The sequence below is a fragment of the Corticium candelabrum genome, chromosome 13, assembly GCF_963422355.1.
Source record: "Corticium candelabrum chromosome 13, ooCorCand1.1, whole genome shotgun sequence".
NCBI classification, from domain to species: domain Eukaryota; kingdom Metazoa; phylum Porifera; class Homoscleromorpha; order Homosclerophorida; family Plakinidae; genus Corticium; species Corticium candelabrum.
This window is the reverse complement of record NC_085097.1, coordinates 789,617-847,743: the sequence shown is the minus strand read 5'-3', so window position 1 is coordinate 847,743 and position 58,127 is coordinate 789,617. Positions and strand designations below refer to the sequence as shown.

Genomic DNA, 58,127 nt, shown 5'->3' with positions numbered 1-58,127 from the left:
TAATGGTGGGGCTGACTTCCTTGGTTGTCCTGTATATGGATCTTCCTCATATGTTACTGAGTTTGTTTCCCAACGAGTGGACAAGATTTTGGATTGGCAGGACCGTTTGACCCTTTTAGAGGATCCTCAGGTGGAGCTTCATCTTCTCCGCAGCTGTTTGAGCCTTTGCAAGCTGAATCACATCATTAGAACGGTTCCTGGCTTCAAGATCAATGATGTATTGATGCAGTTTGACAGTGGTCTTCATCACAGTTTAGAGGCTTTATCCTCTTCTTCGGTCTCTGACCTGACATGGAAACAGGCAACTCTTCCAGTTTGTTTGGGTGGTCTAGGTCTTCGTGAGGCCTCTAGATCTTCATCTGCAGCTTTCGTTGGCAGCTGCAACTCTTCTCGGCAGTTGTCTCTCCGTCTTCTTAACGACTCAGCGTTCATGCCGGTACATGAAGAAAAAATGATTGGACTCAGCATTCTTCCTTTTTCCCTGGTAAAGTGCAATGTCGGCAACAACTTGCAAGTCTTTCAACACCTAGTTTTGTCTCGTCCTCTGTTTCTTCTAAACAACATTCCTTCCAGAAGGCTCTGGATGATGCTTTGAGATCCAGCATTAAAGTCAGCTTTGTTAGTCTGCGAGAACAGGCACGTTTCAATGCTGTTGCATATCCTCATGCGGGGGCTTGGTTGAGGGTAATCCCCAACTCAAGTCTAGGCCTGGCCATGTCTCCACGTGAATTTGTGACTTCTTTGCGTTTGCATTTGGGAATTCCGGTTTTTCCAACACCCCCACACTCAGTCCGTTGTGTGTGCGGTCATGAATTGGACATTTTTGGTGACCATGCTCTTGGCTGTGGTCCTCTTCGTATTAAGCGACATGATGCCTTATGTGACATCATCTTCCACTGGTTGCTCTCAGACAACTCCAATGTACGTCGAGAACAATGCTGTTCCTCTCATTCTATGACAAGACCAGGTGACGTTTTCCATCCCGACTTTTCCCTAGGCAAGGCTGCTTATTTTGACATTTCCATGAAGAATTCGTTCACTCCCTCTCACCTTATTAATGCTGCCATAAAAGCTGGTGCTGCTGCTGAGGCTAGGGAAGTGGACAAAGATGAACGCCATCATGCTAACGTTTCAAGGTATGGTTGTTTGTTTTACCCTCTTGTGGTGGAATCATACGAAGTGTGGGCTGCACATAGTCTGGAGGTATTGAGATCAATCATAAAGAAGTCTCTTCTATCATCTGGCTTGTCTCTGAGCAAAGCTTCCAGGCAATTTCATGAACAGTTATCTGCTCGTTCGTGGCAGTATAACTCAAGAATGATTAGTGACAGATTGGACCTCATGATTGTTGACTATCTACCTAATTATTGCAATATTGCGACTTAGACTCTTCGTGCTTCCGCCCTTAGGGCAGATATGTGTTATCTGTGTTATCTGTATTATATATACAAATAATAAAAAATAAAAATAAAAAAACAAAAAATAAAAACATCTGCAAGCGGGGTCTTCTACCCCTTGGTGGTGGAGTCGCTTGGTTTATGGTCACCAGATAGCCTAGAAACTTTAAAATCTATATCTTCTAAAGTTTGTGCTGTACTAGCTGTTCCTTTCTGGAAAGCTTTAAAGAACTTGCTAGAGGAACTGTGTAAAATTATGGTTATATAACGTTGGAATGATTTCTAGCCGCATGCTTGCGGAGGTAGATAATGTTTTAAGTTGGGACTTCCCTGTATGCTATTAGTTGTTCAATAAAATTAATAGATAGATATATATATAGATATATATATATATAGATATATATTACAGAATCATATTATTTGCTATCTGAAAGTTGATCCCATGAAAAATCTCAACAGTATCTACTAGTAACCTTTGATAAATCATTCTACCATTATACACCCACAGTTTATTGAGAGTTGTTGCATCAGGTTCCTCTGCGTCTGTGAAAATGAGTAACTTGTTACAGTGGACACTCTTGAGCAGATTAACTTTACTGTTTGTAAACTTGCAGGAGTCCAAAAGCCGTAACTCTCAACACCAAGCGGGTAAAGCTCTCCTCCCACTGCCATTACTCTGGCCTCACGACGATCATCTTTCCTGGCTTCAGCATGTTCTGCTGCAGCACCTGCTTTAATTACTTAATTAACAGCGGCACTGATGATATGCAAAGGCTGTAAACTATTGCTCCACCATGATGTCAAAGTATGTAGCTCGGCCCTCTAAAAATTCAGAGTGAAAAGTATCACCCAGACGACTGGCATCACAACTGGAGCACTGTTGCTCTCTTTCACATACTTGTTTTCAGGCAAAATAGCCTGAAAAATGACGTCATATATATATATATATATATATATATATATATATATATATAGAGAGAGAGAGAGAGAGAGAGAGAGAGAGAGAGGGAGGGAGGGAGGGAGGGAGGGAGGGAGGGAGGGAGGGAGGGAGGGAGGGAGGGAGGGAGGGAGGGAGGGAGGGAGGGAGGGAGGGAGGGAGGGAGGGAGGGAGGGAGGGAGGGAGGGAGGGAGGGAGGGAGGGAGAGAGAAAGAGAGAGAGTATATTTCAATACAACAAATCTACGACACAGGCAAATCCCATGAACTAAAATTACTGTCATTATTGTCTAACAACAGTCTACTGAGAATCATGCGTGCATTATACGACCACAACTTTACTGACAATTGCTGCAACAAATTATTTAAAGACTGACTAAAAGAAATAGTATTAACAGAAACAGTTTTAGATGCTATAGTCTTCAATGTATCCAAGCTGACATCCGAACATGACCCAAATGATTCAAATATATATATATATATATATATATATATATATATAAGATAATAGCAAGGAAGATGGCATTTCATCGTTGTCAAACTGTTAGTAGAACGCTAATGTTTCTTTATGAACAGCTCTCTGTCAAGCTTTGGCTTTTTAAGGCTAAACTAATTTTAGAACGCTTAGCACTAAATAGTAGAGACACAGTTGTTGGAAATAGTTAAATGTTTATGTGTAGGCATGCATTAGGCATGACATCAAAATATAATATATTGTATATATATATATATATTTTTTTTTTTTTTTTTTTTTTTTTTATATATATATATATATTATTATAGGTCCCATAGGGGACTAGCAGTACCATCTAAACTACATCTAGCTAGTATCATTTTAGCGTTGCTACACCACAGTCTAGTAGAGAGTTGCTGATGAAAATGACAAACAGACTGGCTAATTGAAACATTATGTTTAAACGAAGCTCTACGTGCTATGATCTTAAGCACTTGAAGGCTAGCAGCTGTCCAGAGACCCAGAGTCTCTACTACTAGCGGATGAAAAAGGCTGCCTGTGCTGGACACATTCAGGTGATGTCGTTCGTCCTTTTCCATCTCTCCTGCATCAGATGCTGCACCTGGATGACTTGCTGCTTGAGTGAGAAAAGACGGTTGTAAGGAACTTCGTACCGATAAGTCAAAGTAGGCAGGCAAACCGCGCTCGAAATCTGGATGATAAACATCTCCTGGTCTTGTTTGGTTGCTACTGCTACATCTTGCCTCCCGACGACAACGAGAATCATCTGTAAGCAGTGCGTTGTACACCACTTCGCATAGAGCATCATGACGTTTCGTTGTCAAACTCTGTCCTTGATTACATCCCAATAGATGGTCACCAAACTTATCAATAATGTTACCACAAGGGCAGCGTTTGGAGTTTGGGGAAGGGAAAATGGGGATACCCAACCATATCCGTAGTGCCACACTAAACTCTCTTTTGGGCATGGAAAGGCCGAGATTCGGGTTCGGTATTGCCCGTAGCCATGCCCCAGTGTGTTGACCAGAAATGGTATTCAGTCGAGCTCGATCCCTTATGCTCGCCGATTCTTTGAGTGAAGACCATAAAGCAGAGTCCAACCGAAGTTGCAACTGATGCTGACTGGTGGAATCAATTTTGTGGTTGTTATCTGGTAAAAGGAGTTGCAAAAAATCTTGGGCCGTAGACTCCCCTGGAAACACACTCGCCTGGCCCTCATCGGAATATGACATGTTCCACTGGCTGCTCATGGATAGAAGGTAAGATGCCAAGTGACGAGAAGAGTTACAACTGGAAAGATAGGCTGCGGGGTGACATCGAGAAGCTTCCCTCAAACCCAAGCCCCCCAGGCGAGTGGGGAGTGTAGCTTGTTGCCATGAGCTTTCTGATAAGGAACAATCTACTATTGATTCCAGAGTCTTCCGTAAGTTGATGTCAAAAGGTTGAAGTTGGCCAAGGACTTTGTCAGGTGGAACCGTCCTGAGTATGTGGTTTAGTTTGCACAAAGACAGACATGATCTCAGTAAAAGTAATTCTACCTGAGGATCTTCAATATCTTGCAGGCGTTGTTGACTTTCCCAGATTTTGTCAATACGAGTTGAAAGGCTAGTATTGAAAAAGACCTCAGATCCCCAGAGAGGAGAGCCCAGAAAATCAGCACCACCCTTTGTGTCGACAACGCGTTCCACATCTGACGGAAATTCCGGAAAGGACTGGTTTCCAGAAGGCCAGAATATCTCACACTTGGACATGTTCAGCTGAAGACCATATCTAGACCCTTTAGATTTCATCTGCTCTAGGAGTGAAGCTACCTTGCAACGATGTCCAACAAAATTTCCATCATCTAGGTACCACAACTTTAAGTTGATGTCATTTAATGGCCCAATTTCATCAACTAAATCTAGAATGACCAAGGAAAAAAGCAAAGGACCCAGAGGGTCGCCTTGCTGAACACCAGTAGAAGAAGTGAGTTTTCGGTTGCCAAAACGAAGTTCTGCGGGTTTGTGATAGCTCCACTGCACCCATCCAAAAAGCTCAGGAAGCTCTCTGTGAAGACGTCGCAGAAAAGTAGTACGGTCACAATTGTTGAAAGCATTGGACATATCCAGTTTGAGGCAGCATAAGTTGGGATCATCTCCAAAAGTGTCAATAAAGCTGGAAAGTGAATGTACCGCTGCCTCGAGACCACCTGGGATGCCCACACCTACCTGGCCATATGGCAAGAAAATATCTGGAAGCTTAGATTTCACGGCTGAACAGCATACACGACCAATCAACCAACGAAGTGTTTCTCCCACGGCAATTGGCCTTATACCTCCACCTTCCTGCTTCTTGTATAAAGCTGTTAGTGGGGCATATATATATATATATATATATATATTGAAGTATATACGTATATTGTGCAGAATATCAAAAGCAAGTTCAATCTTCAGAAAGTTTGAAACTAGGTTTGGAAACGTCATGAAATCAGTCGAAAAACAAACTACCAGTGTATAGAGCTGTTGCCTTGTCAATTTTCCTCTATGGATGTGAGACTTGGACTCTGCTAAATCATAACCTGAAGAAACTTGACAGCTTCCAAACGTGCTGCCTACGGCGTATTTGTGGAATTAAGTGGCAAGACATGATAGCAAATACAGAAGTTCTTTCACGTTGCAAAATGAGTGGCACACAATATTACATCATAAGATGTCAGTTCTGCTGGACTGGACATGTCATAGCATTGTAGTGCCATAACTGGCAAGATAGCTGTTGGTGTAAGTAACTGTCTGACTAAAAGTTAAGTCATTGTGAAAAGTCAATGTTCTCACAATGATCATAATTTTCAAGCTGTGAGCTGACCATGAAGATTCAACAATGAGAGGATGGAAAACACATCCTGCAGCTGACACCAAAGCATTGTGTCAGATGTCTTGTTCTATCTCATAGGCCTCAGCTGCTTTTCCTGCACAAGTTGCTGCTTGGACAATGTAGCTTGGTTGTAACGAATTCCAGACAGACAGAACAAAGTAGGTAGGCAGTCCCTGATCAAAATCTGGGTGGAAGATATCACCAGGTATTGACAGGTTAAGACTGCTGCATCCTTGTTCACGTCAACAGTTGGAATTGTCAGTAGTAAGAGCATGAAACAAGGTGTCGCATAGAGCATCATGCCTTCATGATCACAAGTTAGGAAGGCAGCAGCCCAATAGATGGTTACCATATGTGTCTAAACGTGACCACACGTGCATCGGTGAGTTTGCGTAGTAGGGAAAAAAATTCCTAGCCAAAAACGTATTGCCATAACAGAGACTTGAGAAGGCATGGCAAGACAGAGTGAAGAGTTAGTACTGCCCTAGCCGTGCTCGTGAGTGCTGTGCTGAGATCGTGTTCAACCAAGCTCAGTTACAAAGACAGTAGTTGCCTAGGTTCAAAGATTGCAAAACAGAGACAAGAAGGACTTGTAACCACTGACAAGTGGAAAAACTGTTTAAAATTGTCAGCGTTCTGAGGAAGAATTAAGCGAAGATGGTCTGAGCAATGGACTCACCAGGAAACAACAACATCTTTGAAGAATCACTGGTGATGGCTGTAATGTCTATTTGTATTCTACGTATTACTCTATTGCGCATACTCATAATCTATGACATCACATGACTACTCTACGCTACAATGGCCTGACTCATCATTGTTTCAATAATCTTGCAGAAAGGAATCGTACTGCATTACAGCTACCAAGCAAAGCAACTGCAGCAGTTCTCCGGGACTCTTGCAAATCTAATCCAACCAAGTGAATGGGAAGCATAACTTGCAGCCAAGTTGAATCAGAGAGAAATGTGGCAATAATAATACCAAGACAGCTTTGTAATCCCACATCGAATCGAAGTAACTGGTCATGAGACATATCCAGAGTAACCATCTTGAGCAAATGATTGATATTGTACAATGCCAGACAAGATCTCAGCAGATGTAGTTCAACTTGAGGGTTTGCAAGGTCTGAAAAATGTTCCTGACAAGTCAAATGTTATCAATGGGTTTGCAAAGAAGAATGAAAGAGTTCAGCTGAACAATAGAGAGGACATCCAAAAATCAGCTCCTCCGGTTGACTGACATATAACGCTTTATTTCTGGTGGAAATTCTGGACATGCTCGATCACCAGTTGGCCAAAATATTTCGCATTTGGAGTAATTAACTATTAGACCAACAGGCCCTTTGAAATTGATATCACTCAGTAATGACATGAAGGCAGGTCGTTGACCCAAAAAGGTGCCATTATCCAGATACCATAACTGAAGCAAGCCATCAGACTGAACCGTTGTGTTTCAGATGATCTACAACAACTAGAGAAACAATAGAGGACCCAAAGGGTCTTCTTGCTGTACACCAGATGACAACGTTAAAAGATGATGTTCGAATCTGAGTTCATCTTCAAATCAATAATACCACTGAACCCAAGCAAAAGTTCAGGGAGGTCAGAGTGATTTGCCTGAGAAGCTGCTTTGATTACAATTGTTGAACACATTACACATACCAATCTTTAACAGCATAACGTGGGATCATCACCATGTTCAGATATTACTTTGTAGCAAATGGAAAGCTGCTTCCAAACCTCCAGCAAATCAACACCAACCTGTCCATGTGGTAACAAAAGATCGGGTAACTTAGATTTAACTGCAGTACAAGCAACTTTGCTCACTAGGCAACGAAGGACTTCTCCAACAGCTATTGGCCTGAAACCACCGCCATTCTTCTTTGTGAGGGCCGATAGAGGTTCACCGGATAGCCAGGGTGAGATCTTAGGATCCATGTTACCTTACAGAGCTAAGCACACCCATTTGGTCAGACTATCAAGACAATCTTGTGCTGTAGGGACAGAAGTGCCAGCAACTACCTCTAGCAAGTGCTCCACATGCAGACCTGAAAACCCTGGACTTGATTGTTGATGGAAGTTCTGCAAAAAAAGCAAGAACAGCATCTGAAGAAACACAGAGAGGGGCTGCGTTGACGGGATATCAGACCAGACTCCTGCCCTCAACCTTCAGCTTTGGCATTTAGATGATGGTACATTGCCTACACCTTCGATCAGCAGCCTCTTCCTTCCTGAACAAACTATCTTTGGTTGGCCCATGAGCCCTCACACAGTTTACTTTTGAACATGAGCAAATATGAGTGTGTTTGGCCTACTGGCAATGCATCCGAAATTCAACAAAATTCAGAATTCTGCTTAAGGTCTCAAATTACTAGGCCTCCTGTTTATGAATCTGATAGGTTCTTTGACACCTTCCTTGCAAAACAAATAGACAAAGGTCACTGTCTTCAAGACTTTCTTCCCGACCTAAAAGACCTACAGATGGAACTTTATCTGCTAAAAGTTGTATGGTGCAAAATTAACCATCTGCTGGGGACAGTGCCTTCTAATTGTGTTGAGAAACAACTTGTTAGATTTGACTCTGACATATGAATCTATATTTGACGTCTTTAGGCTCAGGCCATGCTGCCTATTCGCCTTGCAGTCTCGGTCTCAGATCTGCTGAACAATCATCCACAGCACTGTTCGCTGGCAGTTGCAACGGCACGAGACTTCATTCAGCTCAACTGTTTTGAGAATTGTTTGGAGAATTCTGGCATGTTTTTCAATCATGAATCTACCTTCTCCGGCAAACTTTGATGTGTAATAGACTTTCACAATCTACAGAATTGAAAGCCTTCACCAGGTTAATAAAGACGGTGAACAGGTAGGTCTATTTGTTGCTCTCTGCACTTCTTTTGGATTTGACAAGCAGCAAAAACCATGTCCACTGTTCCACAACAAGGACAAAACCCACATTGAGACTCTGGTAGTATACTCTCTGATAAGTGGGCGGTAAGCCGATCTAGGATGAGCCTAACCATTATCTTCCCAGCCACTAACAACAAGGAATTCCTCTATGATTTGTTTGCAGTCTGATTTGTCTTCTTTTTTCTTTTATAGATGGATTATGCTGGCACCTTTAAACTCTTTTTTGGGAACTTTTTCTTGGCACCAACACTCCCTGTTAAAGGTGCCTAATTTTAAGAATAGCCACTACCGCCGTCCTTAAAGACTTCAGCTGGCCAACTATCCTATCCTGGGAATTTACCATCAGACATATTGAGAATGGCTCTGTTTCACTTCTAAATTAGAGGGAGACTGTGACATCTGCGAGATCTCATTCCTCTGTAAAATTTCTTCATGGCTTCTTGCAAGATACGGGAACATCGATTGAGAATCGACGAGAAATGGCTTTCACCCACTATTCAAGAATTTCCTCCTTAATTGTGTAGAAGTCTTGAACCGTCAGCACGTCAAAGAGACAATACCACTGAATTTTAGCCCAAAGGCTTGTCTCAGACCAGCATAAAGAGATATATTAGACATATTGCGAGAGATGTGCACCATATATCTCAAGAGCAGTTGTGATTTATGGTTTTCACCCCGTATTTTTACAGCATGCCAGTAAACCCCACAATTTACCAGTACAATAGAACCTCGCTAATCCGAACCTCGCTAATCCAAACTTCGCTAATCCAAACCTCGCTAATCCAAACCTCGCTAATCCAAACCTCGCTAATCCAAATCCTTGCTAATCTGAATTACCTTTGGCACCCTATCTTGCACACCCAGATCTTATTAGGCAGCTTGATCCGGGTAGCTGCCACATGAAACGTTTATCTAGTTTTCAGTAAATGCGAGCATCTAACTATTTTAAATCCTGATTGTCACATTATTTAGAAGTATGTAGTCATTGCAGCTGTGTCCTTTACCAGAAACATGACATGTATACATGCACAAGTATAAAAACATTTTAAGAGCATAGTCGTACTTGTTCAACTACACGCAACTGTAAGCACACTGTGGAAGTGCCAGCAATCTCCCAAACCGTAGTTTCCACCAGCTAGTAATAGGTAATTACATACGTAACTATCATGTACACACGTGTCCGGTACAACATGGCGTTGTGGAAGCCCTATGTACAATTGCGTAGTAGCAGGTTGTTACTGGGTGGACTTTCCACAGTTAAAGCTGTTGGGTCAGTGCAATTCCTCAGACAAGAGTAAATCATTTCATATGACTCTCGTCATTGTAGCTGCTTCAAGTGAGGTGCTAGTCTGGCTGCAAAAGTGAAATATGAAAGAATAAATCTCATTTTTACTTACTGATAGACGGCTTCTGAGACGCTTAGTGTGAGTGCTAGTAGTCTGACTACCATTCGGACCGCATACAGCCGAGCATTAGGTGGCTCTGAGATTTTAACTGAGTTAAAAGAATCTGGCTAGGACGCGTTTGAAAACTTTTGTATGGGTGGCCATTTTAGATTCTTCACATCCCTACATAGAGAGTGCTACTGCACTCTCTGATACGTACATGCACCAATGGACTGGGTATCTGAGGCAAGGTTAGACTAGATTCGTACCCAGGCCCTCTTGCGCGCCTGGCCTGGGTATGAGGCTAAAGGTTAAACCTTCAAGGCTACACGTTTTAGTAATCCAAACAACTTCCCTAATCCGAACAGGGTTTGCCACAGGGCTGTTCGGATTAGCGAGGTTCTACTGTACTCTACACTGCAAACACAAGCAAAATGGCAATAAATCTGGTCATGCCAAAGCTATTAGACCCTACAGCTATAAAGTTTAGGTTTTCAAATCACACATCAACTGATAGAAAAGTGCTGCTAACATACAAATGGTTAGTCGACAGCCTGACTATTGTGATGTGGCTCTGAAGTCATGTATGTAGTCCTACACACATTGCACCTCGACATCCACATATGGCACTATGAATTGGCAAAAGAGAGCAAGCACAGTAAAAATGTTAATAAATGTTTTGAGTCAACAGAATAAATGGCAACATAAAAGCCAATACAAAATTTTTGGCAGAACTTAATTGTTTGTATCCACCATGAAGAGAATATGTCACAACTTGTGAAAAGAAAACAGTCAAATAGACCACATTATCAATGTTTAAAAAAAAGGAAAAATCTAATCACTACATAGTTTGTTACTTGTTTTCCCCAGTAAAGCATCCAACACCATCAACAACTTTGCTACATTTGTTATAACAGCAACTACAATGAACCATTTTGACATATTACCCTACATGTAGTTTCACTTACTTGTGCAACTCTTATTGCATTCTGTGTTGCACCTCCTGCAATGTACTCTACTGGCCATTTGTCAACTAATTCCTGATATCTACATAAATGTTAGAATCACATTGGCAACATCTTAATACTTCAAGTTATCAAATTTAAAGCCTTACATTGGTATGTGTCCTTCTTCTGCAAGAATGGCATTATTTGACTTCAAGTTATACCTATTAGGTTCAAATGCAAGTTCATAACCAAATAATATGTCTATTACAGTAAACCCTCGCACATCCAACCCCTTGCATATCCAAAAGTTATTGCAAAGCAGATACGACTTCACAAGCCCATTTGCGGAAAAGTAGTGAGAATGTGGTAGCGATAATGATGAAAAGATGCGGACAATCCTAGGTTAGTTTGGTTATTGTAGGTTACATATATAGTACACGTATTATGTCTTCGTGCAATCATTATACTACTGGCATATTATCCATATTTCAGCCCATGTACATACATACATACATACATACATGATGATGATGGCGAGTTCACTGTATCGGTGACGACCTATAACCTGCACTTGGAGTAAATTATATAGGGACTAAGGGGTGTGCCTACCCACGCCCACTCTCTTGTCCCAATATGTCCAAAGCATCTACCGGGGCCAAAATGACAACAGGCAAAATAAGACACATCAGAATGCAGTGGCTTGCCAGAAGTACGCTCTAAATTTGCACGACTGAAATTGAAGTACGCCACAGTACTTGTTGATGTCTCTGGATAGCAATCCCTAATACATACATACATACATACATGGTAATTGCTACATCTTCTAAAGATGAAAGCCTTCTCTATTTCTCAACATCACCTATTTCATTTCTACGTTCGTGGCCTCTGAGATGACTCTTGAAACCAGCCTTAAACTTCATTGGCATTAAGCTCATGTGACATATGAACTCTGTTGCTTTGACTGGATTGATTGAATCGGGATGCTTTATAGCTTTCTTGTGTACCAGCATATGCCGCTTCAGCCCAGATGCTGATTTGCAGGTTTTCTTGCAAACTACACAGGAGTTGTTGCCTGGATGGGGAGATAGGCTGGCATCGTTAGCTTTCTTCTGATTGTTCTCATGGGCCTTAAGATGGTTCACATAACCTGCCTTCAACAAGAACACACGTTCACACACATCAAACTTCCACGATAGCTTGTTGGTTGGCAAATCTAGCAAACAACCTTTTCAAGACCATGTTTAACTTAGCATGCTTGACCCGCTCATCCTCACAATTAATGCATCCTTCCTTAATGGACTTCCTCCAATCTGCACAACTCAAATCCTGTTCTTCCCATTCTTGCACATCTATGTGTAGTACCTTCAGGTTTCCCTTAGATTGTCCTTAAACTTTTTCCTGGGCTTATGTTGAGAACACTCTCCTGTCATCAGCTCTCCATAGAACAGTTGTTTAGGGAGTCTATTATCCTCCATGCTCACAGTGTGTCCAGCCCAACTCATCTGGTTGAGGATAAACATTGCTTCAATACTTGTGCATTGAGACCTTTGAAGATCATCAGTATCTGAAGTTAGTGATTGCCATTTGATATTGAGGATGCACTTCAGGCATTCTTCATGAAATCGTTCAAGCCACTGAATATGCCTTCGATGCATTGTCCAGGTCTCGGATGAGTAGAGCAAGGTTGTCAAGACGGAGGTTTTGTATACACTGACTTTTGTTCTGATATTAATGCCTCTATCTGACCAAACTCTACTTTCCAAATTGCCAAAAGCAACACTTGCCTTTTGAATACGTGAGAGAATCTCAGCATCCAATGCATCATTCCTTGATATAGTGCTTCCGAGGTACAGAAAAGTGTCAACAACTTCCATTCTGGTACCTTTCACCAATATTATTGGTTCTTTATACAGCTTTCCTGGCACGGGGGTAAACATTACCTTCGTCTTCTTAAGGCTAATACAATTGTCAGTCCAAAAGCATCACAAGCATCAGAGAAACAATCCGTTATCAGTTGTACATCTTCCTCTGTGTGTGCTACAACGTCTGCATCATTTGTATACAGCAATTCCCGGATCAGATATTCAAAGTTCTTAGATTTGGTGTTAAACCTCCTTAGACTGAATGCCTTGCCACTTGTTCTGAATTTCAAGGAAACACCTGCCTCACAGTCTTGGAAAGCATGTGATAGAAGCACAGCAAAATAGATTGAGAAGAGTGTCGAGGCAAGAATGTCACCTTGCTTCACTCCGTTGTCCACTGCAATTTCATCTGAGAGTATGCTATAGAAAGTAAGACGAGCCTTCATATCACGATGCAGTTGCTTCACCAAGTTGACAAAGGTAGGACGGCAACCAATCTTTCCTAGAATCTTCTACAGAGCATCGCGATTTATCGTGTCAAATGCCTTTGCTAAGTCTACAAAGACCTGAAAACAAGGTACTCGATGTTCAATAAACTTTTCTTGCAACTGTCTCACTGAGAAAATCATGTCCATAGCACCTCTGCCTGAAACCACTCTGTGATTCTGGGATGACCAGCGGATAGCTATTGCTCATCAGCCTGTTCAGCAGGAGCCTCGCAAAGAACTTTACCAACTACTACAAGAAGGTGATACCTTGGTAGCTATCACGCACAGATTATGAGCCTTCCCTTTAAATAGAGAAACCAGGATTCCATCAATCCAGTCTTGAGGTATAGGGGTAGCATCCCAAAACATAGTAAATAAATCAAGGATTGCTGAGGCGACATTGTCTTCCCCATACTGCAGTATTTCTGCTGGGATGCCATGAAGTCCAGATGCTCTGCCAGTATTGATTTACTTGATTGAGAGTTTAACTTCGTTGACAGTGGGTTTGATGGACATAGAATGAAGCGATTCACTCTGTGGCAAGTTCTCTATAGCAGCATTGTCAACAGTACAAGGATAAAAGAACAGGTTGGTAAAATGTTCGGTCCAATGTTCTAGTATGCCAGCAGGGTCTTTAACGGTGGTTTTGCCATCAAGGGATTTCAGAGGTCCAAAAATATTACGTAGAAGACTATACAAAGTTTTTGAGTCATGCTTATCAACGGCTCTTTGAACTTCTTTCAAGATGTTACTCCGCCAATCATTTTTCATCTTTCTGAGCTCCCGTTGAAGAACTGCTTCGTGCTCTTTATACGCTTTATCTGCAGCTGAATGGTGTTATACTGAACTTCGTAGCAGAGAATGATGTAGAGAGTGTTTAATTCCAAGTAATTCTTTAATACCTTAATAGTGCCATCATTATCATCGAACCAGTTTTTATGGTGTCTTTCGACAAAACTAAGCAAGTCAACTCTAACTTGATGTAATTTGGTTTTAAATTATTCCCATGTCTCATCAAAAATTAATGTTGCCCCAATGTGTCACAAAGCTGTCCGAATGTCTTGCTGTACTAGGTTGGACACATTAAGTCATTTGGGAACTTTCACTCCATTCATAATGATCTTTTTTCGAATCCGTAACTTGAAATTTTCTCCGTACCAATTTGTGGTCTGTCACGTTCACCACTGTGGAGAACACGAACATTGCAGGCATCTCCAATATCACACATCCTGGTGGTGACAAAGTCAATTAGATGGCCTTGTTTTGATCTGGGATGAATCCAAGTATCTTTACGCTTTTCTTATGAAAGAAGGTATTACTAACTGCAAGACCAAACTAAGAACAGAGTTCAAGAAGGTATAAACCATTGCTGTTCATCTTGCCAATACCGTAGGGATCCAAAGCCTCCCAGGTGTTATGTTGCTTACCCACTCTTGCGTTGAAGTCTCCAAAGACTATCAGTTTCTCTTCTTTCGAGATTGATCTTACAGTGTCTCCAAGCACTGCATAAAATGTCATGATGTTTCCATACTGGCAGTAAGAGTCGGAGCATAAATGGAGAAATCGATAGATAACGATCACCTACTAAGGAAACACAAAGTTTCATGATACGGTCATTGATGCTGTATGGCTGTTCTATCTTGTCCACCATGGACGTTCTTATAGCAAAGCCAACACAGAGTGGAATATAAGACAAAATTTATGGCTGGACATCGTGCACTAGCAAAAGAGGTTAACCCGACATTTTAATGGTCATTCATTCTTGTTTCCTGTATTTATTTCAAAATCAAATCATAAAATTTGGCTTGTTTGCTGTTGTTTTGTTGCATAGTTGTCATGTTAGTTACAATTCATTGTAACTAAAATATTAGTTAAGTTAAAGCAAGATCTGTAAAGTAATAACATGAACTGATCAACAGATGAGCAAGCTAATTATCAAGAGTATGTTGTTGTTCAACAAACAACATAGTTACCGGCACGTGGCCCTCCCACCATTTGTTCTATTCAACCGCAGCTAGTGCAATAAAAATGGTACAAATATAATACTGCTCTAAAACGTCAATTTTCACTCACGCATCTGGAGGTCATCAGATCTTGCCTGCTTCTGTTAGTTGTCTGGAGTTTTGAGCAGCTTATTGATTCCCTACCAGTACCGTCCAAGCAATAACTATTATGCCTTGACTATGCAATCATGTAGTATGTCCGATCAAAGCAAAATTGCGGTCGGTCATGAACACCGGTTGACCGGTCAGTGACCGACCGTTACATTCCATTCTGCAACACCCCCTCATACCTCTCATCCTGTGGTTACCAACCCAGAACACAGTGTATTCTGAAGATACTTCCGATAAATGATCTTCACCTGACAAGCATGTTTCTGAAAGTGCAGCTATATCAATGTTCAGGAGCTGCAATTCTTTGGTAACAAGAGCTGTTTTATGTTCTGGACGGTTATTGTTGTTGCAATCCAGAAGAGTTCTCACATTCCAACAACCAATGTTAAGTCAAAAACTATACCGTACAAGATAAAATATTGGTGGAAAATTTACTTTGGCGGATTGGCGGATTTTTCAGCAAATGCCAATATAAAACCCGCCATTAATTTTGGCCAACGGGATATGTTGACGTCGTCAGGCAGTTGGATCAGCTATCTAGTGGCAAAGTGACGGTACGTCACGTGGATGAGGAGACAAGATGGTAGGTAATCCCTGCTTGCCGTCTGTTGTGCCTATGAATGAGGCCGTGAGACTATGGATGAAGCTGGACTGTCATGTTCACGCGGGTCCTGTTCTTTGAACTGACACAGCAGTTCTTCATTACTAGGCAGTAGTTGGAGACCAGTAAGTTAGGGAAATGTGAGCCATAAACACAGCTGTTAATCACAAACTCCTCCATGACCACATAAGGTACAACATCTATATATCAGTTATTAAACAATGATGTCCATCCGCCAAAATAAAATCCGCCAATATGCTTTGTCCTTCAATTTCTTAGCAAACTGCCAATATAAATTCAAGCCATTGTTTCATCTTATACCGTATTTCAAATATTTCTTGTTGCTTGTTTTGCACCTGCATTGGATGAACCACCATTAGCCGCAGGAAGCTAACCAGCTCAGGTTAGGCAAGAAATTTTTAGCACACCTTTTCTAGCACCTTCCAAATAAACTCGGTGAGCAGTTCTCTTCCTAAATAGGACTGCTCAGATACAGGAGACTCCACCCAAATCAAGACCTGCCGTGAAGACATAATAAGGATGCTACGATAAGCCTCTTGTCGCCCATGTGCAGGTTTGTGACTATACGCTTCCAACCGGTTAATTCTGCATACGTTGCCACTCCTCCATCGCCATGGGACTTTATATACTTAGCAGAACAAAGCAGGATGTGGATGGTAAAACACCACTGCCAGTCCAGGACAAGATGGGAGAATATCCTGAACAGTAGTTGAGATGTAAAGACATCTTTACATCAATGGATTATAGTGCCAAATGCTTGTACAACACGAGTACCACTCTCTGAGTCTCCAGTATACAGTGACAAGACAAAGCAAGATAACTAGTAATCATTTAACTGCCGGTTTTTCTGAGTTTCCCTCCCTCTCACCAGATGTTACATCAACCATCCTGTCATAGTACCCGAGGAACTTTCCAGCTGTGTCCATCTTCTTCAGGTACTGCACAGAGAATATACCGTCCCTTACTCGATCCCTGAGATAACTTTCTGTTTCAAACAGGTGTACCACGAGAAGGTAGTTATCCAGGAATTAGGTGAGCAGAGCCGTGAAGCTTAGTCATCCATGTACATACATACATACATACATGGTATATTCATCCTGAGGGGCATGTCTAAGACCTCTGCCTACGTACAACTAGTACGTCGCAAAATTAAAAGGTCACTAAACACTAAACTAAACAGCAACAGACAGCAAGAGTCAAAACTAAAAAAAACAGAATTAAAGCTATTACTACATTTACACAAATAAGTCTGAGTCCATCTAACAGTCTGAATTTGTTCGACACCAGATTGCAAACAATGTGCCAATGCAAATTCTGCACACCTTTCTGAACAGGAAGTTGATGAAGGCTTGCTGAATTTGAGGAACCGCAATATAGGTTCAAAGCTACTAAAATCTACCAGGCCTCTTGACCCGACTTGTAAAGTGTGAAGTTGAGCACTCCACCCAGCTCGTTTACAGGCAGATACCAAATTGCTGTATTTGTTTTTCTTGTATTCGGATGAGATGGTGAAGTTCTCTTTAAAACACACTGTCAATTCCAGAAGACTAATCTCATTAGATTTCTGGCACCATAGGATGATGTCAGGGCAAGGAGATGAGTTGGAAATAACAGATGGGAGTACACATGGTAAGCCTGGAAGGTCAACAGAGATTGCCCAGGATTTTGGTAAATGTTCATCTAAGAACACGTACATGCATTTAAGCACAGAATTGTGACGCCAGGTGTATCTCCCAGTCTTTAAAGCCGTCCTGCAGTTGTTGCCACATGTTGAAGGGTTTGATAATTGCCGCAAAGTGGACAGTCAGAAGAATCAGATTTCTGCCAACGTCGCAAGTTTGCTTTATGAGGTAGAGTATCCTGAATGGTGTTAAGACAGAAAGAATGAGAGGATTCTGTCCTTGAATGACAGTACAGTCTTACTCCAAGTGTCATCATCCACCTGCAAGCGCAGTGTCGAGCCTTGTATAACACAAGCTTTGATGAGATCCAAGCGTCGCTGATCATCAACACTCTGTACTAGTCGTTTGGCTTTGCACAAACTGACAAAATTTGCATGTGGTTGTGATGGCTCTAAAGACTTAAATTGCTCTTGAAATACATAGATGAAAGGATTGAATTTCGGAGTTTTGTTCGTAGCAAGAACTAAAGCCTTAAACATGCTAAGTTTTGAACACAAGCGTCTTTGGAATTTGAAAGTTGATGGTAACAAGGCACTTGACATTTTTTAATGATGTAGATAGCGAGGGGAGATTCAAACCGCCAAGCTTAAAAGGCAGATAGAATCGGCATACATTAGCAGGTCTGGCGAGATGACACCATTTCTTGAGGTACTGTGTTGCAATTGGTTCAACGTGGCGCTCGATCCAAGCAAGTGGGAGATCACACACAGCCAACAGCCAACTCAGATGATGACAAATTCCATTACGATACAGTTGTAGTTTGCTCTTTGTCAAAACGGGAGCAGCATCAACTCTCTCACACAGGTCTTCCAATTTAGTCAGGATACTCAACTTAATATCACAAGACGACAGACACAAATCAATTGGCAATCCCAGGAAAGTTCCACTTTTATCTCCAGCAAAAGGGATATCTTGCCCACAGAGTTTAACTTGGAATTATAAAAGGTAGATGATGGTCGGGTTCTGAACGCGAGCGAACTACATTTTACTGCTTTCGCTTCAATTTTTGACCATTTCAGAACTTCTGCACCAAATGACACTGTTGCTGACCATAGGATGGGCTGTCTGAGAGTAACGTTAGATCGTCTGCAAATATAAGACAGCTTATGTGTGCCTTGCAAGATGGCAGCCTGTAGCAGATTTGAACAGGAGTTCAGAAGCTAGAAGTTTGCATAGAAGGCAAGTGACTAAATTAAAGATCGCAACAGAAAGCGGGTCACCTTGAAAGACTCCAATACTATAAGGAAACAATTTCGTAAGAGTGTCATTCACGAACACGGAACCATGCAGATTGGAGTATAGGTCTTGCACTATAGACACAATTTTAGATGAACCATGATAATGATGGATTGTAAAATCAATAAGCTTGTGACGGACACTTCCAAATGCATTTTTAAAGTCAAGCCAGCTACAGCAAATTCATATCTGACGCTTCCTAGCATCCTTGAGAGCTTCCATTAGAAGAAACTGATGTTTCAGACAACCAGGCACACCACTGAGGAAAGCCTTTTGAGTGTCAGTAGGCCAGTAAAGATTCTCAATCATGAATTTACTCCATCTATCCTTGATAATGTTGGTGTACAACTTGCCAACAGTAGGAGTCACAGCAATAGGTCGAAAGTTTGACATGTCAGAACAGTTATCCAAGGTAGTGCCTTTAGGAATCAGTTTGATTACTGCCTTCTTCCACAACTGAGGTATAGACTGACAAGACCAACAAGAGTTGAAGAGATCTAAAAGAGCAGGCCACAGAGAAGGACATCGTTTGTAGACAACATAGCCGATTCCATCCAGAGGCAAAGGGCTAGATTTAGATCTAGCCCTTTTGACCATTGAGATGACTTCAGACATTGTTATTGGATTGTCATTGAAAGGACGAAAAGGAAGAGGTGGCGGTTTTAACCATTCTGGATAAGCAAAGTCTGAGTCAAAATCATCAACATTGTAGGAGTTGTAGAAGAACCTATAAACCTCGACGTTGGAGCTGACAGGACAAACAGTTGCCTTTGAAGGAGAAAACAGTTTCTTGCTAAAGTTCCAAAAATCATTGTCACAAGCTTCCTGCTCAGTGAAGATATGTTTTCTTCTCTTAGATAGTAATAATTCAGCACGTTCTGCCTTATTGTGAGCACAAACAAGGCGAATCCATTTCAGTTTCAAGGCATTCACTGAAGAGACATTGACATCATCACGTACAGCTTTCCTCTGCTCACTGCGTGCTTTGATTTTCTCTAGGCGTAAGAATTTGGAGCGACGATTATGACCTGCCCGACAAGCCTGATTGTTTGAGGCTTGACTATTTGACTTGCAGAGATGACATGTTCCAAATATGTTGACAAAATAGCTGTAAATACCATTGACTAGGACTGCATTTTCTCTGATGGTCCACAAGCAGAGAGAACAGAAGAAGTTACTATTTGAGAGAAGAAGAAGTTTGCATCTAGCCAATCCCTATCAGAAGTGGGAAGTTTGAGACCTAGCAGTAAAGAAGCCTCACCACCACAATGAAAGTCATGGAGAATAGACACGTCAGTAGAGGAATCAGAACGCATTGGTAGGAATTCAGAACAGGAGGCGTCAATTCGCGGAGGACTTGATGGCGTAGGTCTACAGAAATGCTGGTGGACATCTAAGCGTTTGAAAGGGCCTTTCTCATAGCCTACACAGATAGAGCCAGTTCGATTGTCCGTTGGCGGCCTTGTAACGTCGCATAATTTCACGACGCTTCTAGTAACAGGACCAGGATGTGGATGGACGTCACCAAACCGTATAGTCAAGATGGTGGCCAACGTGAGCAAAAGAAACCAGCATAAGCTTCTCTTGATAGATCCCAAAACCCCAAATACCGGTGTCGTACCTCACGAAAGGTGACACACTTTCCTTGGATAGTTCTCTAGACCGAAGCTACGGCAAAGTGAGAAGGAAGAATCAGCACTACAAGCCACGGAAGCAAAACTTCCAATCCGGTAACGGTAGATCTCTAAACAAACCCCCATCAGATTCGTTGCGTCCTGGACGGCCAATCGTCTCAAACAGTCAGAGGACAGTATAAAAGAGACAAGCACTGGAGCACGACATCAGCCGTACCAACTCCAGGATACATACATACATACATACATACATACATAAATACATACCAGGGTTTCCCCAGAATTAAAATCAAACAGGGCTGATTATTAATAGTAATACATTGTTATTAATATTAATGTAATGTGGTTAATATTACTGATGGAGCTACTGACAGTATAGTTGAACAATCAGTAGAACAATTGGTAATAAAAATTAGATCAAATGATACGTCTAGCACGGACAGTGAAGAGATTTTCAGCACAAAGTGGGAGGACAATGACAACTTATTTAGATCAATTTCACCAATGACGCTTAAAGAATGCAATTAAAAGAATGCAATTACATGTGTGTTCACCTGTTGATGTCAAAACAAGGCGGGGATGTAGATCGCATCACAAAAGCTGTACAGGTAAACCTACCCTATTTCTTTTTAACATTCTCTCCACCTCTCACGTACCTTCTGTAAGCATACAAATAGATAGAATGTTCATACTCGCGTAGAGTTCTCTGAGATCCAGAAATCTTCTTACGTTGTTGGTAAATACTTTAGGACCACACCCTCAAAATACAAATGGGCAGCCCGCTCTGCTAAATGATCCTGGAGAAAGGAAACCCTGCATACATACATACAGTCATCAGAATTGGCTTGGTCTGGGACTCCAAAAAGTGGACTGTGACCAAAAAAAGGCACGGTTGAAACTCCAAGGCTTTGCTTATGTGTTTTTTCACTTAGCCAACCCCTAGTATTTCTTCGTGGCTTGCCCAAGGGTCTGATGTGTGAGGGACTATTGTATACAAGTTCAACTGAGCTGCTGTCGTATGTTATCAGTCTACAGTGCATTTTTCATATATTTTCATAAATGAATGCTATTACAATCAGATGAAGAAGCTATTGGAAATTTTCCATGTGTTTAATATTTTATGTACTGTACATGTGTGTGTGTGTGTGTGTGCATGTGTGCATGTGTGTGTGTGTGTGTGTGTGTGTGTGTGTGTGTGTGTGTGTGTGTGCATGTGTGTGCATGTGTGCGTGTGTGTGCATGTGTGTGACAATTCAGAGACGGGTGGCTTACAGATTTGGATTTATCCTTACTGGATAAGAAGAACAAAACAATTCTGCAAAACATACTGACAATTGTTTCATACAGACTTTGTGAATGCTACAGTCCTATAACATAAACCAAGTCTTACACTTCAATTATGTCAGTTTGAAGAACATTGAAATTTGTCTAGAGCTTTTTTACGGATTGTTGAATTTTGCCCAAACCCTAAACACTATGTACCATACTATATGGTAGTATGGCACAAAATCAGCGTCATTTCCGGCTGGTCGCACGAACATACCATCGCGCACTTCTCAACACAGTACACATAGGAAGGGTCTCGCCAAGGCTTGCCCCACTGATGAAAATGTTCTCTGATGGTCAGTCCCTGGGGGACATCCTGCGAGCGATTAGAAATACACTGCTAGGTGGTGGTTTACCAACACCATCTCTTCTTTTGCAAGGAAGACAACAAAGAGCCACTTTGTCAGTAAGCTCTGACGTGCTGCTGTCTCAGCCTCCAAACACATCGCTGGTCAGGAAGATCCTAGAGCAGCGCCTGGGAAAACAGGTTTTCAATGCCCGTGGGAGACTATACGACAACTCCTCTGCTACCAGGAGAGAATGTTAGAGTCAGGAACGGAAAGTCTTGAAAACCAGTGCAAATACTGTCAAACCACTCAAGTCCGAAGACATCCTCTTCAGAGTAGAGGGTGGTCGTACGCTCAGAAGAACAAGGTCACAAATGAACTGCACATCTGAGAAGTGGAAGAGTACTCAGATAGCACGCAGGCCAGTCCCTACAACAGTGAATAGTCAGCAGAGCAAAGAAACAGTTGGGACAAAAACAGTCTCAAGTCAATGGGCTAGGCAGGAAACCGACAAGGCAGTCCAACCGCAGTCGATAATGTCTGTGAATAAAATTCACTTCCACTCTCGAAGTCTCCAGAAATCACGCTGAAGACACTCATACTAGTCAGGAGCCGGAGAGCCCAAGTCAACCTATTGTGCTGACCAACCCGGGAAGAGTATCTTGAAAGACTCAATTCCTGACTGCTAACTATGATTTGTAGTTGTACTAACTGTACTGGTTGTGTTATGTTGTAGTAGAAAAGGTGAGAATCAGGTGTTACATAGTTAGATGGTCACATGGTGGTTAGCTTTTGATATCAATATATACATATATATATATTCAGCTTCTCGTTCACGTGGACTTTTGGTCTCAGCTGGTAGCTGCTGCCCATTCTGTCGACTACATTACACGGACAACTGCTACCGGATATATCGAGAATGCCGGATGTAAATGCGAAGATATTATGAAGATCTGCCTCCTTGCCGTCAGTGTACATGGCTCCTCTCTAAAGTAAAATGGCGTCAGTAGAGCTGTTTGTCGGTCAGACTTTCTAGTAGAATTCTTCACTAATATGGTATACCATTACAGAATTGCCCCACCCACCCAATCTGGCCTTCCCTGACATTAGATCCTGTTTCTAATTGAGGTGAGTAAGGACGTGACTACAAAGCTTTCTGTATGTAGCAGACCTCTCAACTCTCACGATTTCGTTATGAGACTCACATTTTATGGGCATGTCTCACAATCTCACGATTTCTCACGATTGCCAGTCCTTTCTCCCAACAAGCCTACAGTGAGACATTCGCTTTGTGTAGCCCCGTCTTTCTGGACATAGCGAATTCTTTGAACTAGACTCTTGTAGACGGCTCTGCTTCCTTGTATCTGGACTATCCGGACAAGGCATGCAGTAAAAGTAACGTTTGGAAGTTTGAGGCTAAGCCTTGGCACACCATAGAAAGGTAAAGCGAAGCCAACACATAGGCCAGAGCTAACCACACCTACTTTTAGACACATAATGGACGTGGTCATTTACAAAAGACAGTCTCGCGATTTGATGTGAAGAAAAGTTGAGAGGTCTGAGGTAGTGCAGTGACCAAGGCTGAGGCCAGATTTTAAAACGACGGTTTGTGTGTTTAGACGATACGGGTCACTGAAGACACACCACCTGGGCGCGACTCCAGTATCCCCCCCCCCAACCCTAAGTTGCACGTGATGTCTCATGATATACAAAGCCACGGTCAGCTAGAAACCTGACATGGTCAGTCAGATGATTATTAGGGAAATGCAACACACTTTCAGTCATTTTTCAGAATGATTCATAGTGACTTAGTCCGGAAATTAGAGACGCCTGATTCTTGCATCGAGTTTTGCCTAGAGCACAGCCTTGTCGCTACCTAGCGTCTGTGCGACACTTGCGGCAGTGAACTGAAGATGTGCTCTCGTAAGAGTGGCAAAAATCCTCAGACTGCTTTTCGTGGCACCGTGGCAAGAAGACATGCGCCAAGGAGCGGAGCATTCATACAGGAACCTCTTTTGAGTCCTCAATACTGACTATCAGTCAGATTTTGGAGTTTACCTACTTTTGGGCTCGCAAGGTATTGCTGTGGTGTTTTGTCTTAGCTAGAATGAACGTTATCTAGGTGTATGCTACTCTATGGGTTTCACAAGCTACCGCTCGCCTCAAATCCCGTGTTCGCTCACAAACCACGCCTGTCGACTGGTCGTCTTTTTCTAGAGAGGTGTGTGCTGTCGTGCTGTTGAGGCATACAGTGGACGAAAAGTTAGGTGGTGAAGGGAGAGTAGTCGAGATCGATGAATCCAAGTTTGGTCGGCGTAAGTACCAACGTGGGCGTTGTCGACGGACAGTGGGTTTTTGGAGAAAGTAAGCGTGACAGCAAACGGTGCTTTCTCCAGGTACATGCTACAATTCTATGTGTATATTATTATTTTAGTGATTGTTAGTTGGATCTGATTTTGGGTAGATGATTTAGGGTTGAATTTAGCTAATTAACAGTGGGTTAGGTTTAATATTCAATATTTCATTTAGGTTATTGAGGTAGAAGTCGGGTATAGTTAGGTTGTACAAGACCGCACATCGACAACTTTGCTTGATGTCATCCGTGATCATGTTCTTCCGGCCACAACTGTGGTGAGTGATTGCTAGAAAGCTTACAACTGCCACTTGACCATCAATCACTCTTTGAATTTCGTCGACCCTGACACCGGAGCACACACGCAAACATCGAAAATATGTGGATGTAAGTAAATGAGAAACAGGATAGCAATTTCACATGCAGTTGTTTGACTTGTCTATACTCTAATTGTTCTGACTACAGGCTAAACGGTCACTTCCTCACCATGGCGTTTCACATAATCACCTGCAATCGTATTTGGTGGAGTTTATGTGGCATCGACATTTCGGCAAAGAAGGAGATGTCTTTCTGACATTTTTGTCTCATGTCGCTAAGGTTAGTCTGAATTATTAGGAAATTGACAATTTTTTTGTATTTCCCTGACATGGACGTACTCGAGTACAACTTCCATACTGTGCCTATGGTTTAGATGGAGGCTCTAGGGCGAGGGGGAGCAAAGCGACTGGTGGGGTGGGAGCACCTCACAGCGGTATACTGAGAACCACCCTTGCGGCGTTGCCAACAGAAGTTGAGATAAATTTGTAGGGGAATTTTTTTTAATTCACAGAAGCGCTAAACCCCGTTTACCTTGGCGCGCCCCCATGTCAATCAAAAAACCCTGTGGTTTCCGCACGTGACTGAATTAGCATTCACGAGACTAGTTGGGGGGATACTGGAGTCGCTCCAAACCCGTACGAAATTACCCCGGATTACCCAGGCGTAGAAATGTAGCTGGCGGAGGTCAAAAAGGGAGAGGGCTGGCTGCGCGAGACTAGCTAGATACGTACGTATACACAGTTCGTTGTTATCCTCAGTTGCAAACGCTCACCTGACAAGGAAGTCACTGTCGACTACTGCTGATATATCGAGTAAAGGATTTCCAATTCCAAACAAAACACCTTCTGAAATGCTGCACAGAACATAAGAAATGAGAATATCAACTAAGTAGATAATCATTAGACTACCGCCTACAGTCTACCTCTTACTAGCCATCTTCACTGGTATACTTGCAGACTACTACAAAACCAATCGTTCTTGCTACCACGTGGCTAGCTGGGGGAGCGTGCACGTGTCTACTATACCACGTGCCCTTTAGAAAAGCGCACGCTAGAAGTCCAGGTGCGACGTTATCAATTTTTATTTGGGAGCGCCAACTGTGCCAAAATACCTAGTCAGCGTGCACTAGATATTCATACGAGCGCTTGAGCAAACGCTCAACAAGCGTGCGCAAACAAATGCTAATGTGTGAGCGATTGAGCGCATGCGCTCGTATTTTTGGCACGGTTGGCGCTCCATAATTTGAGTGCCTTCGCATATTGTTCTTTCTTTTTTCTGGATGATACTTGAAGAAGAAATCAGACGCGTACAACGTACAAAATCTTCGACCACCAATGTCCTACTACTTTGCAACGAAGTGCCGATAAAGCGGAGACGCTTTCCTTAGATTCTACGTTCCTGTCGCTACCTATTTGTAACCATTCTTGGGTTAAAAATAAAAAATACACATTTAGAAAAGTTGCATAAAAAGTAATGTCAGGAGTGGGATTTGAACCCACGCCCGCATACGCGGACCAGAACACACCCTGCGAGATAAACCGCAGAAAGACTCTCGTCTTGAGTCTGGCGCCTTAGACCACTCGGCCATCCTGACAGCTGCAGGAAACAGCTGAAACATTCTTTTTATACTATAACGATTTGTGCTAGCAGTATATTGTACTTGAATTCAATTTCATCATGGCGCACAACTACTATGTAACTGCTCACAAACCAACAGGAGTTCATTTGTCTGTCTCCGGCAACTTCACTGGTTCATCTGACATCAATCTTATTGTGGCGAAGACTACTCGTCTTGAGATACACCTCATCACGTCAGATGGCCCTAGACCACTGTTGGACGTTGGAATTCACGGTCGTATCGCTGTGTTGAAGTTGATGCGACCAGAAGGAGAAGACAAAGACTTGCTGCTTGTCGTTACGGAGCGATATCGTGTAATGGTCCTTGGTTACGGCACGCAGAATGGTGAAATAGTGACGAGAGCGTTTGGAGACGTGCAGGTGATTAGAATTCTTAGTTAATTAATGCAAAATGAGTCTATATAACGAAGTAATACTGCAATAGAAAGTGGCTGATCTAGAGAGGGTTCGGGGTTTTCGCAGAATTTTTAGAGCGTTACTTGTAAAGTCTATCTAATATACATATATCTAAAAATACATCACGTGACTGCAAAGTCTGTAAATAGTCTGTACAGACTGTCAGTAGTTATTATTAAGAAGAGTACAGTAACGAGAGTTATCAGGACATGAATATCTTTTGTGGTTGTGCATTTATGCAATGTTAAGTTTTTGTATAGAAGCCATGAAAGTGATAGGCTCGAGTGTCCAGTCAGTCATCTCCCCCTCCCCCCCCCCCGCGGTGGAGAAAGACCGACTGGAGACACTTGCCACTCAAAGGAAACCGCTGCCTCTCTATCCTCCAATCAGGATTTTACACGTTTGGTTAGTGTCTGTGCATGCACGTGTATTTACGATAACTGCTGATAGCAATGCCCGTTGCTATTCGCTCTCTACTAATGCTTTGTAACTGAGTAGTTTTACCGTCTGATATCACATTTCGTTAGCGTGTGAGCTACACCTGCATGTCATCTCTCTTTGTCTTCCTTTTTGTACTTGGAGGTCTAGGCAGCGCATGCAAAACAGCTTCTAGTCCCTCACGGTGTCGTACGTTGCATGCATTGAACGAGTAGACCATCTACAAAGCATGGTATTTGCCCTCAACGCAGGGCGACTTGCAGAGCTATGATTTGCGTACATTGCGGTCGACTTGTGGTTGGCCTCTGTGGTAAACTTTGAGTCTAGCACTCTTAGAATGAGAGACAGACAACGAGAAGAGCTGGAAAGAGTCAACATGTTGTTCGTAGACTTGGATGGCACGTGTTGAGAGTACACGTACTTGCGTCAGAGCAAAGAGCCAATAGCAACATGCATCCCTATCGAGGATGCACAAACATTGAACGGCACTCTGATTGGAGGAAAGAGAGTCGGTGGTTTGTTTGAGTGGCGAATGTCTGCAGCTGGTCTTTCTCCGCCGAGGGGGAGAGATGACCGGCTGGACACTCGAGCCTATGAAAGTGATTGATTTTGAATGAAACTTAGCAGTTCAGATAGGTAGTTTCTGTTGTCTATTTCTAACAAGACCTGCCAATTGCAAACACTGTTCTTGGAAACCAACTCTTTCATGAATGTTTGGCATATTTGATTGGCGATTTGTCTATTTCTGGTTGGCATGTATAATCAATTGCAAATACTGCTTCATGATTGGATCGAACTAAGGGCATAGCACATTCCTGAGCACGAGGAACATACATAGTCAGCCAGCCAGTTTGAATGTCTTTGTTAGACATCTCAGGGTTCTCGCTACAGCGTGGCACTGCGCCACACTCCAGTAGAAGTGCGCCGCCACGCTCAGAAGCCATAGATAGGAGTCTAAAGTCTTACAGCTAGGGAATGTTGAGAATTCCATAGTACTGAAAGAAAATACTCTAGTACTTTGTAAAGGTGACAATAGCCATAAATCTAGGCTCTTACAAAATAATACAGATGATAGCCTCGTTCCAAATGTACACACAAGTGTTGATTGCAGTCCCGGATGCGCTGTCTCTGATTCTAGTCCCGGATGTCCTTCCAGTGACCAGGCCGGAAAGCACACGTGTTGTCCGGGAAGTAGCACCTAGAATCTCCTCTAGACTAAAGCCTGGTTCACAATATTGACGCTGATGCTGATGTTGATGCTGACACTGATGCTGGAATGGAAATGAATCCTATTCCAGTGTCAACGTCAACAGCAAAGGATGCTGCCTGCATCAAGGCGGTGTCTTTGATGTGCGTCATCGTCAATATTGTGAACCAACCTTGAAGGGGAACTCCGACAGAAATACAACCTGATCTCAAAATGTAGGCTTTATGGTGAAACTTTGTGCTGCACTACTTTCAGGCTAACAGTTGCTCTGGTAGCGGAGAAAACGCAGGTTATGTACAGAGCATGCGCCAGACTGACACATCATTGGCTTAAGCTCCGCCCACACCAAATGAATTGCCTGCATAGCTCAATTATCTTGCCAGCGATCTATACGAAAACTAAATGGAAATGGTAACTATAGAGGGATCTTGTGTTGTAAGGCCTTAGAAGAGCTCTCTGCAACGGAAGTAGGATGCTAGAGGTTGTTTTCTCCCAGCAGATTTGACCCTTTCCGTTCACAGAAGATGAGCCTAGCGTAATACAACTCAACGGTAATTAATGTTAGCTTTAGTTCTATTAATCTACGAAGAGAACATTCAGAGGGTTCAAATATGAGGTTCTCTTGGAGAGATCTAAGTAAGCAGACACGGCCCTTTCAAACAGCGGTTGTGTTACAGGTTCAGAATGGCTTTGATTGAGCCTTAGACTTTTACCCGAGCGTAATGATGTAGACAGTGTAGCTAGTACTGTAGTACGTATTGTTTCACTCTGCACAGTGCATAGACTCGTGACCATGGCAATGTACCGCCCCTTTGTCATTCCCGGATACTTAATTCTCTAGCGCGGCTCATGAGGCATCTAGAAGCCATGCTGATCGCCAAGACTGAGCACACCGGACTGCTACCTAAACTTGACGTGGACATAGGACTAGACAACAACAACAAGGGGCGTGTCTGCATGCAGGTCTCTTGAAGAGAATGTCTATGCTTCCTTGGCATACTTAAACCTTGTGTGTGTTTCTCATCGTAGATCAATAGAGTGAAGGCTGATGCTAATTACTGTTGAGTTTTATTGCCCTAGCTTCATCTTTTGTGAGAGGAGAGGGTGAAGTCTGCCGAGAGAAAACGGCCTGTAGTATTTTACTTTTGTTACAAAGAGCTCTTCTAAGGCCCTAACACACAAGATTCCTCTATAGTTACTATTCCTGTTAGTTTTTGTGTAGTTTGCTGGCAAGATAGGTTGTATTTTTGTTGAAGTTTCCCATTAAGCAACAACAGTGGTCCACGTCAATCAACAACTGACTAGACAAACTTTCTGTATTTTGTCTACGAAACTGGGTCATGCACAATCTATGAACAGCGCTAAGAAGAGCTTACTGACAATTGAAGTTGATTTCCTTGCCAGGGCAATTGAACATATGTTACACACAATAGCTACTATGCAAAGTCTACCTCACTTGAAATCGGCTCCAGTGCGCATGTCCGACTGTAAAGAGCAGACTGCACGTGTCTCGGACCTGCCCATCCCGCCACACTTCCAAAAATCTCTAGCGAGAACTCTGACATCTACACACATTGTTTCTGGTTTTTTATACAAATTTGCAAAGACTTAGAGGAAACATTTCAACTTTCAAAGTACACTTTGGCTCTATGGAATGATCATGTCGCAGTCACAAATGATCATGTTGCCCAGTTGTAGTACAGTGCCCCACGCATAAACGCCCATAACTTTGGCGCGGCCTAGTGCGTCCCCCGAGGTCGTATGCTATAGCTGATTAGATGCGCGTGGTCCTTGATGCGAGGGCTTTCTGGTAATGTAATTATGATGTCACAGAACGTTCTAGAAGAAAGCTAGTAATACAAGATGGTTATTGGCTGTTGTTAGGGGCGTTGCCTGTTTTACTGATTGGTTGATAAACTTAGCTCTGCCTTTTACTGTTGTAATGCTATGCGGTCGCCCAGCAACTGCACCATAGTCTTGCACCTGTCTTCTTTGCTGTGCGTCAGAGTGAGCAACAGCTGTTCAGAGACAGAGGAAGTGTTTTGAACGAGGTTAGACAGAAGCGAATGAGTATTCCTGTTGACCCAGAGGAGGGTTCCAATTTTGGGAATGACGGGTTAGCGTTTCCTTCGCTGATGTCTGACTATGTGAAAGACCTATTCGAAGTTTCTGCCAGTTCTTGTGAGCTCAGGAAACATTTACCAGACTAAGATGAGGACCTTCAGGGCTGTTTGGATGACTGGGTTGTCATTCTCACTACAGAAGACCGAATTTTGCTCAGCTTAGTTGTTTAGTTTAGCATTTAGACTTTAGGTTCTGTGTAGCTTTTTGGTTGTTTTCTTGACTGTAAGTGAAAATATTTATGGATGGCGTACTACAGAATGTTGCACATATTCATGTTGTCATATCTTCGCGTCAAAGGCATCAATCAAAAATCCCCACAATGAATATTTTAGAAATCGTCTCTGCTATGTTATCCTTGTGTTTCACCATATTCCGTTACCGTTTTGTAGAGATTTAAGGCCGCATGCGCACCTCTCTTCAGGGGCCTTTTTCTTCAATGCTGTAAATCCACAAATTTTCGTATGCATTTTATTTTCGTATTGTTTGTACAACTCCTAAATGTACTAAATTAAAATGCGTACTAAAATTTTTCTTAAATGGCAAACTGATATTGCTAATAGCAATTAGCAATGTTGATGATGTACTACAACACAATATCTAACCAAACAATACACTGGTTTTACCATGACAGAAGACCAAAATGAAATTCTCTACGTATAACACATCCAGTTTGCAATGTTATAGTGTCACTCAACTCATACTGTTTGTAAAAGTATTCTGATAGATAGCTAGATTGAACGGTTGACTTTGTGATAGTGTGATCTAGCAATTTCTCCAGACAAGTGCATGCCTTCGTCAGTCCACATTCTTCCGCAACTCGGGCAATGGTAAGCCTAGTCTTAGAGTCGTAGACTTGATACTGCCCTCTTTTTGTCCGCTTAGCTGGCGAGTTATCTCGATCCAGAGCTTCCTCTACACCGTCGTTTGCAGGTATGATGTCGTTTTGATGAGTCCCGGATGTCGCTCAATTTGGGTTGAGTAGCCATGATCTATTAGGTAGCGGTACTTATTCTTTTTTATCTTTCGACATCAGCCACACATGGATACGACATCAGCCACACATGGATACGACATCAGCCACACATGGATACGACATCAGCCACACATGGATACCACTTTGCTTTAGCTTAGAACTCATGAATGACGAGCGACGCGACGATCACGTGGAATGAAACAGTTACCGTGCTAGCGTGCGCTAAGATTGTCAGTAAAAGCCCGTATGAAAATAAGATGCGTACAAAAGGTCTTCTGGTAAAATGTACAAAAGTAGATGCGTACGAAAATTAGTGGATTTACAGTATCTCAAAAATGAAGCACGTTTCAAAAATTGCCACAATGATTACCTAGATAATCATTTCATGTCCCTTTCCGCAAAATGACTAGTTAAATAATGGAACACCGTAGCGTAAAAACAAACAAATGTGCAATACGAAGAGAATATGATTCCTCGAGCAAGGCCCGCTGTAAAATGCAACCGTTTGTTAAGTTCTTTCACAACGAAATGCGGCTACAATTGCTGAATCTTGTTACCAAGTTTCGTCGATAGACATTGCAGGACATTTGAATTACGTGCACTTTCCTGGCATCACTCCCGGATGGGCGTTTATGCGTAGGGCACTGTACCTTTTCTGTGTCTTTGAGATGTGCTCTGGAACACATATGGCAGCAGCATAAGTCTAGTGAAGTACTGTCTTTATTTGTTGCGTGTCATGCTTTTGTACACGATGCCTCATATGCGAGCACTTGTTCAAATGCTTTTAACAACATTACCCAAAATGCACGGATCAAATCTAGATTCTTCCTCTTAAAGTACGCAACGTACTGAGGGTTCTTGTCAATTGATGGGTTGCATCATTTTCAGAACTGGTAACCAACCTGTGGCTGTTATGGCTTCTGTGTCAACTGTCTCCATCAACAGTGAACTTAAACAGAGAGGATGCAGCATGGGAATTAATTACTACCTTGTCATTTGACATTATTTTAGGAATGTAACTATTTGGAACGGTTCAAAACATTTTGCCAAGTCTCAGGTCGTCCTTCGAAATTTGTTGTACCATCCCACTTCAGAGAATGCTAATCACTTGGATGACAACTTGGAAACTTCTATTCCTGCTACAAAGGATGATATTTCAACCTTTGCCAAAAGGGGAAAGTTAATGAAGCGTGAGATTCTTACTATCTATGACAAGCTTTACAGTTCAGATAGGAAGAGCTGCTTGTGGTGTGGCTTCACAGATAGTTATAGCGGTAGCGTGCATTAGCGGTAGCGTGCATTAGCGGTCAGTCATTCACGGACCGGTATTGAGTTGTCCTGTTTTGATTTTATAATAACTAACAGAGTTGTGTTATACGTGTATGTTACACGTGTGGCTATCTCTACAAACGTTACATTTTGGCGACGAGGATGGAGGAAGCAAGAGCAGAACCTACAGGATATATGGCATGCGCTGGAGCAGGTTTGGTCCCGCCGTTTCCTTTTTGGCACATGTAGGACAGCCACCAGTTGAATGGGAAGACTGGATTGCAAGTTTACATCGTATTTGGATGCAACGGGTCTTTCAGCTCTTCTGGATTCCAGGAAAAGGTCAGTATTGGTCCATTGTCTAGGAACTGAGGGACCGCAAATTTTCACTTCACTGGATGTGATATCAGACACATAAGAGGCAGCCGTGAAGTCTTTGGGTGACCATTTTGGGTCTCACACGAACATAGCAGTAGCTCGGTTCAGATTCCGACAAAGGCAACAACAATATGGGGAATCGGTTCGAGAATATGAGGCATGTTTGAGACAATTAGCAAGGAAGTGTAAGTTTGGGACTATGGAGAATGAAATGTTGAGAGACCAGCTAATTGAAAAAACGAACATCCCCAAGGTTAGAGGAAAATTTTTGTTGGAATTGGGTGGGCTGTCATTTGCAAGAGTCATTGCCAGGTAGAAAATGCTTTGGCAGAAGCACAACAGATGGCTAGGACTGTGGGTGAATCCTTGGAATATTCCACACAGGTACACCTGCAAAGTTTGTCAGGAGGTTCCCTTGGGAATTCCATCCAAGAAGTGTCAATCAGACGGAGCGGCAGACAAAAGTAAGTGCAGTCTCTTGAGCACCACTCAGTTAAACAGAGGCAAACTCTGTGTGGTAATTGTGAATTTTCTGACCACTCTACAGGCAATAGAACATGTCCTGCAAAAGGCAAACAGTGCCGACAATGTGGGAAGTACGACCATTTTGCCAGATGTTGTCTATCTAAGCAAAACAGTGAAGTGGTCAATAGTATTAACACAGTCATGGGGAATTTAAAACCTGCAGTTGTCACATAGAGGGTGTTGAAATCCAGTTTATTGTGGATTTGGGTGCCAAATGTCAGTGATTAATCAACAGACTTTTCAACAAAATTTCAAGGGATTGTCATTAGGGCCATCAATTACCCTATCAGCATATGAAGGATCAATTATTCCTGTCTTGGGACAAATGACATTATCAGTAAGCTTTGCTGGTAGGCAATCCTTTCCTTTCTCATTCTGTTACAACTAAGGGAGCAAACGTAATGGTTGTGGACTTATTTGATAGACTGGGATTTCAAACTGTAGATACTATGACAAATGAAAAAAAAGTTACTAATGGTAGATGGCAAGGTGAGACAAAAAATGGAGCAACATTTTTCAGGGACTGGGCAAAGTAGAAAAATTTTTACACCGGCCTATGCTACGACAAGATGTGACTTCGGTGAGACAGACGATGCGTCGTATACCTTAGTCTTTGCGAAAAGAGGTATCTGAGGAGATCAGTAGAATGTTGTCAGAAGGGATTATTGAGCAGATTAATACCTCTCCTTGGATGTCAAATGTGGTGATTGTACGAAAGAAGTCAGGGGATATCCAACTATGCCTTGATCTACGGCAGGTGAGCGGGGCTGTTATTGCGGACACGTATCCAATTCCTTCTCTAGACGAGTTAATGTCAGAATTTAATGGGTCAACTGTATTCTCCAAATTGGATTTATCTCAAGGCTATTTGCAGATTCCTCTGGACAAGAGCAGTCAGAGCATTACTGTATTCATTACTCATTACCTGAGGCGCAGATTTCCGGGCTAAGGGTATAGTAATCGTTCGATGACCGACCCAACGACCGTACATATAGTCGATTAGTGCAGATGCAAATGAAGCTATTCCGACCAATAGACGAGAAGTGGTGTCATTACCGACCAATAGACGAATGTGATGTCATCATGAGGCTCCACCTCTCTTTGTTTGGTAGCTGCTACTAGGCAACAACCAGACGTCTAGCTAGAGAAGCAGCACAAACAACGAGACACCTAGAAAAGCTGCACAAAGAACGAGACTTTTACATTCTTGTGAGCTGGAAAATCGGAGGTGAGCTGCTTGTTTTCCTCTATATTTATAGCATATGTTTCCCACCAACAAACAGAACAATGATCACGCCCATTACTTCATCATGTAAGGCGAAGATTGCCAGCTGGCCTAGCGTCGAGGCTCTTCGACCTGTAACATTTGGCTTGTTCCAGCACTTCGAAACAACTACATTAGTAACATGCATGTTTTCCCCCATTACGACAACTACCAGTTGTCTAGAGAAGCTGCACAAACAACCAGACGTCTAGAGAAGCTATAAAAACAAACAGATGCCTAGAGAAGCTGCAGAAACAACCAGACGTCTACATTCTTGTGAGCTGGAAAATCGGTGGTGAGCTGCTTGTTTTGCTCTACATTTGTAACTTGCCCACTGTCACAAGTAACTGCGTCCTTAGCACACGCTCAACTGGTCTTACTGTTTACTCAAGGCGATCTATTTCAAGAATGACTGGCTAGTCCTAAATGCCGATCAAATGACTGGACTCACAATGCAATTTCCCGGATGTATATACTACATCCTCCCCCCCCCCCCGACTGTGTGACTGATATTAACAATTAAGAGAGATATCGTACAACTCAATAGTCTAATCTACTAAAAATTCAGTCTGTCAGGTGCCTTTCTCCTTCTGCTGGGACGGCGGATTGGAGTCACTCCTTTGCTGGCACCTAGCTTTGATGCTGTAGTTGGTTCCACGTGTGTCTCTAAGTTTTCTGGTCCTGTGCTAATCTCCGGCGATGATACCATCGCGTCTTGTTCCATTTGTTTGTCAACTCCATCCTGTTCTTCTGGTAAGTCTGGTGCAATAATCCACTCTTCGGGTCTTCCCGGCGATACCGGTACCATTGCTCTTGAACATGGTTTATCCCTTGCATGTATTGGTTCCGCCAGTAGGTCTTCTGCTTCACCTCCTTCATGTCTTTCCGATTGTAAGGTTTTCCGAATCTGATCTAAATGTCATTTGACTACCCTCCCATCATCCAGTTCGATAGTGTATGATAAGGGGCCTGTTTTGGACTGAACCACACCAGCTACCCAAGGACGACCTCTGTTTTAATTGCGCACGTAGACTCTCACCCCGTTGTAAAGGTCTATCATACTATTCCGGTTACCCTTGTAGAATGGTTTCTGTTGCCATTGCTTTTTGTGTACTGTTTGCTCCAAGTTGGGGTGTAACAAATCTAACCGTGACCGTAATTTGTGACCCATTAATAATTCCGCATGTGATATTCCTGTCGTGGAATGTGGTGTAATCCGGTAGCTGAACAACACTTGTGTCAAGCAATATGACAAGGTTCCTTGGTTTGCTAGGGACGGTCCTTTTTCTTCAATACCTGTACTGCTCTTTCTGCCAGCCCATTACTTGACGGGCGATACGGTGCTGTTTTAATGTGGTCTATTCTATTAGATTTTACAAAATCTGTAAACTCTCGACTGGTGAATACTGATCCATTGTCTGATTCCATTTCTTTAGGAATTCCATGAGTTGAGAACAGTTTTCTTAACTTTTCTACCGTAGTTTTCGTCATCGCTGATTGTACAGGTTCTACTTCCATCCACTTCGAGTGTGCGTCAATCAGTACAAGAAACATTTTCCCTAGCAAGGGTCCAGCGTAGTTCACCTGCACCCTCATCCACGGCTGATGAGGCCAAGACCAGGGATGCAATGGAGCTTATGGTGGTGCATTCCTTGTTTGTTGACAACTAGAACAACCTTGGACCTTGTGTTTGATGTCCCCATCCAGTCCTGGCCACCAGACTATCGTTCTGGATAAGCCTTTCATCCGCGCCACACCAGGATGACCAGCATGTAACTCTTCCTAAACTCGTTGTTACCCGTGTGGTGGTACAATCACCCTGTACCCCCATAATACGCATCCCTCTTCTATAGATAATTCACTTGCTCTTTGCCAGTAAGGAGTTAACACTTCGATTAGTGGTTTATTAGGCCAACCATGGTGAACATAATATTGTACTCTAGACAGTATAGGGTCTTGTTCTGTCCATCTTCTAACATCTCTTGCCAATGCAGGTGACGATTCCAGTTGCTGCAAAAATTGAATTGTCTCGTTGTTCTTCCTCAGTTGTCGACGGTAGCTGTAAGGGTAATCGACTGCAGGCATCTGCATTACCGATGTCCCGGCCTGGTTTGTATCGCAACTTATAACTGTAACCTGATAGGATCATGGCCCATCGATGAATTCTCACTGATGCCATTGGCGGGAGAGGCGTATTTTCCCCAAACAATCCTACCAGTGGTTTATGGTCTGACACTAGCACAAACTCTCTACCAAATAGATATTGGTGAAACCTTTGTAGACCAAAAATTACTGCCAATGCTTCTCTTTCCACCTGTGCATAATTCCTCTCCACTTTCGTCGATGTTCTCGATGCAAATGCTACTGGGTGTTCTTGCCATCCTTCCCTCTCTGAGCCAATACAGCACCTAAACCGTACGACGAAACAGGACAAGTTACCATGGACTCTTCCTGTGGATCGAAATGTGCTAACACTTTGGCTGACACTAACAGTTGTTTTGATTGGCAATAAGCTCGTTCTTGTTCACATGACCAATTCCACTTTACTCCTTTTTGTAACAATCTATGTAGTGGAGCTAGAACTGTTGATAAATTCTGTAAGAATTTGCCATTATAAGATAGCAATCCTAGGTACGCTTTTAATTCTGTAACGTTTTGTGGTCTGGGTGCTTCCGTAATTGCCTGGATTCGTCCCTTGTCCGGATGTAAACCTGTCCTGTCAATGACATGTCCCAAATACACTACTTCAGCTTGCATGAACCAGCATTTGTCTTTATTCAGCCTTAGTCCAGCCTCTTCCAATTTTGTCAATACTTTATCTAAGTTAGACAAATGCTCTTGTTCGTTTCTTCCTGTTATTAGTATGTCATCTAAGTAGACCACTACTCCTGGAATTGCTTGCAACAGAGTTTCCATCGTCCTTTGAAAGATACCGGGGGCAGATGAAACACCAAACGGTAGTCTATTATACTGAAATAATCCTTGGTGGGTATTGATGACTACATACTTACGTGATTCCTCATCAAGTACAAGCTGTTGATATGCTCTGTCCAGATCCAGAGTTGTAAACTTCTGTCCTCCTGATATTCGAGCAAACAAGTCTTCAATGCGTGGAATGGGATAAGTATCACATTTCGACACTTGATTCACTGTCAACCGATAGTCTCCACAGATTCTGACCTTTCCATTGTTTTTCAACACTGGAACTATGGGAGCCGCCCACTCCGAATAGTGAATTGGCTCAATAATTCCGGCTTTTGTGAGGTCGAACAATTCTTTCTCTATCTTCTTTCTCAAAGCATACGGTACTTGTCTTGGTCGGTAAAACTTGGGACTCGTCGTTTCTGTCACTGGCAATTTCACTTTTACACCTTGCAATCTGCCTAGCCTATCACTGAACACTTTACTGTGTAATAACGATAACCCTTCCACTTTTCCTTGGTGAGGGTTTGCCTCCAAAAGATGGACTCCTCCCCAATCAATTTCTACTTGTCGAATCCAGTCTCTTCCCAATAAACTCGGGCCAGAGCCTACCGCTACCACAAGCGGAAGAGACAATCAGCGTCCATCCGGAGTGTCTACCCACACTTCCGACTTTCCACATACAGGTACCGGCTCACCAGTATATGTCTTCATTGTCTTTGTAACCTTCAATGGTGCTTCACCTTTCTTCCAGACTGACTTCCATGTTGTTTTGCTCACAATACTGACACTCGCTCCCATGTCTATTTCCATCTCGAGTGGCTGTCCTTGTACAGTCAACGTTGTCTTCATAGGCTTCTCCTTTTCTTTGTGCAACGCGTGAATATTGCCACTAAGCCACTCAACCTCCTCATTCTCATTTGTATCTGACTGCGCCTCCTCATAGCCAATTTTGTATGTACTTCTACCACTGTGCCCTTTCTGAGCCAAGTTTCTCACTGTGCGACAAACAACCTTCACATGCCCAATTTTGCCGCAACCAAAACATTTGACATCCTTGAACCAGCACTCAAACTGTTTGTGTCCCTGTTTACCACAGCGATAACAACACCCGGATATCTTGTCAGTCAGCCTGTTACCTGCTTTGGGTACTCGTTGCCTCTGTAACTGGTGTACAGGCTGTTTCTGTAACTGGTGTACGGACTCTCCTTCTGGGTTGCCAGGCGCACTACTTGCTTCCTTCTGTTGTAACTCTGTGGTATTCTTTTAAGCTGTATCGTGTACAATCGCTAAGTCATACGCCCTCTTGAATGTCAGCTCTTTTTCTGCCAACAGCCGTCGCTGTATACGGTCATTCATTATACTTACCACTAGTCTGTCTCGTAGCATATCACTAAGCACCGCCCGAATTCACAATGTTCACTGAGTCGCTGCAGTTCTGCCGTGAATTTAGCGACCAACTCACCTTCCTGACGTGATCGACTGTTAAATCTAAATTGTTGTACTATTACTTATGGCTTCGGGTCAAAATGTTCTGTCAACGTCTGTAGTATTTCGTCGACTGACTTCTCTTTAGGCTTCAGCGGAGCCACTAAACTTCGTAGAGTTTGATAAGTACGAGCTCCAATCACGCTTAATAGAATAGCTCTTTGTCTAGTCGCATCGTCTACGCCATTTGCTGTGAAGTATTGTTCTAACCTTTCTGCATAAAGTGGCCATTCATCCTTTGATTCGTCGAACTCCGCTATTTGTCCGAATACTGCCGCCATCCTCGTCGCCAGATGTCACAAGTAACTGCGTCCTTAGCACACGCTCAACTGGTCTTACTGTTTACTCAAGGCGATCTATTTCAAGAATGACTGGCTAGTCCTAAATGCCGATCAAATGACTGGACTCACACAACGCAATTTCCCCCATGTATATACTACACCCACCAACAAACAGAACAATGATCACGCACGTTACTTTATCACGTAAGGCGCGTCAAGGCTACGAGACTTGTAACATTTGGCTTGTTCCAGCACTTTGAAACAACCTGATCTACATTTGAAATGTGCATGTTTTCCCCCATTACGACAACAACCAGATGTCTAGAGAAGCTGCAGAAACAACCAGACATCTAGATTGTTGTGAGCTGGAAATCGGTGGCGAGCTGTTTCTTTTGTTGTACGTGAGGGTTTAGCACTTAGAACCAACGCCTAATCTAGCTACATTTGTAACGTTCATGTTTTCCCACATCTAATTTGTTTTGGCTTTGGGTTTACCTATGCCACGCCTAAAACCACCCATAGTGGCTCAGTACGACTTCAAAAGCTGCACAAACAATCAGATGCCTAGAGAAGTTGCACAAAGACGTCTACAGTGCAAAGGGGTTGTAACATTAGGCTTGTTCCATCAATAGTGTCATCTTCTGAAAGCCTAAAACATTGTAGGTGCATGAAATCGTGGTTGTTCACTGAAAATCAGTGCTGCTTCTTTTGTACCTATCTAACCGAAAGCTGGTTTTCGTATTTGCTCTATACTTTCGCTGTGCTTGGCGGGTTAATTGGTATTGTTTAAACCATTCTGTCGTAGCGCGACTAATTACCTTCAAGGTGCATACCGGCTAAGGGTTTGCACTTCTAGTGCTTCTTCATGATGGGGTGTATTAATTTCGACGAGTTTCCTTTGGCTTGGCATCAGCCCCTAGTGCGTTCCAAAAGATTATGAAGCAAGTTTTGAGAGGGCTTGAAGGAGTGACTGTATATTTGGACGACATAGTAATACATGGCCCAAGCAGAACATGACTGCCGTCTAGAGAAAACTCTAGAAAAAAAAGACTAGCAGACCGATCGAGTTTATGGGCTACAGAATCGATGCCAGTGGCTAAACCAATTCATTCAAAAATTGAAGCAATCATATACATTCCAATCCCAAAAAATACGAAGAGCTTGCATCATTTTTAAGACTTGTGGGATACTATTCTAGATTTATGGAGGATTATGCTGATATAACGACTTCCCTAAGACAACTTCTGAGGAAAGACATGCCTTGGGTCTGGACATCGACATGTAAAGAAGCAGAGAGAAATTGAAAAGAAAGATCATATCGCCACCTGTTTTGGCTCATTTTTCAATAGATGATGCAACATATGTCACGTGTGATGCTTCAGGAGTGGCAGTGGGGTCAGTGTTAACCGAGACTAAACAAGGCATCGAAAAACCGTTAGCGTTTGCCTCATGGGCGTTGACAGATCAAGAAAAGAAATACTTGGTGGGAGAAAGAGAGGCTCTGGCTTGTCTTTGGGCATGTGAAAGGTGGCACACATACTTGTATGGTCACCAATTTGTATTGTGAACAGACGGTCAGGCGTTAACGGTCCTACTGTCATCAGGAGGATCAGGCCATCGACCTCTTCCAATTCATAGATGGTTTGACCGTTTAAACCAGTATAATTTTGGAATGCAATATAGACCGGGCAAATAAAATTAGGTTGCAGATTTTCTTTCAAGGGCCTCTGGTGATTTGCATAATACGGAATGTGCTGTGGGCGGAGAAACGTTTCGGGTGGTTTGCCAATACTTGGACTCAGTAGTCACGCCAGGAGAGTTGAGACAAGAGTCAGAGAAAGATCCAATATTACAGAAAGTCAGAGAATATATAGTGAAGGGATGGCCACAAGATTTAACATGTAACCAACTCAGTAAATTCTACAATGTTTGGGATGAGGTTTCTGTTGGAATGATGTTTGTGTAGCACGAGGAAGTCGAGCGGTAATACCAACAAAATTGAGGAAAACTATGTTGGATTTGGCACATGAAGGACACTTAGGGATGGTAAGAATGAAACAAAGGTGTCGAGAAACAGTGTGGTAGCCTGGTATAGACCAGAATATTGAAGAGATGGTACGAGCATGTGTGAGAAGTGGAAAATCACTGCAACCTAGACCGGTGCCACTCCACCCAATACCAAGCCTTGGGAAAAGATTCAAATTGACATAGTTGGAGAATTACAAGGTGCACCGAACAATTATCGATATCTAATTGTGGTACATGATTTGAATTCAAAATGGCCAGAGATTTGTCCCATTAGTCATACTGAAACTAGTCGAATCATTGAATTTTTGGAAGACCTTTTTGTTCATTGGGGTTTGCCATCTACTATTGTCACAGATAACGGACCTCAATTGTTTCAGGACAATTTGAGTCATTTCTTGAAAGAAAGTTATTCAGCATATACGAACATCATTATACCATCCACAAGCAAACGGTGGAATAGAGAGGTTCAACCAAGTTGTGAAACAAGGTCTGAGAACACACTTGTTATAGAAGGCAGATCATTCCCTGAAGCAATCAGGCGGATATTGATAAATTACAGAGCAACACCTCATGCGTTGACAAGGCGATCACCAGCGGAAGTGATGATAAATAGGGGATTTTGTCTTCCTTTGCATACAATTTTACCACCACAAGTGAATGACAAGGATAGTGTAAATGGGGATATGGAGGAAGAGAATGCTACTTTGAGGGAAACAACAGAAGATACAACAACAAGGATTAGACAATAACAATGCAAACTAAAAGAGAGGGTGGATAGAGAACAGAATGCAAAGGAGTGTTCTTTGAAGGAGGGTGATTTGGTGAGAGTCCAATGTCCAGTAAGGAAAGCAAATTGCACCCCAGATTATCCAAGCCCTTGAAGGTGGTAGAAAATAGAGGACACGATACCTATTGTTTGAGTGATGGTGCTAGATGGCATGCGGACAGATTGGTATCAGTGCCAGCGACTACAACGGCAGATGGGGTAGAGGAGAACGATGAGTTGCCAGGAGAGGAGAGGACTACAAGAAGCACTGGCAGTGAGGCAACAGAGGGGGGGAGAACAGCTTTTTGCAAGACCATCAAGATTACAAAGTGCCCCAACATGGCATAAAGACTACAAGATGTTTGGCATACAATGATAGATGGTATACCCCTCTACATTGTGGTAGAGAGGGGAAGATTTGGTGTGGCTTCACAGATAGTATAGCGGTAGCATGCGTTAGCGGTCAGTCATTCACGGACCGGTATGAGTTGTCCTGTTTTGATTTATAATAACTAACAAAGTTGTGTTATATGTGTATGTTACACGCGTGGCTATCTCTACAAACATAACACTACTCCTACAGTTTGATACCATTACTCATAAAAAGCTCTCTTCTTAAAGTAGTGAGGTCTCTAAAATATGTTGTTCTGTGTTTATTGAAATTTGGATAATTGTCTAGAGCAGCTAAAATTTTTGTTAGTCCTGGCCTGGCTCCAGTATCACTTGCTACCAGAGACAAACTTGCTGCTAAGCATTGATGTTGAATTTAAGAGCTAGATTGCAATGTCACCTCAACTCAAAACGCTGTTTCTTTCTCTAAAGATGTATTGTTTCAACTGATTTGAAAATCTCTCAGAGCATCTGGGTGTGGACATAGCTGGAGATATGAATATTTTCGATTCATGTTAACTGCCCTGTCAGCATTCTTCTTTACAAAAGTACCTGCATGAATGCTAAGGGTCAACTGCCACGGTCGATATAGCACGTTTTCTGTCTGCATCAAGGGTGATAGCTTTGCTTAAGAAAACAAGGATGTTTGACCAACTGCTGTGGGAGAGGTTCTGCAAAGGGTTGTAGCAAAGGTTACATGCACTCAGCTTAAAAGTGACTATTCAAGTCATTTATCTCCAGTTCAGCATGATGTGGCCGTGGTGGGTGGAGCACAAATGCTAACTCATCATGTTCAACTTGCTCTTGAAGCCAATCCAGATTAGGCACTACTGAAAACTGACATGTCTAATGCCTTACTCTGTTAGGAGAGCACATCAGAAATATTGCCTCATGTCATGCGAATGTCTAAATGACAAAGTGATCTTATACATAGTATATCAGATGGGAGCTGAACCTGTTGTCATACATCTGAAAAAGGAGTGCATCAGGGAGATTTTGCTTTTGTAATACATCTACTTTTATCTAAAAGTGCAACAGCATCACAGCACTGTTTAATTGTTAGCTTATCTTGATGGCATTTTTGCTGGGTAAACCAGATGCCACTATCAAGGCTGTTTCCGCTTTAGTCAACTATTGGGCTGTTCATTTGTGATCAGAAGTGCAAACTCTACACACCCACTGCAGTGTTTTTCCCTAAAAAATTTCAATTACTAGTAGTACTTGTAGCCAAGCTCCTTATTTCAGAGCCAAGAAAAATTACCCAAACGTGAAACTGCTAACAATCTAGAAGACAGCAATTATTGTTGATTCAAGTTTAACCTAGTTGGACAAACAAGCAGCATTTATTGGTTGTCACAACTAATCTGGAACATGACTTTGGAAAGACAATGTCTATAAACCAGACTTGAAGCATTCAGTGCCATCTTTCTTAACTTGTATACCAAAATTTAAAAGCTTTCTCAAACTCAAAGTCTTGAAGTTTTGGCTCTTCTGTGATCAGCATCATCAAAGTCATCATCATTGAAGTCATCGCCATTGTCATTTTCCACATCGGTACTTCTGCAGTCATCTTCACTAGTTCGATGCTTACCATTATGCAGATAGTGTCCACTAGGTGCAGGACATAAACAGAGTATGTGCGATAGATCATCCTTCTAGTTCTTGGAGCTCCAATGCATTGCACTAATTGCCATTCTTTGTGTGCTGTAGCGACTGTGTTTGGAAAATTTGATCCAGAGGAAGACGTACACTGTACACTAAAACAGCTAGACAAATTGGCAAGGCGGCATTACCTTTTTATTGCCAGCGATTTCTACTTGTACCATTTTGCTATGTGACGATTGTTCAGCAGAAACACTGCCCAATGTGGTAGACTTGTCAGTTTCACGTCACCAACTATGGAACTATGGGTTTTTAGGAACTCCTGTGGGTAGTCCTACTTATGTTACCTCAAAGTGAGGATACATCTTTGTCAGCAAATTTATTATGTTCAGCATCGACAAGTTGGAATTATCCACAGTGTGAATGTTAGATACACATGATATTGCTATCTGCCAATAGAAGTCATGATCTAGCTAAAGATGACAAGCTTCCAGTACCGTTGGTTGTTTGGGCTGCTTCATGGTAAAGTGTAGTGGCCATGCCTGCGTTTCCACCCAAGGCGTAGCAGAGTGCTACACCTTGAGATCACTGGCAACAACCTTGTACTACAGTTTCTCATAATTAGAGGCAGAGCAATATTGGGATTCTAACTGCATGTATGCCACTGAATGGCGATCGTAAAGTATCCTTTAATAGTGGAAAGGAGATTTAGACCAGAAATCACAACTCTGTATTTTAATGAGCTAGGTGTTGAGAAGTGGTAATGGCCGTCCTAATTACGTGAAGACTGTTAATTGCTAGATAGCTGTTACAAGTCTAAGCAACAGTCTCAAGTGTTCTTTCTATGTAGCTAAAAATTAGTGCTGTCTTTATCATAGCTTCCTTTTCAAATCTGATCCAGAAGAGTGTGAACCAAGTACTTTCTACTTCTTACACATGCATTTTATATAGGTGTAGAAAGCAACTATCTATAACTTTGCTCTTTCCTACAGTCAAACTCGCCCTAGGAGCTACTCTTTTGTAGCAACCATCTGCCCCTAATGACCACTTTCTTGAGGTTTCTTATAATAATAATTATTATATTTCTCTATGCGGGACCTTGCAATGGCGGCGTCCATCTTTTGAATTTGGTCTGCCGTTTCCTTCGTTTTCTTGGCTTCTAGCAATATGTCCAGCAAGTTGGTTGAGGAAGCTGACAGTGATGATGATGAAGCGGATGATGGGGGAACGGATAGCTGCCAGCGTCGCGATCTCCTTTCTGCACTCACCTGTGAGTCAGAGTTGGAGAGTTGCTCTTGCCCCTTATGCCATTGTTCGTACGCCAACAGCAACTCCCTTTGGCAACATATTAATTTGGAACACGTCTCTCGCTCTCGTTTTCCATCCGTGTCTTTTTTGTCTGCTCACAAACGGCGTCTCTGTTCTGAATGTGGCTTCGCCTATTCTGCCCATTGGAAAGTTTGTCGACGGTCTCAAGGCCCTGGTCGCCCTAGATGTGGTGGTTTGATGGTAGATCCTCTTCTGTCTTCCTGGCTCTCCAGAATGGCGTCCACTCACGATCTGGCTAGCGCGCCTACAGATGTTACTTCACGTCATTCTGTAACTGGTGAATCAGCGTCTGGTGCTTCCTCGGGTTCTTCATCTTGTCCTTTCACTGATCAGATCAGCCATTTTGAAGACCCAGTTCTTGAAGCAATCGAGGCAGCATGCAGCCTCGCGTGTCCCGTTCACCTGGAGGCTGTCTTGTTTGAGTCTTTGATGCAAGAGGTTTCTCTGCTACAAGTCAAGACTACTGGTCATATTCCACGCTCTGTTCGTCCTGTTCTTGCGGAAGTTCTTGCCACAGAATTCAGGAATGCCACATACTATGGTTTATGGGGCTATGCTCGTCTTCACGTGTTGCCTAAAGCTGTTTTGAGATGCCCACCAAGAGGCGGACGGAAGAAATATGTTGTTGTCAAATCCTTGTTATTATCCCGTCTAGAACGGTGGACTTCTGGTGATATTCAGTCTCTTTGGTTTGAGGCTAGACTGGATGCTGATTGTAAACAGTCTTCTAATTGCAAGTCTTTGCCTGTAGATCACATTAATCGAAAATGGGCACTTGCTTATGCCAGAGAAGGTCGTTACAGAGATGCCATGCTGTGCCTTGGCTGTCTGGGTACATCCAGCCCTCATGACAGCAAGGTTCTTGAAGAAATCTATTAACGCCACCCTGAGCATGTCTGCCAACTGTTTCTGGTGATATCCCTCTTCACTATCTGTCAGTATGGATTCAGTTCTGGCTTTACTTCAAGCTTTTCCTCGTGCATCCAGCCCTGGTGCTTCTCAACTGAAGTCTCAGCATTTGTTTGATGCTATTCTTGGTACTACAAATCCTTCAGCCAAGCAGTGTTTGAACAACTTGACCTGTTTGGCAAATTTTCTTTTGTCTGGTCGTGCTGACCCTAGGATAGCCCCTTGGTTATGTGGAGCACGTCTCACTGCTCTATTGAAGAAGCATGGTAGTGTCCACCCTATAGCTGTCGGTGAGGTCCTACGTCGACTTGTCAGCCGTCTGTGCTGTCCTGCTGTGAAAGAGGACTTACCTGACACCTTTTTGTCTTATGGCCAGGTTGGTGTCAGTGTCCCAGGAGGTTTAGACGCTGCTGTGCACACACTATCAGCTTGTATTGCTCGATATGGATCTGATCCCAACTTGTGTTGTCTGAAAATTGATATGACAAATGCCTTTAACGAATGCTCTCGAGCTTCCTTTTTGAGTCGTCTACGTAAAGAGTTCCCAGCCTTATTTGGATGGTCCTCGTGGTGTTACCATTGTGAAGGCATGTTGCATTTTGGGAATTCTTGGATCAAGTCATCTGCAGGAGTGCAACAAGGGGATCCCCTTGATCCCCTACTATTCTCCCTCGTTCTTATGGAGTTTTTGGATGACCTGGGTCCATTGCCAGATTTGAAGCTGAAGTTATGGTATTTGGACGATGGCTCTTTCCTTGGCCAGCGGGCTTCAGTTGCTTGTCTCTTGGATGTCTTGTTATCAAAGGGTCCCTCCTTTGGTCTTCATATCAATTTGAACAAATGTGAGGTCTTTTGGCCCTCTGGAGATCAGAATTTCCCCAAATTTGCTACTGAAATTCAGCGCAGTGTTCAGGTTAATGGTGGTGTTGACTTCCTTGGTTGTCCTGTATATGGATCTTCCTCATATGTTACTGAATTTGTTTCCCAACGAGTGGACAAGATTTTGGATTGGCAGGATCGTTTGACAGCTTTAGAGGATCCTCAGGTGGAGCTTCATCTTCTCCGCAGCTGTTCGAGCCTTTGCAAGCTGAATCACATCATTAGAACGGTTCCTGGCTTCAAGATCAATGATGTATTGACGCAGTTTGACAGTGGTCTTCATCACAGTTTAGAGGCTTTATCCTCTTCTTCGGTCCCTGACCTTGCATGGAAACAGGCAACTCTTCCAGTTCGTTTGGGTGGTCTAGGGTTTCGTGAGGCCTCTAGATCTTCATCTGCAGCTTTCGTTGGCAGCTGCAACTGTTCTCAGCAGTTGTCTCTCCGTCTTCTTAACGACTCAGCGTTCATGCCGGTACATGAAGAAAATGATTGGACTCAGCATTCTTCCTTTTTCCCTGGTAAAGTGCAATGCCGGCAACATCTTGCAAGTCTTTTACCACCTACTAGTTCTGTCTCGTCCTCTGTTTCTTCTACACAACATTCCTTCCAGAAGGCTCTGGATTATGCTTTGAGATCCAGCATTAAAGTCAGCTTTGTTAGTCTGCGAGAACAGGCACGTTTCAATGCTGTTGCATATCCTCATGCGGGGGCTTGGTTGAGGGTAATCCCCAACTCAAGTCTAGGCCTGACCATGTCTCCACGTGAATTTGTGACTTCTATGCGTTTGCGTTTGGGAATTCCGGTTTTTCCAACACCCCCACACTCAGTCCGTTGTGTGTGCGGTCATGAATTGGACATTTTTGGTGACCATGCTCTTGGCTGTGGTCCTCTTCATATTAAGCGACATGATGCCTTATGTGACATCATCTTCCACTGGTTGCTCTCAGACAACTCCAATGTACGTCGAGAACAATGCTGTTCCTCTCATTCTATGACAAGACCAGGTGACGTTTTCCATCCCGACTTTTCCCTAGGCAAGGCTGCTTATTTCGACATTTCCATGAGGAATTCGTTCACTCCCTCTCACCTTATTAATGCTGCCATAAAAGCTGGTGCTGCTGCTGAGGCTGGGGAAGTGGACAAAGATGAACGCCATCTTGCCAATGTTTCAAGTTATGGCTGTTTGTTTTACCCTCTTGTGGTGGAATCATACGAAGTGTGGACTGCACATAGTCTGGAGGTGTTGAGATCAATTGTCAAGAAGTCTCTTCTATCATCTGGCTTGTCTCTGGGCCAAGCTTCCAGGCAATTTCACGAACAGTTATCTGTTTGTTTATGGCAGTATAATTCAAGACTGATTAGTGACCATCTACCTAATAATTATTATGACTTAGACTCTTTGTGCTTCCGTCCTTAGGGCGGATATGTGTTATCTGTGTTATCTGTATTATATAACAATACAATACATTATATTTCTCTTGCACTAGAACATATCTAGTGCAGTTCCTTCGTGGGCCAACAAACAAAACAGTTACTTTAAATATTCTTTTAAGGAAGTATATTGCCAAGCAAGAATGATTATGTCAGTCACTGATTTTATCCATGTGCATTACTCACTCAGTAACAGCCAGACATTTTACTAAACTGTTAGCAGAGTCTACGGCTCTCTTCATGAATAGAATCTGTTGTCTTCGTACTTTGACTGCGCATTTCTCAAACCATTCTGGTATTCTCTCTCTAATTGATTCACTCTGTGCCATTCCAATCCTCGTCTGATGCCTTTCCAATATGTGGTAATAATCAGTTTAATAACTGACACTTTATAATGTCCCATAGCTGAATTCTGTATGCAAGTAATAAGCGACCACACTTTGTCTGATGTGCAGTATCTACCCAATCTAGATATGATAGAATTAACAGCTCCATAACATTTCTTAATTTTTTCTTTATAGTCAGATATTGATCCGATGCGTGTAACTCAACACCAAATGACGTATTGATGAATGACATTTCAACTTACTATCTCCAAGTTTGAAGACAGGCTGACCGAATATATTTTTCTTCCTAACAAATACAATTGCAGAGCTTTTCTTGATGTTGAAGCTTAATTACATTTTAACTCACCATCCCCAAGTTTGAATACAGGCTGACCAATGAAGGTACAACAATAATACAGGCTGACCATTGAAGGTACAACAGCAATAAAGTTATGTCGTCTACATAGACCAGACATCAAAAAAGGACTGTGAAGACGAGCTTCTTCTCTAGACTTTCCAATGGAACTGAGATCGTCTAGGGACACATTGAATAGAATTGGTGACAAAACGCTATCTTGACTCCTGCTTGCAAATGGTTCCGAAAAGCTATTCTTTCATCTTATTTTAAGACTTTGATTTGCATGCCATGAATACAGCAGTTTTACAAAATAGGTTGGGCAACCTTAATCCAGCAATTTCTGAAACAATCTATAATAGCACTCTGTTGTGTGCTTTTGGACAGATTCAGTGCAGCAGAATGCATTGCCTGATTTCCATTATAGAGATAGTAACTCACGGAATCTTTAAGAACAAAGGAACAGTCTGAACAGCTATGCCATCTTTTAAAACTAAATTGCTGGCCTCTGGATCCCAGAACACTCTTGACCTATCTAAAAGAATACATTCCAGCACCTTGGAAACCACTGACGAAATGGCGAAACCACTGACGAAATGGCAATACCACGATAGTCATCCTTGCTTGTCATGTCCCCACGTTTGTCTTTGACAATTGGTACAATGTGTGATTCAGAAATTTGTGTTGTAAGAATATGATTAGCTTATTCATCCTATAGAAATGAGATTGGCCATAGTGACTAGCTGTCTAATGCTATTAGCATCCAATGGTTTTTCATCCCTTGGTCTCTAAGCCTTTCTTATATCGACTAGTGAGGACTAAATCATGGCAAATACCCAACAGCTGCTACATTTTTGTGAAGTCATCTACACCAGTGCATTCATCTTCACCAGCTCAATCATCCACCTTGGTACACTTGCTGACCAATGCAGGGGTGGGACACCAAAATATGGTTCCACAAATTGGCAGTGAATTTGAAAGTCTTGTTTCAGGTTCTCAGAGCAGTTCAAGCGCTACTAACTAGTAGCTGTTTGTAACTCAGAAAAAACTGCCGAGATACTGATAATTCATGAGGAGACTTCACGCATGAAGAAGGGCAAAAGAGCTTGCTTTGCTGTATTACTAAGTAGTGAGACTGAATGGAGATGAAACTAAGTAGATAGTAGGGTTCTTCACAGGATTTGGGATAGCATGGCGGAGGTGGATATGACTAGATCATGTCCATGTATCTTTAGGCCACCACATGGGTCACATCTCTACATTTGCACTTGTATGTACAATAGCCACAGTGCAAAGTACTCGCTAGGCTGATGTGTCTAGCTGGTCTTTTCTCCCTATAACAAAGATGTAGTGTAGATTTCTAGACCTCCTCTTTATGCGAGCAATTGCAGTTCAATCAGGGAGTTCGTGTTCTTCACTTGTGCACACCACAGTCAGTGTGGAGAAGGGTTTGGCACGCGAGGCTAATTTCTTTCATGTGTCACATAATACGTCCACACATGCATTAGGACATACGTTCATTGTATGCATATGGATAAATTTGGGTCAAATTTGTCACTTTATTCTGTATACTGCTTTCTCATGAACTCATGCCCAGTTCATGTAGACTTTCAGCTACCTTCTCGTAATGGACACATTCCTGTGTAGCCAACTGTGGATGTAATGCTCTCCCCACACAAAGAGAAGGGCTCTTGTAGCTTCTGCTGACTGTCCATCGCTTTGTTTCGTGCTTATTTTGCGACAAAACCTAGACTTACATTATGGGCATGGTGTTACGTGCTGCCATCAATTTACTATAAAGCACCTCTTCATGTGGTTTGAGTGACTGTGCATTGAATCCAGTGACTGGCAGAAGTGTTAGCATGCCTGTCACAAACATAGTGCGAAATAGCTTTTGACTCACTACCAGACATAATGTCCTGTTAATTTAAAATTTGCTGGACATTAAAGAATGTCTGGTCGGACATTAAAGATTGTCTGGTTGGACATAGCTAATTAATTATAATAAAGAGAATACTGCTAATTAGTCAGTTGGTTTTGGCACCCTCATCATCTTCGTCTGCTTATGCACCATAGCTGTAGAAGTTAAACGTATAATAGTTCAAAGAACACTCCGCTACGCTAATGGCCATCTACCTTGTTCAGTTCCTGTAATGGCTACAGATACAGGGGTTTCCCCAGGAATTAACAGCGTGGCATTTTATTAATATTAATTAGCCACCAAGCTCTTATCTTAAACAGAAGAAGTAACTTTAATTAATATATGATTGTCAGACAGTTATCAAGTAAGGATGTTTAGTCAGAAGTGCTAACTTAGACGTTTAACCTATTACAAACATAGTGATAATAAAGGTCTTGGAATGCTGTCAGAGTATGAACTTATCATGGGATGTAGTAGTCAGAGGTGATAAGAGATCTTGTACAGCTTACTATGCATACTAGTAGTCCTGTGAGTAAATACTGTGAAATTTTATATTGTTATTCCAGTTGAGTGGTTACACTCTGTAAATCGATCTGTTAGGGTATACTAAACAAGAATGATAAAGACCTCACACACAGTAAACAGTTACCTCAAATGAGGGTTGAAAATGAAAGCAAAAGTTACTTGACTACACAACACCTAATTATCTGCCCAAATCTACTTGACGGCAGACAAGCACCTAGTTATCGACAGGATTATGTGTACAAGGTCGCGTTGAGGAAATGCCAATTACAAAGCTGTGGGTGTGGTGAGCTGGGACTAATGTCAGGTCAACAAGCGACAGACTTGTAACCCTGTAGATAATTGGATGCTGCTCTGCCTTCAAGTAATTACGCTTTGGGCAGATAAAATTACGTGCTGTGCCATCGAGTAACTTTTGGCATTCCTTATCAACCATCATTTGAGATACAGTCATCACATCATTTGAGATACAGTTATCACCACAGCGCCATCACCACAGCGTGGCGCAGCGCCCAGGCAAACCCCTGCATCTACTTTGTACGCAACTATGGCTGAGTTTCCTATTCTGCCGCATGCAATAGACATGGTGTGACTCACAAGTATGGCGTGTGGCGTGTTCTTGTTTGCTGCATTTGTTGTGTACCAGAGCTGGTACACAACAGAGCCGTATGAAACCCTTGGAGACCCAGTGTGTGTTGTTGATATGTGGGCATGCACATATGGGATATGATCGCTAAGGTTTTGCCACATAAAATTACACGTATGACACATTGCTGTCGATAACCGCACCCTCCGGAAACAGCATTGGTTGACATGACACTGGGATGTTTGAGGATGTGGGTTGCATATCTGGGTTGCATCAGATCTGTGCATCTCTCTAGACAGCTCTGGGTTGCACGTACGGGCTTCGACACCTGACGCTATGCCACCGGACCAAATGTCTGGTAAAATCACAAATGGATGCACAAATGCTTTGTTTGGCCAGTAAATGTCCGATTTTTGGCTGTTATTTTGCACACTGAGGAATATGAAAACTTAGCACAACCACGCTATTGTATCGCTAGGGAGAAACCTGTAAAGCATATATTTGATTAATCATTTGTACGTTTTTGTGGTAATGTAGGAATGCTAAATCTCTATAGTATTAAGCTAATTAATTTGTTTCTAATAGGATCGTGTTGGGCGACCATCTGAGACAGGAATTATTGCATCTATTGATCCAGAGAGTAAACTGATTGCTTTAAGGCTTTATGATGGTCAGTTGAAGATCATTCAGTTGGAGCTGGATTCTGGACGAGACCTGCGGGCATATACAATACGGTAAGAGGAAGTAGGAAAAAGTCAGAGGAGATGCAGACAGGCAAACACATACATGTTGACAGATATTCTGGCAGGTTGATATTTGAATAGCGTTACTTGGAAATTAGGGTGTTTTAATTAACAAGGTTCTCCCCAGTGCTGGCTGAGAGGACACTAGAAAGTCAAAATGCTAGTTGGAATTTGGGACAGAGATGTTTGAGTCTTATCTGGTTCGTTGCTTCCAACTAGATTGATGATATCTTCAATGCCAGCTCTTGTAAACAGAATAACCTGGCTCTTATTGCTAACAGTTTATTACACCAGCGCTTCTATATTTTTGCTAGTTTGTTTATGCTAACTCCTCCCAGGGAAGCGTGATTGAGCTAGGGAAGGCTGGGCTTTCTAACCCTAACCCAAGCATTTACCAGTTAGTATCGATTATCATTTAGCTACACAGATTGATCAGCTAGGTTTACTTTTAATGTTGTTCTTTAATCTAATTGAATAACTACAGTTGGGTAGAATGTAATCTACAACGCACACGGAAAACTGCAAGACCATGAGCTCTAAATGATGTGTCTAGTGTGTTCTAGGACCGTCCTCAGACTCCTGTCAATGGTATTTAGGATTTCCTGAGAGAGTTGCAGTAGATGGAATATTCATGATTGTATCTTCTCTGGCGTGCATGTTTGCGAATGAAATCTAATGCCATAGTGATAAGGATGTTAAGGTTGGGGTCAATTAAATTTTAGCAACAAGCAAAAGTGGACATGCCTTTCACAATGAATTTTGTTTCATCAGCTGGCCAAAATACTGGGCCAGGGGAGAACACTGTTAATAGGTGCCAAACGGTGTTGCTATCTGTGTATGCGTTACAGTACACGAATGTGGGGTGTTCAGCATATTCTCTCATCATGAGCAGTATTGGAATCACAGCTATGTGACTCACGAGTAATCTGATGCTTGGTTAAATATAAGATGCAGCCAGTATGCAGTTGACATCATGGTCACGAGTGACCATGCTACACATCGTTACATTGTGAGTTTCTGCTTGCATTGGGAGGAGTCCATAGTAGGAGTATGGTGCAGTCAATTTTCTAAAATTGCACACCCTTTGGTGAGCTGGAGTGCTCGCCACACCTACACAAGATCTGGACTGTTGACAAGCAATGTCACAGCCACGAAAGGCACAAATATCGTCTAGAGTGCTGGACATCGACTACTGTAAATCGACAAAATTTTGTAAGCATCTAACTTTCGTAAATTTTGTAAGCAAACTCAGATGTACTAAAGTTATATGCATACTAATTTTGTCGCTCTCAGTTTTTAGCGACACTTCACATAGTACTAGTAGTATGTGTGACATGTTTCCTGCACGTGTCGCACGTGCCAGACAGACTGACACTTGTACATGTGAGGCAGGACACATGCCTCAGCAAAGCAGATATTTATGCATGGTGCTGTGGTTTTGACATGTTTGAACGTGGACACCTTGTGAGATAGTACACATGCTTAGCGCTTAGCAGATACTTATGCGTGGTGCTGTGGTTCTGATATTATGTTGATTTCGTATTGATGTTCTGCACAGAAAAGTGGCTATGGTCATGCTTATGAAAGTTGGCTGCTTGCAAAATGGCAAATTTGTACAGTTACGAAAGTTTTCCTCGTATGAAATTTTGTTGATTTACAGTACGTCTATGGCAGAGCACCGCAGTTTTTACTGCTTGAGGCACCAGGCTTCAGTTCTGAAGTAGAGCATACATTTGTGTAGAATGGGACTACTGTTGGGCAGACATTAATTTTGCCTGCTGAAGCTCAGTAACCATGCGTTAACATCATGCCTATGGATGATCATGGTGCACAGTGTTGCAGTGTGACTTTGGGTCTGAATTAGGGGGTTCAATGGGGTACTGTTAATTTTCTAATGTCGCACATCGTTTCAAGTGCCAGGCTAGACATCCATCAGTGGGACAGACACCATGTGGAGCGCTGGAGATCACTTGCATCCATACAAAGTGCTTGTTGGATGACTTGGAGTGCTAAGTTTTGTGTACATGTACTGCTTGAGGCACCAGGCTTCGGTCCTGAAGTAGAGCACGCATATAAGCTATAAGGCTGGACTTACTTACATACCAGGATCCATGTTTCCTCCAGAGTTCAGTCAGAACAGACCCAAATACTCGTCACGCAGGCAGATGCTAAGATGAAATACTATGACCTAAGGTGGCTGCCAATTGAGTGGGAACGCTTCTCAGTGTGTTTGACGAGGTGTGGACATACTGTTGGTAGCGGTCAATGTGCCAGTGACGTAGCATCCGAGTTAGCCGAGGAGGCATACCAGGTGCGACTGTTATTGCTACACCTATGCAGAAACTGTGAGTCATGTACATTGTCTTCTCAACATGTACTACAAACAGCAAAGAGCGCAGGCGAGCAGTGAAGGAGATGCGGTTAAGGTAAATATCAACAAATCGAAACACATGCTCACCTGTGGAGTTTTGATGAAATGCAAGAAGCGGTTTCGAGCATGAATTGCATACACAGAGTGCCCAGATGCTGATAGCATAACAGTATGGCCATGATAGAAGGGTCCATTTTAGAGCTGTAGGAAGACAATTGAAAAGCATCACTAGGTACTAGAACATTTGTGCATCACAGGTTAGAGTTCAAGAAGCATCTTGAGCCTGTGGCTGCCGACTTGATGCAACTTGATGCAGTGCAAGAAACCAAAAGACAAGTATGCAGGCTTGACCACATTGAGAAATGTTGTATGAGCTCATTTCTGATGCTTTATGACGTCTTTAGATTGAGAAAGACATCAAACAGTGATAGGCTAATGAGAAAGAGGAGCGTGTGTACCCTTTCTTTGGATGCTCCTGAGCACCAGTTAAAGACAGGGACAGGTGTTGATTGGATGCAGTAGGCCACTCTCTACGTGTTCCAAGCAAATTCCTGCCAGGTACACTTTGATGGTTGCTTAACTGACTGACTGTGCAATGAAAGCCAAAAAAAGTTTTATAAGCTGTATTTCAGAGTTGGGAAACAGAGTTGGGTGCCCCATAGCACTAAATTGGCAGTATTACTTGAGGCACATCTGAAACCTTTTGTGGGTGGAAACTGCCACCCCTTTCTGCATACAGTAGAAGGCATCGGAGTTCAGAGATTCTGGCATTTCAACTGTGGAGGCCCATAGTATCAGCTGTTGAAACCTCGTGACCTGTGAATGAGACGATGCATGAGCAATAACATTATCATTACTCAAGATATGGCATAGTCTGATGGCAAATGTACCTTTTGCTGGTGTCAAGAACTATTTCTGCAGTAGAGTCACAATAGCTGAAGAGCTGACAGCTGCTTTTTGCCATTGGTAAACAATTTTTTGTTGTCACAGTGGAAAGAGGTTCCTTGTGTTTCCACTGATCATTCCATATTAGAGGAGCTATGACAATAGTTACAAGATCATTTCAAGCTATGGGTTGGTTAAAGGGGAACTGCAACGGAAATATAACCTGATCTCAAAATGTAGGCTTTATCGTGAAACTTTGTGCTGCGCTACTTTCAGGCCAGCCGTCGCTTTGGTAGCGGAGAAAGCGCGTGTTATGTACGGAGCATGCGCCAGGCTAGCCTCGCAAGCCAAGTCTTCCTCTGTGCTCACTGTGTGACCTCACGTGCTGTTTGCCTGCTTGCACGTGAGCGGAGGTGCTTGAGCCGGAACTGCTCGCACGGAGAGAAGGCTTGGTTGAAAATTCATATGTCAGCTGATGACGTGCAGCAGCATGTTCATGTCATGAAACTTGACCTAAATACATTGTTTTCATTGGTCAGTGACCTGATACAATTATACTCACTGGAACCATTTAGCTACATCGACACGCGTATTGTTGTATTTAGCCCATGGGGTTGACTGTATTGCTAGCGTTTAATTAGCAGAGCACTTACAGGTAATTTCACACGCTGGTTACCCTGCGAAACGACATAGGCGCCTATAGTCTCTTTGCTGCAGTTACCCTGATGCGTAAGTTCTTACACCTGTCAAAGTAGTAGCGTTCTGCTTTACACATGTATCAACAGCGCATGGAGCAAGACTACAGAGCTGCAAAAATTGCCTGGTGAGGAAGTGATGTACTTACAGTTGTCCTTGTAGCGCGTGTACTTAGATGCTGCTGAGCAGGATCATTGAACATTATGAGGCTGCAGTTGATGCGTACTTTGTCCCAATGTCTGACGTTCTAGGACAACTTCAATGTCAGTTTGGTGGCCATGTAACTGGGAAAGAAGCATCCGCTCTCATCCATAGCAGTTTCCCCACTGCTCTAGAAAGTATATAATGAGAGGATGGTGTTACCTGGGTTTGAAATACAAAACGCGAACAACCCTGTTGGAGATTGCCTCGAGTGAGACTCAGACTGTACCTCAGCTGCAAAAAAATCCAGTCTGTCAGTGTCATCCCACACACACGTGCACATGTCCACACAAAGTCCACAACCTCTGTAGCAATGAATAAGAGCAAGCATGTAGCACCTACAACAGGTATGACATATCACTGAACGTGGTAACTACAAGTGAGCATTAGTGTCTTCAGAAATCAACTGGGACGACATGGCTGCAGTCCTTAGTCAGAGCTCAGCAATGCAAGTCAGCTTTAG

At 42.6% G+C, this 58,127-nt stretch overlaps 2 protein-coding genes, 1 long non-coding RNA gene and 1 other non-coding gene across 4 annotated transcripts; 1 reads left to right on the top strand and 3 right to left on the bottom strand.

The window, feature by feature from the left end:
* Positions 1–2,851: 2,851 nt before the first annotated feature.
* Positions 2,852–4,131, bottom strand: LOC134189095 (uncharacterized). Its single transcript, XM_062657326.1, has one exon. The coding sequence runs from the start codon at positions 4,056–4,058 to the stop codon at positions 3,111–3,113; it is 948 nt and encodes a 315-aa protein (XP_062513310.1). The 5' UTR covers positions 4,059–4,131; the 3' UTR covers positions 2,852–3,110.
* A 6,436-nt stretch (positions 4,132–10,567) lies between these two features.
* Positions 10,568–11,122, bottom strand: LOC134189315 (uncharacterized). Its single transcript, XR_009971482.1, has 3 exons — positions 11,067–11,122; positions 10,921–10,999; positions 10,568–10,851 (listed from the first exon to the last, which is right to left on the bottom strand). It is a non-coding gene; the product is annotated as an uncharacterized LOC134189315 (long non-coding RNA).
* Positions 11,123–26,295: 15,173 nt separating this feature from the next.
* On the bottom strand, positions 26,296–26,415 carry Trnal-caa (transfer RNA leucine (anticodon CAA)). Its single transcript has 2 exons — positions 26,378–26,415; positions 26,296–26,341 (listed from the first exon to the last, which is right to left on the bottom strand). It is a non-coding gene; the product is annotated as a tRNA-Leu (tRNA).
* Positions 26,416–40,926: 14,511 nt separating this feature from the next.
* On the top strand, positions 40,927–42,501 carry LOC134189197 (uncharacterized). Its single transcript, XM_062657440.1, has 6 exons — positions 40,927–41,005; positions 41,074–41,244; positions 41,296–41,383; positions 41,447–41,625; positions 41,691–41,770; positions 41,881–42,501. Exons 1-6 carry the CDS (start codon positions 40,927–40,929, stop codon positions 42,499–42,501), a joined length of 1,218 nt encoding a protein of 405 aa, XP_062513424.1.
* Positions 42,502–58,127: the final 15,626 nt, after the last annotated feature.

Bases quoted from the DNA above. Each gene is read 5' to 3' on its own strand.
- LOC134189095 (XM_062657326.1), bottom strand. From the start codon at position 4,058: ATGAGCAGCCAGTGGAACATGTCATATTCCGATGAGGGCCAGGCGAGT.
- LOC134189197 (XM_062657440.1), top strand. From the start codon at position 40,927: ATGGAGGATTATGCTGATATAACGACTTCCCTAAGACAACTTCTGAGG. The intron at 41,245-41,295 runs GTGAAAGGTGGC...TATTGTGAACAG, and splicing joins TCTGGCTTGTCTTTGGGCAT to ACGGTCAGGCGTTAACGGTC. The intron at 41,771-41,880 runs GTAAGAATGAAA...ACTGCAACCTAG, and splicing joins ATGAAGGACACTTAGGGATG to ACCGGTGCCACTCCACCCAA.